The sequence below is a fragment of the Nyctibius grandis genome, chromosome 27 (genome assembly GCF_013368605.1).
Source record: "Nyctibius grandis isolate bNycGra1 chromosome 27, bNycGra1.pri, whole genome shotgun sequence".
Classification (NCBI taxonomy): Eukaryota; Metazoa; Chordata; class Aves; order Nyctibiiformes; family Nyctibiidae; genus Nyctibius; species Nyctibius grandis.
In genome coordinates, this window is record NC_090684.1 from 5044518 (window position 1) to 5112585 (window position 68068).

General features: G+C 60.2%; 4 protein-coding genes across 5 annotated transcripts in view; 1 reads left to right on the forward strand and 3 right to left on the reverse strand.

Moving 5' to 3' along the window:
* Positions 1–2939, forward strand: part of ALX3 (ALX homeobox 3) — a 6021-nt gene extending 3082 nt beyond the window's left edge. Inside the window, exons 2-4 of the mRNA XM_068419461.1 lie at positions 570–874; positions 1946–2008; positions 2622–2939. Coding sequence (XP_068275562.1) covers positions 570–874; positions 1946–2008; positions 2622–2939 — 686 coding nt within the window. The remainder of the gene's footprint in view (positions 1–569; positions 875–1945; positions 2009–2621) is intronic.
* A 2637-nt stretch (positions 2940–5576) lies between these two features.
* Positions 5577–16152, reverse strand: STRIP1 (striatin interacting protein 1). The gene is made up of 21 exons (XM_068419159.1): positions 16005–16152; positions 14322–14391; positions 13926–14000; positions 13299–13433; positions 12807–12927; positions 12368–12436; positions 12044–12150; positions 11472–11599; positions 10272–10454; positions 9962–10179; positions 9640–9705; positions 9363–9426; positions 8895–8966; positions 8677–8751; positions 8376–8473; positions 7967–8093; positions 7774–7874; positions 7493–7559; positions 7117–7221; positions 6622–6826; positions 5577–6323 (listed from the first exon to the last, which is right to left on the reverse strand). The coding sequence occupies exons 1-21, from the start codon at positions 16128–16130 to the stop codon at positions 6076–6078; spliced, it is 2460 nt and encodes an 819-aa protein (XP_068275260.1). The 5' UTR covers positions 16131–16152; the 3' UTR covers positions 5577–6075.
* Positions 16153–16850: 698 nt separating this feature from the next.
* Positions 16851–43247, reverse strand: AHCYL1 (adenosylhomocysteinase like 1). 2 transcript variants are annotated; one of them, XM_068419105.1, is made up of 17 exons: positions 43030–43247; positions 27741–27852; positions 27249–27392; positions 26369–26469; positions 25965–26067; positions 25634–25728; positions 24651–24757; positions 24452–24568; positions 24173–24236; positions 22644–22732; positions 22095–22165; positions 21545–21639; positions 21362–21460; positions 20793–20861; positions 19704–19782; positions 19019–19139; positions 16851–18869 (listed from the first exon to the last, which is right to left on the reverse strand). In XM_068419105.1, exons 1-17 carry the CDS (start codon positions 43135–43137, stop codon positions 18863–18865), a joined length of 1581 nt encoding a protein of 526 aa, XP_068275206.1. In that variant the 5' UTR covers positions 43138–43247; the 3' UTR covers positions 16851–18862. The 2 variants fall into 2 exon arrangements, with proteins under 2 accessions (XP_068275206.1, XP_068275207.1); XM_068419106.1 differs by lacking the exons at positions 16851–18869; positions 19019–19139 and adding an exon at positions 19146–19293.
* A 4349-nt stretch (positions 43248–47596) lies between these two features.
* CSF1 (colony stimulating factor 1) lies at positions 47597–55604 on the reverse strand. Its single transcript, XM_068419330.1, has 9 exons — positions 55525–55604; positions 54123–54254; positions 52369–52431; positions 51917–52096; positions 51508–51688; positions 49821–50629; positions 49553–49608; positions 49412–49464; positions 47597–49087 (listed from the first exon to the last, which is right to left on the reverse strand). The coding sequence occupies exons 1-8, from the start codon at positions 55543–55545 to the stop codon at positions 49413–49415; spliced, it is 1494 nt and encodes a 497-aa protein (XP_068275431.1). The 5' UTR covers positions 55546–55604; the 3' UTR covers positions 47597–49087; position 49412.
* Positions 55605–68068: the final 12464 nt, after the last annotated feature.

Below are 68068 nucleotides of genomic sequence, written 5' to 3' on the forward strand. Positions count from 1 at the left end.
CTCCTTTCCAAATGGTTTCTGGAGAGTTACAGCTACAGGGAAATGCCATGTGGGGCGGGGGGACAACTCACCTTGAACCCAGCTCAAACACAGGGTCTGGATACAGCCCAGCGCTGCGGTGGGCTGGGGTTACTGGTGGATGCGATGTCTCTGCCCCAGGCGCAGCTGAGCAGGGTGGAGGCGTCAGCCTGTGCTGGAGGAGAGGGACGAGGAGAGTTGAGTAAAGCCCTGTCTGCAAGACAACCCTGCGCTCGCCTTCTCTTCCCCTCCCTCACCCATCCCTTAGTAGCAGCATCCAAGAGGGTCCCCGAGAGGGACCCCTCCACCCACTCCCCCGGTGAGCGGGGATTTTGCCCTCCCTGATGATGGATTTGCCCCGCTGAATGCCTGCGCTGAGCCCCTTTCTCCCGGGACTGTACCCCAACATCCCCCCGGGATGACAGGGACTATGCCGGGACGGGAGGGGAGGGTTGGGGCTGGGGGCATGGAGAGCTCTGGGCTTCATTAGCACCATTAACACCATTAACATCATTAACACCCCCCCCACCTTGTGCCTCTCCCCCTGCCAGGCAGCGAGAAGGGATGCAAAGGCGGGTACCAGGCGATGGGTGCAGGCTGCCGGCCCCCCATGAAAGCCCCAGGGGAGCTGGGGTGCCCACTGGCAGCACCCCTGGGTGGCCTCCGGGACCACGGGGGCCCCGAGCTCCCCGAGGCCCTGGGCAAGAGCAAGAACAAGAAGCGGAGGAACAGGACGACCTTCAGCACGTTCCAGCTGGAGGAGCTGGAGAAGGTTTTCCAGAAGACGCATTACCCCGACGTCTACGCCCGGGAGCAGCTGGCACTACGGACAGAGCTGACCGAAGCCAGGGTGCAGGTACAGGGCAGGGGTCCCCGGGTCCCATAGGGGTGGGTGCAGCCACCCTGGATGGTGCTGGGCAGAGTGGGAGGGTGCTTTCCCCTCCTCTGCAGGGTGATCCCCCCCATGCACCCACCATCCCCAACCTCAACCCCCACCTCAGCTCCCTCCAGCCCAGGAGTAGCAGCGATGAAGCTGCCATCCCCGGGGGCTCAGCACAGATGGGGCTGGGGGTGGCGCATCCCGGGACGTGAGGCAGGATGAGGCCTTCCCTTGCTGCCGCCATCACCCTTGTGTCAGGCCAGTGAGCTCTTTCCAGCGGCGTTTCCGTGTGGTTTGAGGCTCCCTGAGGGATGAGGGGGGTGGGGGGGGGCACCGGGCAGGGAGAAAAGCGAAGGCGGGTGGGTAACGAAGCAAGCAGGGAGCACCCATGGGGTGCTGGGTGCCTCGAGGCACCGAGCCCTGGGCGCTGCCCTCCCCGTGGGGCAGAAGCTGGTGACAAGGCACAGGCAGGGGCTGTGCACCCCCCCCTAGCACCCACCCCAGCCTCCGAGCACCGATTTGGGGTGGATTTAGATGAAATTACCTGTAAGCACAAGAGCCCTGTGGTGAACATCCCGCTACCACATCCTCTGCTCCGGGAGATGCTGCTGGAGCTGTCTCCATCCCGGCCAGCTCCGGTCCCCAGCTCCGGTCCCCAGCCCCATTCAGCAGCACGGAGGGGACACGCAGGTGGGTCATCGTGACCGCACAGGACCCGAAGAGCCTCATTCTGCACTGAAACCTGGGGTAACCGAGGCCCAGAAGCACAAGGGAGAGAAAAGGCTCGAGCACGGAGCGGGGCTGCTTATTTTCCAAGAGGGATGAGAGAGATTTCTGCTCTTGGTAGACAGAAAAAGGCTGGTGAGCTCAACCAGGGCTTCCTCCGTCCAGCTCCAGGTTACTGGGATGATCCTGGGGCATCGTGTTTGGGCTCTTTTCCTGCTGGGACGAGCGGGGACATGGGGCAGAGGGCTGCCCATCCCGCCTGGGGGCGAGCAGGGGGTCCCTGTGCCTCAGCACCCCCCCCCATCTCCCTCCATCCCCCAGGTCTGGTTCCAGAACCGACGGGCCAAGTGGCGGAAACGGGAACGTTACGGGAAAATCCAGGAGGTGGGAGATGCCGCCGCGGCTGCCTGCACCCACACAGGCCAGGGCTCCCGTCCCATTGCACCGGGGTCCCCACGGTCCCACCCACCCACCCTCGGGGAAAAAACACGTGGCCTCGGGTGGAAAAGATGCAGCAGCACATTTTGCCACACGCAGGAAGATGCTGCTTTATGTCCCCCTCCATCTCCTGTGGGAACGTGCCCTTCGGGGTGTCCCCCCCCCAGAGAAACTCCTTTAGCTCCCCCACATCCATCAGTGCTTCCTGTCTTTTTTTTTCCCTCCAACATTAAAAAGCATAAAAATAATCTAAACCTCAGCTTCACGCGCGTCCCCGATGCCAAACTCCCCCACAGCCACCCTGCACGGGGTGGGGGGGGGAAGGATTCAACCAGGATTCAACCCCCCCCAAGCAATTAAAATAAAGCAAAGGCCACCCTTGTTCTGCACCCTGGGGCTGAGGGGGTCCAAGGGGGGGTGTGGGGGGTCCAAGGGGGGGTGTGAGGGGTCCAAGGGGGGCTGAGGGGGATCCAAGGGGGGGGTGATGTGGTCCCCACCCTCAGCTGCCCCCCACCCCACTTCATTTTGGGTTTATTTTCTTTCTCTTTGTCTTTTTCAGCTGCAGAACAACCTGTGGCCGAGCTCCGGCCCCGGCAGCCCCGCGGGGCTCCTGCCCCCCGAGAGCATCCCGACCCCCTGCATGTCTCCGTACCCCCACGCTCACAGCAACATCACCAGCTTCATGGGGATCCCCGCTTCTCCCGGCCCCCACCCCGGCATCAACAGCCTCTACTCCCTGCACAGCCTCCCCCCCCCAGCCCTGGGCACCCACCCCTTCGAGCCGGCACCCGAACATGACTACAAGTCGCCCACCCTGGTGCCGCTGAGGATGAAGAGCAAAGAGGCGACCAGCACCCTGCTGAACTGGGCTACGTGATCCCCCCGCCATGGGGAGGGACACAAACCATTTCCCACCCCCCCAGACTGTGTCCTGCCCCCCCCCCCTCCAGCACAAGGGGTTGGGAGCAGGTTGGTGGGGTCACCCTTAACCCCCCCTCCCCGTGCACCCCGATCTCCGCGAGCTTTCCCGCATCCCAGCCCGCTCCATCACGCTGCTGTCGGACCCCCCCCCAAGTGAGGGAGGGGGGGGTCAAAGCGGGGCTGCTGGGGGAGGGAAAAGGGTCACCCCCAAACCCAGCCTGCCCCTGGCAGCTCGGGACCCCCGAAAGGGGCTCCCAAAAAACCTGAGCCCCCCCCCGAGCACCTTCAGAGGATGGGATTTGATGGAGATACCTGGTGGTTTGCAGCGGGGCTGCAGCTTCTTGGCCCCCCCCTGCCCCTGCCTGCAGCTCCCCACCCCATGCCCGTACCAGGGGGCACCAGCCTTGGGTACGTCTGGGGAGGGGACTGCGGTGATGGGGGGTGCCAGGGGAGCACCATGGCAGGGGACGCCACGTTGTTTTGGGGGTAGCACTCCCCCCCAGCTGAAATTTGGCCTCCAACCCCCCCTCAGCGCAGCCAGCGATGCCCGAAATTGGGTTCTTCGTGTCCCAGTCCAACCATACTGGGAAGAGCCAGCCAAGCTGGGGCAGCTGCTGGTGCTCGGGGCGGGGGGTTACTGGAGGCAGAGGAAAACCCCCAGGAGCCCTCAGAGCCCCCCCAAACCACCGGCAGCCCCTTCTGCACCCCTCTAGAGGGGAAACAGGCTCCAGTCACCAGCTCCTGCAAGATGGGAGCCCCCCGGGGGGGGGCAATAAACCAGTACGGGGTGGGGGGCTGCGGGGATAAAGACACCTCAGTTGAAGCCTGGTTACTTGTGGGGTCACCTGTAACCCCCCTCCTCCGTGCCCGTTACCCCTCAGATCGCTGAGGTGGGGAGGTGCATTAACCCCAGCGGGTGGGACCCCCACCCCTGGTACCCTCCCGAGTGCCCCAGTTGGGGTGTTTGGGGGAAAAAATGGTCAATTTGGAGGGTTTTCCCCATTTCAGGGGTCTGGGGGAAGCCCGTTAGTGGTGGTACCTGTATGGCCAGTGTCAGGTGTCTGGGGGGGGCATCACCTCATCGCATCCGATGTGCTTCATCTGCTCCTGGGGGGTCCTGGGGAGCACCCCGAGTCCTGCCAGGTCACGGCGACATGTCCCAGCCCATCGTCCAGCCCGTGTGACCCCCCCCACCGCAGGCAAAGGGCCCAAATCACGGCACGAAGAGGATGTCCCCTTGCTCCCACCCGCCCCATCGCCAGGAGATGCTGTTACACCCCCCAAGGGCCCTTTCATGCCAAAAAAAAAACCCCAAACCCACAATGCCACCCTACCCCCAGCTCCCGCCCTCCTGCATCCCGACACTGGGGTGGGGGGGAACCTCGGTTGGGCACCACAGACCCCCCCAAAGAGGCACCTAACCTCCTGATTTGGGCCAAAAAACAAGGTTTCCAGCCAAAGGGAGCCCCAAATGCTCCAAGGCCTGAGCAAACATTGCTTGGCACCCCTGGCACAGGAGGGTGCCCCCCCAGGAAGCAGCCCACAGCCTGGCCATGCACCCAGTGGGTGCCCACCCTCGCCTGGGACATCCCGTGCCCTGGCTCTCGCAGACACCCCCCCTGCTCCCAGCGGCGGGGATTTTGTTATTCATTTATAAACAATAAAACACATTTTTAATAAGTTATTTATGGCTCCGGCAGCGCCATAAAAGCCCCGTCCTGTGATCGCCCGGCGCAGCTGGGGACCATTTTGGAAGCAGGCGGAGGGGAGGGAGGTGTGATGGATGGCTCACACCTCATCTGCCAGTGTTTTGGGGGCCGGGGTGGGTGCTGGGGGCACCCAGATAGAAGGAAAGCACCCTGGGGGGGCTCAGCGTGCTTTGCATCCCCCCTTGCAACACATCCCTGCTGCCCTCTGCCCACAGCCACCATCGCCGTGGGGCAGGGCAGCAAACAGCCCCCTCCCTGCCTCCCCCCCCCGCAAACCAGGGGTGAATCTCTTGGGATTTCACCCATCTGGGCTGCTACTGCCCCTCTGCCAGGGAAACTGAGGCACGGGGAGGTGTAAGTGGGAGCTCTGTTGCAAGGGTGGGCTTTGGGGATGGTGGGTTTGACGCCCGGCTGCTCTGCTGGGAGGGGGCCGAAGCAAATCCCAGTGCCAGCACCATGCTGGTGTCAGAAAGCCCAGTGCAGAACTGGGATGGGGACAGGCAAACGCCTGCCTGTACCTGCTGGCTCCTGCCTGCACCCCCCGAGGTCCCCAGCTCCCCCCAAGCCACCAGGTCCGGCTGCAAGATCAATAAATATTAAATCATCCGGTGACAGATCATCCACCGTAAAGGGGAGATGAGGAGTGGGGTTAAGGACACGAGGCAACAAACCACATGCACCAGGTCAGCCCCGGCACTGGGTTCAGGGGACACAGGGCAGGAGGGACGGGGACACAGACAGAGCCCAGACACGCTCGGGTCACAGATAGCGCCAAATATATATATATATATATATATATATATGTACAGCTCGTCCACCCCACCCAGCGGGGCGAGGGAAGACTGCAGCCTGCAGCCCTCCCCAGCCCTCAACCCCCCGCCATCACCCTCCCAGTGTCCCCCCCTGCTGTCACCGTGTCCCCAGGCAGGGCCTGGGCAGGGGGACAGCCTGTTTGCCTCCGCAACCAGCCTCCGCTCCCCACGTCCCGCAGCAGCGCCGAAGGGTCCCCTGCCCCGCTGTGCCCCACACCGCCGCCTGCTCCCCCGTCTTGGCTCCAGCTGGTGGGGGACAGGAGGAGGGCGAGAGTGGTGCTGCCTCCCAAAGCATCGACCAGGGGCGCAAACAGGTCCCCCCCCACCCAAGGGGATATTTCCCAGGGGACTGTGGCCCCCACCAAGCCTTCACCCTCAGCTCGGGGTTGAGCCTGGCCCCGCCTGGAAGGAGGCAGAGGGGCAGGATAGTGTCTCAGCGAGGACCCCACAGCTCCAAGCCCACCTCAGGGGGTCCAAGCACCCACAGACCCCCCCTCCCCAAAGCCTCGCTCCCCCTCAGCAGCAGGGAGATCTCCCCAAAGCACCCCCCCTCCTGCCTCCTCCTCGGCTGTCACTGCAGCAGCTCCTCCCAGGAGATGGGGCGGGAGAAGACCTCCCGCTCCAGCCACAGGTCGTAGTTGACCTGGAAATCCTCGGGCAGGTCCACGCGCTGGCCCAGCACGCTCTGCAGGCAGTTGTCCACGGGCAGAAAATCGGGGTTGCTGTGGGCCCGGTCGTAGCGACGCGAGTTGAAGCGCTCGATGCTGGCGCGCAGGGCGCACTCCTCCGCCTGGAAATCCCAGGGCCGGGCGTCCAGGTCTGGGCAGAGGGAAAAGGGGTGTCAGAGAGGAGCTGGGGGCCCTTCAGCCAGCCCAGATCCCTCAGGAAAGGTCTTTGAAGGTCCTTCCAAAGAGCAACACTCAGGGCAGCCACCAAGAGCTCCAACACCAGCCCTTTCGCTCTTCCCCACAATGCCACCACCCCAAATCCCTCCCCACACCCCAGACCTAAGGGCTGCACGAGCCCTAAGCAGCAAAGGGACAGCTCGGGGCACAGACACATCACCACACGGAGCAGGAAGGACAGCGGGTCACAGGATGCCCCGCGAAGGACGCACCGTTGCCGTAAGCCCAGTCGTCGTTGAGGCGGTGCCGCACCTTCTGGTAGATGGCCGACATGGTCTTCATGTTGCTCTTCCTCCACTGCCGGCCCAGGTACTTGGTCTGTACCTTGAGCAGCTTCAGCACGTAGAGCTGCATCATGGCCTGCTTCACCTTCAGCGCCCGCTTCAGGATGGGGGCTGACTTGAACACCACCAGCATCTGCAGGGAACAGCCCCCCCGGCAGCCGGGGACAGGGGGTGACAAGGCTGGGGTGGACACGTGGGTACCTCCCAGTGCCAACCACCTCCTCCAGCACATGCAGACCCTTCCCCTGCAGTGCGCGCTCTCCCTCTCCCACCCACCCTCCTCTTGCCTCCCGCTCCCCAGCGAGGTCTGGGGTGCTGCACGAGGGGCACCCCAAGGTACCCACAGCCCCCTCACCCAGTCCAGGCACCCTGTGACAGCCCAGTCTGGCCGGGCTGAGCCCCAGTGGGCTCCCCAGCCCTCACCATGGTGCGGGAGTGCTTCCACTTGGTCAGCTTGTTCAGGATGCGCAGGAGGTTGATGCAGGAGAAGAGATTCCTCCAGCAAAACTGGTTGTTGTCTCCGGCTTCCTGCGGGAAAGCAGAGGCAGGCGTCAGGCAAGAGACGGGAGCAGGGATGAGGAGAGGCTGCTCTGCTCTGAGGACCCTGCCCCAAGGGGGTACAGCACAGCGTGCAGGCAGGCAATGTCTAAGCACTCACCCAAAGCCCCAGGGGCTGAGCACAGGAGTGCTGAGGGTGCCAGGACTGGGTGCTGGAGCCCTGCTGCCTCCCCGCACCCATGATTCCCCTCCAAGAAGCACCCCAGGGTGCCAGGAGCTGGCAGAGAAGGGAGCAACTCACCAGGCTCTCTGCTGTCAGCTCCGGCAGCTCGTGCACCACGCAGTAGGGGTAGTCCAGGACAGAGATGCTGCAGGGAAGGAGAGGGGGTGTCGTGCTGCTCCCCTAGATACCACCTGGCCTGGGGGCAACACAGCCCCACACCTCCCACCCACCGAGATCAGCTGCAGTGGGCGCTTCCCCAGGTCTGCCTGCGCCCAAGCCACAGCCAGGGAGGGGCACAGCAAGCAGGGACCCCCGCCCCACACCCGGCAGGGACGCGGGCGGACGTTCCCCTCCACTACCTGTTCTTGGCAGTGATGTAGGACATGATGTTCTGGTTGAAGAACTTCAGGATGAGAGGGATGCAGTTGGCAAAGACGAGATGCTGGGCCATGTACTCAAACTGGGGAGAAAGGCAGGTGAACAGGGACCTGCCCTGGGTGCTGCCCACCCCCGAAGCCCCGCGCAGGGCAGCTGCACCCTGGCCCACCTCACCTGGTAGATGTGATTGAGTTTAAAGTGCTTGAGCAGGAGAAGCAGCACGGCAGAGATGGCTTTGACGATGATCTCCTTGTGCCGATTGACATCCACCCCCAGCTTCATGCTCTGCAGCACCGTGGTCCTGAGGGACACAGAGGGTTCCTTGGGCTGGGGGCACTGTGTGCACCCTGCCAGCCCCAGAGGTGTCGGAGGACAGTCCTGCCATCCCCCGGGCTCTCGGCAGCCACCTGCAGCCAGCTCCTGCAGCAACGCACAATTCCTGGCACACCACCGAGCAGAAGAGGGTCAGATCACCCAGGAGGGTCTCAAGCACAGCCCCAGCCCAAACCACGCCACCCCTCCTGTCCCCCCTTCCCTTCCCACCGCCACCCAGCCCCTCTGCTCGCCCTCCACAGTCACTCACGGCATCTCCTCCGGCAAGACATCTGCCAGGATGTTGATGGAGTCTGTCTTGGCTTTGGAGGTGGGGGCTGCGGCAAGGAGGATCTTCAGCAGAGCAATCTGGGGAGAAGCGAGAGATGGAAAAGGGGATGGGAGGGGGGGGACCAACCACAGGCCCCCCCCGCCCCACCGCAGGAGGGAGTAGCAGGGATGTGTATGTGGGGAGGGAAGAAAATCTGGGGGGCATCACTGGAAAGGGATGGAGCTGTGGAGGGAGGCCCCCTGCACTGAGCCCAGGGGACCCCCAGTGCTCCCCAGCTCACCATGTACTGCGGCAGGCTGGGCAGGAGGCCCTGGTACAGGATCTCCGCGGGGACTTGCTCCACTTCTTCTTCCCCCTGGGGCCAGGAGAGACCAGAAAACCTCAGAAAAAAATCAGGAGCTGCCACCAGCGCCGTGGGCCTGGCTCAGCCCCAGGCTCCCCGACCCCAAGGGCAGGATACCCTCAGCTCCTGCAGCTTCGTCCCATGCCCACACTCACCCCAGACAGCGGGGAGCGCAGGTACTCGTCCTCCATGTGCACCTGCACCTCTGCGATCGACGTGTACTTGTGCTGCAGGGGGAGAGAGCAGGGGTTCACACCACGGACCCCCACATCGATGCCACCAGCCCCAGCCTGGTTCCATCATCTTTTTAAGTCCTTCCAGGGACCTCTGTCACTCCTGTCCCAGCGGTGACCAGTGTTGATGGGCAGGGTGGTGGCTACTGGCTTCACCTCTGGGACAACCCCAGTAAGAAAGGGATGAAACCAGTAAGGAAAGGGACTCAGACAGACTGGGAGACCAGGGACGGAATGAAAACTTGAGGCCTCTCCCCATCACAGGGCTGAGCAAGTGGGAAAGGGGTCAGGAAAATGCACCACCGTCCCTGACCTGTGATGGGTGCGGAGCGATGGGGAAGGGGCACCCACACCACGGCAGGGGCTGGAGGAATTCATCCATGTACTCACCAGCTTGAGGGTTCGGATGCTCTCGTGGATGGGCCTGGGCAAGCCCACCACGGTGTTGGTGTCACTAGAGAGAAGGGAAAGAGCCAGGGTGGGCACAGGCAGGAGCAAACCCGAGCCACCCCCACGAGTGGGTCAGAGACCACCACCCCAAGGAGCCAGCGAGCTCAGGACTCCTCTGCGGCCAAGCAGAGGGCAACGGCAGCCCCCACCCTAGCAGCTGCTGCTGTGACCCCCCCTCAAATCAGCAGCCCCCCAGACTGGCTCTGCAGGAACCCACCTGCCCAGCGTGTAGCCGATGAACTTGCTGCGGCTGGACTCCAGGAACATCTCAATGTCCTTTTCTCTACAGCAAAGGGACAAGGGGAAGGGTCACATCTTCCTGCCCACCTGGGTACTCCACAGCCCCAGGCGCAGGGGTCAGCTAAAGGAGATGGTGCGGAGCCCACCCCACTGAAAGAACAGCCACCAAAGTGACCAGCAGGTCGACCACCCCATCCCCAACATCTTCCCCACATCCCTGCTGAAGTTCTCCATATTCAACAGCCTCCGTTTTCCTCATCCCACTCCAGCCCAGCCCGAGGGCAGCCCCACCGACTCACCGGACCTTGGGGGCCCACGGCAGCCCCTTGGGGCAGGTGATACGGTCACTGGGCGGATGCTGGATGGGGGGAGGCATCACTTCATCCCGTTCGAGGGGGAAGGTTTCTCCCTCCAGGCTGTTGTCGTCATCGTTTTCCTCCTCTTCCTCACGGGAGTCGTCAGCTTTGTACGGGTCTCTCTCATTAAAGGCATCAAGGTTATCTTGCTTAATTAGGGCCTGGAGAGAGAGGAGCAGGCAGGTGAACACCCTGGGGACAAGCTGCTCCAAGGTCGGTGCCCAGAACCCCCCGTTAATGTCACCGTGCCCACCTTGTGCTCCCGCCGGCCTCGTTTCTGCTGCTGCTCGATGAGGTCGGAGGCGGAGGCGGGCGGGGAGGCCGCTCGCATGTTGCGGATCACTTTAATGCTGTCCTCGGGGAGCGGCGGCAGGCCCAGCATCTCCCGCTTCTCCGCCTTCATGCTCTGGAGCTCCTCAAAGCCCCCCAGCGTGCACTGCAAGGGAGACCACAGCACCCTGAGCACGGGGGACACCTCAACACATAAATCACAGAATCAACCAGGTTGGAAGAGCCCTCTGGGATCATCAAGTCCAACCACCGCCCTGACACCACCATGGCAACTAGACCAGGGCACTAAGTGCCATGTCCAGTCTTTTCTTAAACCCCTCCAGAGATGGTGACTCCACCACCTCCCTGGGCAGCCCCTTCCAATGGCTAATGACCCTTGCTGAGAAGAAATGCTTCCTCATGTCCAACCTGACCCTCCCCTGGCCAAGCTTGAGGCTGTGTCCTCTTGTCCTATCGCTGGTTGCCTGGGAGAAGAGGCCAACTCCCACCCCGCTCCAACCTCCCTTCAGGTAGTTGTAGACTGCACTAAGGTCACCTCTGAGCCTCCTCTTCTCCAGGCTAAACACCCCCAGCTCCCTCAGCCATTCCTCGCAGGTCAGACCCTCCAGACCCTTCCCCAGCTTGGTCGCCCTCCTCTGCACTCGCTCCAACACCTCAACATCTCTCTTGAAGTGCGGGGCCCAGAACTGGACACAGGATTCAAGGTGCGGCCTCACCAGTGCCGAGTACAGAGGGACGATGACACCAATGGCATCTCCACCTGAACCCCCCCTAAATCCGCCCTCCATGAGTCCCAAATCCTTCCCCAGGGTGTGAAACGAGCTGCTTGTCCCCACACTGCTCTTGTCATTGTGAAAGGCAGAAGGGAAGGAGGGTGTTCAGGCATCCACGACTGACGTGTCTGGACCTTTTCCTTCATGCAGACCCCAGGCAGGGACCTTGCTTTGGGTCTGCCCTTGGTATCCAGCTCCAGACACCAACATCCAATGCTCCCCTACAGGGTGAAAGCTGGGGGTGGGTTTAATAGGGCACAATCTACCCGTCTGAATGCCAGAAAGAGAGGATGGAGCAATTACAGCCAGCTCTGAGGGCAGAACTTCCTTCCTCTGCTGAACAAAAAGCCACAAGACACATATCAGCACACCCCATGGCCTCTCCTTACCAGCACAGTCTTCCAGAGCAAGAGCAGCACCTTCTTCATGGGGAAGTGCGGAGCGTGGCCGCTGCAGAATTTGGTCACCATCCCAAAGAGCATGACGGAGAAGGGCTCGTTGTTGTACAGAGGGGCTCCTGGAACCACACGGCAGCGATAGCCAGGCGTTCCTTGGCCCTGTCCTCACCCCAACTGCCGGCACCACCAACCCCTGCACCCTCACACGGCCTCTGCAGTCTCACACCTCCCATCTCTAAGATCATCTCATCCCAGACAGCTCCTCTCTTCCTTTCCAAGGCCTTGTAACCTCCATAATTTCTCACCTCTGTGTTGAGAGGAAACAACAGCCCCAATATTCAATTTTTTTCCCCCAGGGAGAGATCACACAGACAGCAGAAAAGCCTGGCTGGCTTCCTCTGCTCATCCCCCTTTGCCCCACCAGCAAAGTTCAGCCTAGCAGAAACCAACCCAGTGCTACCAGTCCCTAGCAACTAAGGCCTAGAGCCAAATCCCATCTCAATCTCTCAGTCTTCAGCACTGGAAACCTCCATCCCATCAATCCCCAAACGCCTGGTCCTCACCCAGCTCTGCTCGGAAGGTCTGTCTCATGCTTTTCCACTCGGGCTTGTCCCCCTCGGCCTCCTGCCGAACAGTCTCCACGATCAGGTACATGATGTTCAGCAACACCCTGCAAAAAGCAGAAGGTTGGGTGAATCACCAGAGATCGGGATGAGTTATGGAGGCACCACCAGCACCCAGGGCTCTGGGAGGAGGAGGCTGGAGCAGCCCAGACCACAGCTGGCTTCCATGCACCCACTCCACACTAAGGAATCGGTGCTCAGGCACTGGGGAAAAAGGTCTCCTCACCTTCGCAATACCCCCTCCTCCCAAGGCCTGCCCCGTACCTCAGGTCCGTGCTGTCAGCCAGGGAGATGGCCGGCTTCCTCACGGCACTGCTGCAAGCCGCGCTGTTACTGCGGAGGGAAAACAGCCTCAGAGGGGCTTTTTGGGAGACATTGTACCTCTGCCATGAGCAACTCACATGCCAGAGTCAAACCCTGGAATTGATATTGCTGCAACGAGTGCCCTGTTCACAGTGCAATCGAGGGAGGAGGAACAGGCCCATCTCTGTTTGCTGCCAGGCAGCGTGACTTGTAGTGAATTTCTGTATAAATCAGGTATAATCCTCCCTTATGTACCCACCCAGAACAACAGGAGTCATTCCAGGGGTTGCAGGAATCACATTAGGGACAGACCGACCAGGAACGGGACTGCCACAGACTGGCAAAACTCCTGCCCAGGAGCTCCAGGGCCATTTCTGAAGCGCCTTCCCTCAGTACTCACTCAATCTCCATGTTGAGCAGCTCCACCAAAGCGTTGAACGTCCCCACTTCCAGCAAGAGGAAGATGTTGTACCTCATCCAGGCCTGCACCTCGGCCTCGGAGCCGCACTCCCCAAACGTACCTGCAACGACACCCTCGCTGGATCCCACCTCCACAGGGGGATCTCGCACCGCCAGAGCGTTTTGCAGGGGGAATGAGAAAACACAGGCCTAATTTGAAGGTGAAAAGTGGGCTGCAGAGGGAGGGAACTGTGGGTAACACAGCCCAGGTCTGGCACGGCTGGGATGGCATAGAGAAGTCGGCTAAATTTTGGACCAAACTCCTATCAACTGCTTGGCTCTCCTGAGAATTAGCTTCGTTCCAGACGCCCCAGGTGAAATAAAAAAAAATGCAAGGAAAGAAAATGATTTTAAATATTTTGTATTGACAGGCTCCAATCCGCTACCCTGATTGAGCAACGGGGAAACTAAGGGGGCAAAAGCCTGGTGTCACCTTGGGCAACGTAAAGGATGGCTCGGGCAACCCTCAGCCTCTTCTCCCGCGCGGTGACCTCCAGCCCGTCGAGAAGCCGCATGGCGTGAGTGCGGTGCTGGTTCTTGTCCAGTTCCGTCCATTTCTTGTCCCGCACTGCAAAGCCAAAGCGGGCAGGCTGAGGGCACGGGGCACCTCTGCTTGCCCTGGACACCAACAGCACAGGAACAGCTCAAAAGGATTCAGCACGATGGAGAACAGGGCTGCCCCGGGGAGCAACGCCCAGGCATGCGGGATCGGCCTGGAGGGACCGTCTCCTGCCATCACCACACGATGGGATGAATCACATCCATCCAAACCAGTGCTGGCAGCTGATGGGAAATGAGCTGGATGCTCTTGTTGCTGCCAATAAGTTCCAGCACAGCCGTCCTGGTGCCGATAAACCACCTCAGACATGGACATCAGCGAAGGCTGAACGCACCAGAGGCAGCGAGCTGCGCTCCAGGACCAGCCCACGCAGGCTAATGAGGTCTCCGGTACAAACCGTATGAAGATGATCAGCAGCATTAACACACCGGTCCCCGTGTCTCCTTCAGGAGATCCCTGTCCCTCCTCAAATGGGCAAGATGTCCTAGAGAAGGGTCTTACCGTGGATCCTGAAGTCCTCCTCAAAGCACTTGCGGTTGAGCAGGAACTCCGGCCCTTCCGTGTAGCTGTACAGCTCTGCCAAAAGAGCGCAGAGGAAAATCTCCAACAGCCCGCACCGAGCTGTCGGAGAGAGCTGCAACTCGACCACGTTAATTGAAGTTCTCCAGTTTCTCCAATTCCAATCCAATTTCAAATTCTCCAAAATGAGGGAAATGCAAAACACACACCCAGCATAAGGCTAAAAAAATTAACGACGCGATCTCACTTCTCTTTTAACGTGAATGAGGGATTTAAAAACAACAACAGAGTAATACTGGAGTTGAAAGAGCATCTTTAACCACTACCAGGAAAGCAAATCATGGCTGATTAATTGATCCCTCAGAATGAGTCCCTTACCAGAGAGTTCTGCTGCCCATTTATCCGTATCTGCGTATTCAAACTCCAGGTCTGGGGACTCCGAGTAGCCCTGAAAGCAGAGAAATAATTCAGTTAAATCACGCTATTTGTCAGGAAAACCAAAATCCCCAAGACATTCGCAATTCACCTCATCCTCCCGCAAATCCAGGACTGGACCTTCTGTTTAAGAGACCAAAAACGTACCCACAGCAGCGTAAATGTTACCAAGGCAACTCCTACCACCCCAGCGAGCCACGCTGTGCTGCACCGCTGGGCAGCCCCTGACACTGCACCACCTCTAAAACACTCCAAAAGCCCCCAAAAGCCAAAAAAATAAAGCAGGAGATGGGGTGTGGGTTATGTGGGACCAGGGAGCTCTGAGAGCTCACCCATTTTGCATAGATGGCTGAAAATTTGAGTGATCCCCCTCAGTGCTGACCAGAGGGATGCCAGCAGATGCCAACAGTGAGAACAAAACAGCTCCAAACAGCTTTGGTGAGGCCGGAAAAACATCCAGGAGAAGCCTTCGAGCACAAAACATCTGTTCCTTTTAAGCAAGTCATCAACACGGACACACAGCAAAACCCTCCTGGACCTCAGGGCACCCAACTCCTGAGCGAGGGCAGATCCAGCGCACCGGCTGTGTGAAGGGTGGTGGGTCTGCGTGCCGTTCCCCGGCACCCAGGGCTCCCACAGACCTCCTCGCCACCCTCTCCCATCATTTCGGGGAGCGTCCCCTCCACCCCGCTGAGGACACCCATGGAAGTGGACGGCTCTGGAGCCACCCCAGGAATGAAACTTGGGGGACACAATGGAAAAGCCGTGGGATAAATCAGCTCCACACAGTCCCACACAACCCTCCTGATCCCCATGGCTTGGGGGGGCTCCACGGGGGGCTCCACGGGGACCTCCGTGTCCCCTTGGAAGGGTTGGTCACCTCTCGCCAGAGCCACCCCTGGACCGAGCACCGCAGCGGGACCGACCCGGTGCACGGGGGGACCCGACAACCCGGCCACCGCCGCGCAGGGCCGGCAAAACCTGGGAGAAGCCCCCGCCCAGGGCAGTGAGAGCCCAGAGCAGCCCTGGAAGGAGGGTGACCAGTGCCGGGCCCAGTTGGGGACCCAGGACTGAGCCACCCTCATGCCCCAGACGGGTCAAACCGACCCGGGCTTGGGGAAGAGATGAAGTGGAAACCGGCACCAACCCGAGCCCGGTACCACGCAGAGCCGGGATTACACGGGCCTGGGCAAACAGAGAGACCTCTCGGTTACTCAGAGCTTGTACCGGCCCGCACAGCCCCGGTGCTGCCGTGCCAGGACCGGCCCCGGGGGAACCGGTACCGACACACCGGCTCCGGTGTGGAGCAGCGGGGCCCAGACCGGCCCGGAGGAACCGGTACCGACACACCGGCTCCGGGGGGAGCGGCTGGTCCCGGACTGACCCCAGGGGAACCGGTACCGACACACCGGCTCCGGGGGGGAGCGGCTGGTCCCGGCCCGGCCCGGGGTAAGGCGAGGCCCAAGCAGGGTGGGAAGCACCACGGACACCACCACAACACGGGCAGGCGCCGGCCCCACGACGGGGAGGACGGCGCGGCCCAGCCCGGCGCGGCCCGGCGCGGCCCGCCCGGGAAGGCCGCCCCCCTCCCTCCGCAGAGCCGGGCCCGGCGGCAGCGGCGCTGACCTCGGAGTCCTTGCGCGGCGGGCGGCCCAGGTCGCGGGCCTTGCCGGGCGGCACTGGCCCGCCACGGGCCTTGTTGTTACAGGGGAGCGGCCCCGGGCCCCCAACGCCGCCGCCGCCCGGCTCCATGTCGGCCGCCCTCCACCGCGCCGAGCTCTCGCGAGGACTCACCCCTCCCTCTCGCGGGAGCGGCAGGGAGAGCCGGGGCAGCGCCGCCGCCATGTTGGGAGTGGCACCGGGGAAGTTGCGGGGAGCTCCGGCCGCTCGGGCAGCTGCGATGTGGCTCCGCCCGCCCGTCCCGCCGCGGCGGCCGCGTCACCGCCCAGCGCCGTCCGCCCCCGGTGGCCACAGCCGGCGCGGCGCCTGGCCGGGCGGTGAGCTCCGCCCCCGCGCCGCCATCTTGGGTGTGGCACGGCGCTGGCGTCAGCCATGTTGGGAGCGGCACTTCCGCCCTCCCGCGGCACGGGCAGGCGGGGCCCGGCCGGCCGAGGCCGCCATGTTGGGAGTGGCAGGAAGGGACAGGGCTGCTGGGCCCCAAACTGAGGGGCCTGAAACGAGTGAATCTTCAAACCAAGGGGCTTGGGAGGCTCAGACCTCAAAGAGATGGGGCCTGATGGGGCTCAGAGGAGAGCCAGACCCTGACAGAGGGATGCAATAGGGTTTAAACGCCAACTGAAAGGGCCCAAAGGGGCTTGGAAGGGGTCAGACCCCAAATCAGGGGTCCTGGTCGCATCTTGAGGTGGCCAAAGGCAGATCCCAGCCCAGGCCCTGGGCTCAGCCAGAACTTGGGGTCCCCAAGGGATTGCATTCGCTCGCTCTTCCAAATAAACTGCCCACAGGCCAAAGCGCTTCATTTTTCCTAATAGTTTAATTAGACTTTAATGATTTATTGCTCATCTGCAAGGATTAATATTGCATTCATTAAAAATCATTCATATACAAAATAAACCTCTCCCTCCCGGCCCGACGCTGCCACCGCCATCCCCGGGCTCCCCCCACCCCGTGACATGGCTTATACAGAGATGGAGCCCTTACGCCGAGGTTTGACCCTAACGGGGATGGGAAAGGGGGGGACTGTGACCCCCCAAGTGCAGGGGTCCCCCCATGGGGAAGGGGAGATGCTCTCGCTCCTTCCCCACAGACGCCCATCCTGGCTCACTGAGCCAGCCATGAGTCCCCCGTGAAGTTTAAGGGATGGTGGAGGGGTCCCTGCGAGGCAGGCGATCCCCAAAATCTGTGGGGAAAGAGAGCGACCCAGCGACAGTCCAGGAGGAGACAGGGCAGGGTGAGAAAGAGGAATAGTCAAAGGACAAGGAGGCGGAAGGGAAAGAGGAAGGTGATCAAAGCCCATCTTCCTCCCAGCCCCACGAAGGAGCTTTGCACCCCCCGGGGAAGCGGCGGCACCCCCGACCCTGCAAAGCCCCAGGGAGGCACCCAGCCAGGCAGCACTAAAAAGGCACCCCCAGTCTGCGGGACGGGGTGGCTGGAGGTGAAGGAGCAGCCCCGGTCACGGGTACCACAGCATCTCCATTATCCATGTACCGGGAGATGCAGGCAGCGGGGATCCTCCTTCCCTCCGTGCTCTGGCCTTGGCTGGGGGAAGAAAAGAGGATAAAAAAAAAAACAAGAGAAACCTCACTGGGTTGCAAGGAGCTTCCCCTGTCCTGGGACAAGCTGCAAGAGATGGAAAAAGAGAAACGTGTCACGGGTGAGGATGCGGGAAGGGGATGAACGAGGCGATGAGAGCGGCTGAAACGCGCTGCGGGAGGGCAGGGAAGCCGGCTGGGAAAGCCCAGCTCGAGGGCCAGGGCAGCGATGGGGAGCCGAGGGCTTTGCACAGGGGCTGGGGTACAGGGAAGGCTCATCTCTGCGTCCGTCTCAAAACAAAAAGTGAAATGCCCCACAAAAAAAAAAAAAACAACCCCAGACACTCTTTAAAACCACCCCGCGCTTCTCAGTGGGAGATGGGGCTGCTCGGATGCAGCCAGCCACATCTCTCACGCTTCCCTCCCCTTTAAAATATCTCTTTAAGGATCAAAAAGAGGAAAAACCAACCAAACAAGAAAAAAAAAATGGTTTTAACTCAATTAAGGTGCAGTTTGGCTAAAAAAGAAACATAAAAACCTAGGAGAGATGAGGATAATGCTGGGTAAGTGACCCCTGTCCAAATTCAGATTAGCACCCTGAAACAGTGAACTCCCCTGTACCCAGCCGGCCAGTAAACCTGGGCCAGCGGCCACCAAACCCGGGCCACCTCCGCGCAGGGACCTCGGCCGGGCTTGGGGACAGTCACCTATTCGCGAGGTGGCCAGCAGGCGCCACTCTGCTCCCAAGCAGCGCTAGGAGCATTGATCTAGCAGCTAAAACTGGGCTCTTTAAGGCAATTTAGAAGTTGCAGATAATCCACACAAAGAAAGAAACGTTAAGATAAGGTAGAACAGCATCTCCGTAGCTGCAGGGATCCCGGCCGAGACTAACGCGGGCTGGAAAGGTGAAGACAAAAAAAAAAAGAAAAAACCAAAAACCATCACATCGCTGCGGGAATGAACTGCCCTGGGCAAGTGAGGAAAGGGAAACCCTCTCCTAAGCCAGGGCTGGGAGCCACCAGCGGCTTCAGCCACATGAAAGCAAGAAGCGAATCCCAGGTTGTCTGCCAAGAGCAGAGATGTGATCACGGAAAAGGGTGAAACGGAGAGGGGAGAAAAGAAAAAAAAAGAGTGACCTTAAAATCACGCTGATAAATGTAAAAACAGGTTTCTCTGTTGGGTTAAAAAAAAAAGTAAACCAAAATAAAAATGATCTTTAAAAATAATCTCTCTAATGTTGCCTTGTGTGGTCTGGTCCTTCATGGGTATGGTCCGTCAGTATCTGGAAGAGAAGGGAGGGGGACAGTGAGGCCGTGGGTGCTTGGGGACACAGCTCCTGGGAGCTGATGCTGTCCCGGTGCAAGGAGATGCCCCCAACCAGCACCCACTGGGTGGAGAAGACAGCAGCACCCTGCCCTGGCTGGCACTGACCTGTAGTAATTGGGTTTAAAAGGCCCGTTTTTGTTGAGTCCCAGGTATTTCGCCTGATCGTCCGTCAGTTCTGTCAGGTGGGCATCGAACGAAGGCAGATGCAAGCTGGCGACGTACTCGTCTGGGAAGGGGGAAGAGGAAAGAGGGGCTCGGGGGTGCGTGTCCCCTGCTACACTGCACTTAGTGCCCTGGTCTAGTTGCCATGGTGGTGTCAGGGCAATGGTTGGACTCGATGATCCCAGAAGGCTCTTCCAACCTGATTCTGTGATTCTGTGCTGGGGAGATGATGTATGGACTCATCATATGGCACAAAAAAGGGCTGGGGCACCACGCTGGGTCTAGTTAGACAGCCCTTGCTATCTAGCACCATGGATTCACCGTCAGGTAAAGCCTACAGCAGAGCTGAACCCAAGCCCTGGTGCTGAGCAGGGCTGGATGTGCACCAAAAGGCATGCAAAGCCTCCGAGCAAGAAAGCTGCAGGACAAGGGACACCTGCCACGCTGCAGAACATTAAGGAAAATAAATCGAACAACCTGCATGTATTTTAAGGCCGCTGATGGCTCCCCTGAACTCGTTCTCTCTCTGGAAGTTTCTTCCAGCCCAGGTTTGAGTCTCTCCTTACACCCAAAACTGCCGGCCCGCAGCAGCCCGGGGGATAAGTCCCTCGGGGTTCCCTTCACTCACCCATTTTCTTCGGCAGCAGGTACACGTCCTGTTTGTAACGGCCCTCGGGAGCGTTGTAGAGCTCAATCAGAGCCAGAGCCTGCAGAGGGGACAGGGGACAGCCCAGGGACAGTCAGGGACGGCCACCAAGCCGGGCAGCGCTGAACACCCGCAAGGGCACAAAGCTCTCGGCAGCAGAGATAAGGATTTGGGAGCCTGAGGTGGGGGGGGCATTTCCAAAATGCCTTGAGGAAAGGCTCCCACCGAAGGGTACCCCCCTCTCTGGGGCTCCACAATCCCACCGCCACTGGGGGAGGACCAGAGAGGTGGGAGGTGAGGTGCCACCCAGCTTGTTGGCAGCATCTGGGCTTAACGCCCCGGGGGAAAACCAGAACAGGGGGATGGAGGAGAGGGGAGCAGCTCTAATTCTCTTTAAACCCTACAGCGGAAACGAAGGGATTGCTCGTTTTAAAGCTGGAGGCATCGCTCCAAAAACCACAGCCGCTCCTTCAGCAGAAATAAACCCGCATCTCCCCCGAGCGCTGGTTCACGCAGCTGGGAGCCAGGGCCCAAACACAGCCCCGGTCCCCGTCGGTTTGGACCAACGAGGATAAAGAAATTCCCCACGGTGAGCGTGGCTGTCCCCCCCCACCAGCGCAGCCCCGGCCGTCGGTTTCTCCCTCCGTGGGTTTCTCCCATCGCTCGCTGACCGAGGGCTCAGTCGGGGCCAGCACCGACTGCGGCTCGCGGAGCGGAGCTAAATTTAATCATCATTTTCTTTGGAAAGTTGGAGTCACGACAAACAGGGCAAGACACGAGCCGTGTCCGCCCAGCTGAGCCGACTCTGATGCTGGGGAGCATTTTAACCACTGACCTCCAGATCCCCAAAACTCACCCCAGGGGTGTAGAAATCAAAAAGTCCAAAGACAAAACAAAGCCTTGCTTTGAGGTCAGCTTAAACCTGGGCTAGGGGAGTTCTCCAGTGGCTTCCAGCACAGCAGGAGCTCTGCCATGAAGCCTGGCTCACTTAAAAGCTCTCTCCCAGCTGTGACCAAAGCAGTAAGCTGAGCATCCTCCACCCCTCACGTCCCAGCCCCGCAGCGTACGGACCTGAGTGGTGGCCGTGATGGAGAGAACGAAGGTGGGAACCGTGGAGCAGCTCAGGTTGAGAAGACGGCCCTAGGAGAGAGCAGAAGGAGCTTGCAGAGAGCTGAACTCGCCCCCAAAGCCAAACCGAATCGAGTCTCGAGACAGGATTCACCTCCACCCCCTTCCCTGAGGCAGGGGGCAACCACAGCACGGTGATTCAAGGGCCACCTATGTGACCAGAGCATTCAAACTCTGCCTCAGTTTCCACCCTACGCCTCAGTTTCCACCCTAACCCTGAGCTGTAAGGCAGAGGAATTTTGTGGTCCCTAGAAAGAGTCAGTCCCTCCTACTGCCAGGAGAGCTCAAGTGGGAAGAGGAGACACCCAGCCTGTTTGCTGTGTGGGGAACCCTGTCAAAACCAGAGGTAGACAGTGTTGGGCTGATAGGGACGGCTCCCAGCTCGAAAGAACTCCTAGGTATGAAGTGTCCCAGCACTTTTCCACCTCGTTAAACCTCTGTGACAAGCTCTGGCACGCAGTGGTTTCCTGATAGAGACCCAAAGGAACGTCACGGCACAGCTCCCAGCACACCTCGGCCAGCAGCACCACCCGCTTCCCATCCGGCCAGATGACGTGGTCCACTTGGGAGCGGACTCGCTCCCAGGTCAGCTCCGGGGTCCGGAGGCTGGTCTGCAAGAGCAGGAGGAAGAGGTTGGAGTCACAGCGGGAGGACGGCGGGGCGGCCGCAGCCGTCGGGGCTGCGGGCAGACTCACCACATCGATCTCAGTGTTGGAGTGGCCCATGTTGCACACGATGCAGCTGTTCTTCATCCGATCCAGGTGTTCTCTGGTCACGACGTTCTTGTTTCCTGCAGGCAGAGAGGGCACAGATGAACCCAAGGCAGTGGAAATATAAACCCGCTTGATTTCTCCTTGAGTCAGAGAAGCTCAGCTTGGGGCAACGTCACATGAACTTCCACCAGGACAAGAGCCCTCCTGGCTGTGACAACAGAGAAACACATGGGTCAAGTGCTGATCTTTGGTCCCATAAATTAACCAGGCTCTAGGAGACCCCAAAATACCCTTGGGACACATGGCTGTGATGTCCCTCCTCCCAGGGACTGCGGCCAAATAGCAGACTGGGGGGGTGTAGGAGGAAAAGCTCTTGCCAGAGCGCAGCTATTGCTCTTGTAAAATGAGCAGCACGTGGCAGTGAAGCGTCCTCCATCCCCAGCTCCCCCAGAGCCCTTGAGACACCCATTCAGGAACGACTGCTGCTTCTCAGCCTGCTCCAAGGCTCACCCACGACCTCCTCCATCCCTACCTGTGCAGGTGATGACGACATCCACCTGACGGATTACTTCACTCAGCTTCACCACCCGAAATCCATCCATGCTGGCAAAAAACGGGGAGAGGGACCACGATGAGGAGGAGAAGCCTGTTCCCTCTCCGCCCCAGGCCAGGAGGGATCTCAGGGCTGTATTGCTGCAGCAGCTCTGAACTGCTCACGCAGCAGCCAGGCTATCCTTCCACACCCCCGGGGACACCAGATGCAAGAGGAAGGGTTTTGCAAAGGCTACGGCGTCCAACCTGCTCTCACAAATGCTAGAGGAGCCCGGGGACGTGGGGAGCATCCAGCCAGCCCTGCACAAACCTCGAGCAGCCTTCCCAAGCCAGCTGGTGCAGGTGCCTACCGCCTGGTACCCCACAGCTCTCGAAGCTGCCCCAGTCCTTCCCCATCACACCCCAACACAATGAATATTCTCCAAGACGAGCCACAGATCCTCCTGGCTCTGTTTCAGTCTCTGTCAGGGTTTAAAGGAAGCCAGAGAGCAGACGAAGAGATGCTCACAAGCAGCATGTAACATCTTACCAAGCTTGGAGAGCGCAGATGGGGTCGATCTCCGTGACGTAGACAATCGCTCCCAGGGCTTTCAGGGCGGCGCAGCATCCCTTGCCGACCTGCCGAGGCAAAGCATCAGCATGAAGCTGAACATGGGACGTGCCCGGCGCTACAACCCCTTCCCTAAAACAGCCCGAGATGCTCGTCCCGGCCACCTGCCTGATGCCAGGAGCAGCTCAGCGATGTACCAGGCAAGTGGCACTTCTGCTGCAAGCCCAGCTCCCCGTCCAAGGCCACCAGCCCTCCAGCACGGCCACCAGCAGGCAGGAGGCTTTGCAAAACCAACACTCTCGCAGCCTGCACAGCCCCCAGCGCCGCAGGAGCCCTTCTGAGCTCTTCTCCAAGAGGACATTAAAGCCAGTCTGGACAAGCTGCACTTCCCCTGCTTGCCTTTAAAGCAAAGGATTTCTTTGGCATTCATTCAGAGCTGTCCTGCACTGACTGGGGGGACAAATCCTCCGTCCCACGCTCCCCACATCAGCGTGGGGCAGAGTAGAGCTCCTGTAACAGCGTCTCTGACTCCATCCCTCTCCTCACTACAAAATTAAACTGAAGTCCGGCTCTCCACACCACGTGCCCACACTAACACCGGGCTAATCTGCATGTACCCATGCTCAGCCCCCTTTTCTGACCAGCAAAATGCTGCCAGGCAAGAAACACCTCCCGAGACACCCTCACTTATCAACCAGCTCTGACCTCAGGTCTACTGAAAACAGCCAGGCAGAGCAAACTGGGACTCCAACCCACATCCAAAGGGGAAACCAGTGAGGTTGGAAGGACTCCCTTGTTCTGAAGAAGTCCAGTAAAACTCAGGACAGGCCCCAGAGACTACAACTCCCAGCACAACTCATGGCTGGAGATGCAGAGGCCAGTCCAGAGCGCCTGGGCGAGAGCCAGCACAGCCTCTTGGTCGAGCAGAGCTGGGCTCCACTGGTGTCTAAATAAATTAGTAAGAGTGTTCCTGCTGGGAAGAGCATTTGCAGCTACTGCCAGGCCCTTCGCAGCGCGGGAAGATAAACACCCACGCAGACAGCTCACAGATGGAGGGAAGGTGTCAGCTCCCGGCTCCATGCTCTTCCCAGGGCAGAACCATTTACAAGTTCGTGATACGATTCCCCTCTGCCAGAACATTATCCACCAGCGAGATGCAGCCTGCTCCTCCACCTCCTCTGTCACAGGCTCGGTGACAGCCAGGCTGGATGCTGAACTCAGTCCAGGGACAGCAGATGGGAGCACCCTTGGGTAGTTATAATTCAGGCCAGTGTTCCCAGCAACTGTCTTATTTGCAGCTCAGCTAATCTGCAGGCAAACTGGGAAATCTGATGCTTGTTCTCCAGCCTCTCAGCAGGTTCTAGCAAGATTTCCCTGGTAATCACTTACCAGGTTTGATCTACTCCTATATCAAGGGCATGTGGTCTTTGCATGGGGAAGAGGCAGGACACTGAGCTCAGGGGAAGGATGGCTTGGGGGAGGCTGACTTACAGCTTACAAAAACTCACCTCCCCATAACCACAAACCACCACTTGCTTCCCTCCAAACATCACATCCGTGGTCCTCTTCAGGCTGGGGGACAGAGAGAGACCTGTGTTGGGATTAGTCAAGCGCACACCGCTGACGGCACAGGGCAGCGCTCCGCTGCGAGAGCCCCCACAACCAGGTCCTGCAAACACACAGCAAGGGCAAAGCAGCAAAGAGCCCGACCCCTGCTCGAGAGGAGACAGAGCCACGTCCACCAGTGTGAGAGTTAAAGCAGGGACGGGGAGGAAGGTTGGACTCACCCATCCAGGATGGATTCCCGACAGCAATACAGGTTGTCAAATTTCTGTTTGGTAACGGAGTCGTTCACGTTCATGGCTGGGACACACAGCTTCCCGGCCTTGGAGAGCTGGTACAGCCTGGGAGAGGACAGAGGCATGTCAGAGCAGAGAGCAGCAACCCAAGAGGAGATCTCCAGATCAGCCTTCCCAAACCTCCTACCTGTGCACACCGGTCACGCTCTCCTCCACAATCCCTCGGATCTTCTTGAATACGTTGGGGTATTTCTTATAAACCCAATGGGTCAGGTCCCCACCGTCATCCAGGATCTAGAGAGAACAGGCAAGGAAGATCATGGAGCAGTCAGGCCTTCCACTGGGAAAAGCACTCGCTGGGGACAGGATGGGGAAAAAGAGATGGAGAACATCTTCAGGCACTGATGGAGGGCTGTTTGGGCAGAGGTCTGGGGGCCAGGACTCCCGGGTTCCCCTAGTTGCCAACAACTCGGGGTCTCCTCCAAAACGTAGAGGATTTATTACCCGCTGCGTGGAGCTGATGGATCCTAACAGGGTTTTCTGCCCCTGCTATTGCTCTGCAGCCTGGAAACGTGACCACAGGCAGCACTAACTAAACAGGCTGAGATCAGAAGGACGCCACAACATTCATGCCCTGAAAGCAAACAGTCGAGAGGAAAGGCTGCGGGAGCTGTCACGGCTCACTGACACATGCTATCGCATCATTAGTGATCACGGACCATGCAGCAAGGCAGGGAGAGGCGTCATCTGCTTTCAGCAAGGGAAAGGTCCCCTGCAGAGACCCCTCTCTCTTTGGGAGAGGGTGGATGGGATCTGTGTCGAGAGAGGAGCGGTTGGGGCAGCTCCCATAGCGCTGACCCTGGGGGGAAAGAGGTCCCGTGGCTTCTCTACTGGTTGGCAGCTCCAGGAGGAGATGCCCCCATGGCACCAGGCTGTACTAACTCAGGACACTGTCTCTGCAGCTCCCACAACCCCCACAGTGGTCCCCAACCCCAGCTCCAGCTGCTCCAGGACCCTCCCTTTAACGGGGGCCCAGAGGCCTTTGCAACGCCAGCAGATGCCCAGGCAGCCCCAGCAGGCTCCCAGGAACAGCCCCAGGGAGGGAAGGGTGAGGAGCACCCAGTGACCACTCCACGGAGGATGAGGAAGGGCTGGAAGAAGGCTCATTACCATGTTGGCCTGCCAGCCATCTACGTTAACACAGCGGTCAATGCACCACCAGAAGTCATCCTCCGACTCCCCCTTCCAGGCAAACACGGCAACACCTAGAAGAAGAGGAGCATCCTTGGCATCTGCTGAGTTTGGCAGAGCTCTCTCCTGCTTGGCCAACTCACGGACAGGAGGGCCAAGGGGCCACACAGAGCTCAAACCGCAGCCCACAACGGGATCAGACCTGTTTATCCCTCTCTAAAAGATATGTGGTCCAAACCAGTCCTTAAACTGGCCGGCTGGGACAAGGCTGCAGAGCCAGGAGGGGGTGGAAGGGCTCAGCTGTACTCACCAGCTTCTGCCAAGGCAGCCGCCACTTCGTTCTGGGTGGAGTAGATGTTACAGGCAGACCAGCGGCACTGCGCTCCCAGCGCGCACAGCGTCTCGATCAGCACCTGCGAGACAGCAGGGTGAGCGGCAGGCCCAGGGCAGCGGTGATGGGCACGAGCACGCCAGCACGGCACAGGGCCCTGGGCACAGCCTTGTGCAACAGGCAGCGAGGAACCGAGCAGAGATCGGCTCCAGCAAACGTCGCCCTGGGGAAATGTGGGCGGCAGAACCTCTCCAACATGGTTCCAGAAAAGTGAAGGTGCCTCCTCCAATTGCCCAATACCAGGAAACTTAAGAGACTTTCTTCCCCGGGGGAAAAAAAACAGTCTCTGCTACCCCAGATGGCCCAAATAAGCAGCCACTCACCGCAGTCTGGGCTGTAATGTGGGTACAGCCCACAATTTTAGCTCCAGCCAAAGGCTTCTCCCCTTGAGCTCGTTTCCTGAGTGAAATCAGAGCAGACATGTCTGCAAGAGGAAGAGAGGGGGTTTAATGATGGCTTAGTCCAGAGAGGCCCCTCTCTGCTAGACCTGCTCCCCTTTCTGGGGTCTCCCAGGCTACATCCAGCCCCACAGTTTTTGCTATAGTCGTTACACAGCTGGGGAGAAAACTCCTCATCCCTGGGCTGGTGGGTCTGTCCAAAATGTGACCAAAACACCCGTGTCATTTGTCACTTGATCACATAATGAGAGAAGTCTGGGACAGGCATTGCCCAAGGAAGGCACCTGATGTGCCCCAGCTAAGGGCAGCCACCAGCCCTGCAGCAGAACAGTGTCAATGAGAAGCACCTAAAGATGGGAACAGTGCTGCCACGTCTCAGAAGAGCTGCTCTAAGTGGGCCTGGATTATCTTCCCCTCCCGAGGCTTTGGCAGCATGTGTGTCAAAGGAGCCCGAAAGCAAAGTTACCCAATCACCCCACTGGAAATGGCAACTCAGCTTCCCACAAGCCCCAGGGGAAGAGGTTGGGACTGTCAGTTTTCAGGGCTCTGAAGGCATTGCAAGATCCTTGCTCATTGAGGTTTCTCATCCAAAGCCACCAGAACATTAAACCCTGCGAGAGCCCTGCTGTCATTAGAAAATGGATGCACTATAAATGTCTGCTGTCGCATCCAGCTCTTCCCCACATCATCTGTTGATTCGGGGGGAAAAGTCAGGGTACCCGAGGCTGTAGCATGAGCTGTGGGAATGGCCATGGCTCAGCTCCTGGTCTCCGCAAGCCCCACGAACCCCACGCTCTGCTTTTACCTTGTTCAGCGATCTCAATCTCCCGGCGCCCAAACTCTGCCTGCTTGATGTTCTTCACACAGAAATTGCTGCTGCCTTTGGAGTTGGTTTGTTGTTTCTCTCGGGGGGACACCTCATCATCTGAGCTGTCCGTGTAGGAGGCAGCTAAAGCCAGGAGAGGAATGTAGGTTACCCCAGGACCTCCTACCCTTCAAGTTCCTGCTCCGTTTCGCGTCCCAGCTTTCACACACGCGCTCATGGCTCAAACTACAAGTCTCATAAGGAAAGTCAATGTCCAGAAGGAATTTTGCACTTTTGCTCCCTAAAACAACCCAGAACTAACTGGTAATCAACGCCTGAGCTCCAGGAACCCCTGGAATTATCCCCTCCACATCCAAATACAACAGAGCAGCATGGAGCACCCCGACACGCGGTGTGAGCAGCGCGTTCACAGCGGCACCAACGCTGGACTTGGGAGAGGACCGGGCACGGGACAAGGAGCCCAGCACCTACCGGAGCTGTAGCTGTCGGTGGAAGACTGCGAGATGGAGCGGGACAAGGACCGACGGCCCGTCTTGGTTGGGAACTTGGTGAACTCCTGCATGTCATCTGCAAATTGGATTTGCTGGAAAGGGCAAAGAAATAGAAGTGCTAAATCAGCAGGTGCTCCTTAGGGCACATCATCTCTCCAGGCTATACAGGCCTGTGGCTCCCTTCAGTCCACCCTGGCTGCTGCAGTCACAGAAAAGAGCATCACCAAATCCACCAAGGACCAGATCTGTGGCTACAGAGGCCAAAAATTGAACCCCTTCCTCTGCCTGATCATCTCTGTCACCAGGTTAAAGCAGATTTTACTCCTAATACCTAAAGATTAAAAAAAAAAGGCAACCAGCAAGGCTTGAAACATCCCCTTTAGCCCATCTCTGACCCCCTGAGGCTCCTCTGAGGAAGTCAGACAACTGTACATCACAAATACCCCGCAGCCCTCCAGAAAAGCCCTGTGCAGGCAGAGCCCTCGCTCCAACCCCAACCGCTCCCGACTGATTTCTGCCCAAAAGCGCAGCAGCAAAAAAGCTGGGGTGTTCCCAGCAGAAACTCAGATCCCTGGAGCTTCCAGGCTCTTCCCCAGGAGCAGAGCATCCCGCAGGTTAAAAACACGGCCCATCCTTCCAGAATCAACACTAAAAGCAAGGGGAAAAAAAAACCTCAGCAAGAGAGAACGTTTCAACAAAAAAGTAGTTGACGTTGCATCGCCTTTCAGTCTCCTCTGCCTTACAGATGTTTCCATTGTAAGAGAAGCCCTAAAACAGCCGCCCCTCCTTTCTCTCTCGGCCAGAGGCAACTCAAGGCTCCGGCACCTACCACCTCATCAAATTTAAGTGCGTTGGGTTGAAAGGAAGGGAAAAATAGCCCCAAAGTGCTCAGCTGCTGCACTCATCCCCCTGTGACCAGCCAGCAAAAAGCCTCACTGCTGCTTCTGCAAGAGAAAGACAACGGGGATGAAAGGGAATTAGGAAAAGCGCCAGCGAATCCAGTCTGATGCCTCCCTCCCCGGCACGCTGCCAGGCAGGAGACCCTGACAAAAGAGCCCCAGCGCGGCCTCTTCCCTCTGATCGCGTCGCCGCAGGATTTAATTTTGCCACTTAACAGGGATGAGACATCGTGGCAGGGAGTGGGATTAACAAAGCATCCACACAGACCCAGGAGACCTCGAGAAAAGTCCTGAAGAAATCAAGCTGATGGAAAGAGGCAGGCCACAGCGGCCTCAAGGAGGGGTTTTCCATGCCACAACCATCCCAAAAGCTCCCCAAAAGCTTTGATGCGGGAAACAGCCTTTAAGGGGGAGAAGAATGAAACTATTTAATTGAGATGATCCAGCCCAGAAAGGAAGAATCTGCATAGTTTGAGTCTGGGGTGTCTGCAGCACCAGTATGGCTATTTGGGCTGTAAAATGGAGCCGTGGTTCCCGGATAAATCCAGCTGATGGGCCAAGAGCAGCGTTGGTGTTCTGCTCAGGAGGGGAAACAGGGATGTGAAACCCCCTGCTCAGTCCAAGGGAGGACACGTGGGGTGATGAAGGTGACTCCAGCATCCCCTCTGGGAACAGACTAGCACCAGAGCAAGTCCATCACCACACCCAGGCATTTTTGTGGGTGCTGTTGCTCAAAGGTTTTTAGGCAGCTCCTCCAGACTGGATACGTTACAGCCCGGTATCTGCTTCCCAGACTGGACTTCCCAGCAGATTCTGACGCAAACTGCATGAATATGCATTAGTGGAAGGAATGGGAACACTAAACGGAGTCTGTGGGTTTGGTTTTACAACTGGTTTAGGTCTCGTTTGGTGCAGAGGGAGGAACTGGAGGGCATCGTAACCTACAGCACTGCTGGGAGAGCTGGCACCGAGAGATAAGGGTGCAGAAGCACTTCCAGCAAGCAACACCGGGCAGGTAGCAGTAGCGTCCTCGGGGCGTAGGGCCGGAGCTGGCAGGCACAGCGGTGTCCCAGCCAAGGAATGATATTGCTGGAATTTGTTCAAGGTCTGTCGCTTGGATCAATCTTCCTCAGACAGCCTGAGAACGGCTTGTGCCACCTCCGTGCTGGCGGATTGCTCATGGGCATTTCTGGGCCGGCAAGGGGGAAATATCAGCAATTTCACAACACCAATATTTCCACCCCTTTGTGCCCACCTCATCAAACCAGAGGGTGTAAACATGCCCCACAAAACAGCTGCTGCCATTAGAACAGCTTGAAGTGTTAGCTGAGGAATTTTCTCCATCTCAGGGAAAGGTTTCCAGGGAAGAGGTGAATCCAGGAGGGAAAAAAACCCAAACAGATAAACCCAGGGTTTGCTGCCCCAGCACAGGGCGCAGGTGGGTGTCTGCCCTTGCTTACAGCACCCAGGACATGGAAGCCCCGGGCCAGGGCACTTCCCTGCAGTGAAACGTGCTGTGTGGATGGTCTGGTGGAGCAAAGCTCATTTGGGATGTGATGGGAAGGAGAGGGTGGGGATGGAGGGCTCCTCCACCTGAGATCTATCGGACACCGTCACACCCTTCGGGGGACCGGCTGTGGGTGTTGAGCCAGCTCCAAGGCACAGTCCCACTTTTTAGGGGAAAGAGCAGTTCTAGAGATGTGGGGGTTGAATCCAAGGGGGGGGAAAAAAGAAATCACGGCTAAAGAAACCAAGTGCTGAATTAACCACAGTAATCCCCGCCCTGGCTGTACCAGAGCTCATCTGAACTCCGCAGCTTAGCGAAATCTGCCCTGTCTAAAATTACCATCAAACATCGCAAGCAGCTTCCAAATCGAACAAACCATTCACACATCAAACCCCCTCCAAGCCCCGCAAATTAACGCGGTGTCCGGCAACCAGCCGAGAAGAAGATGAAGGAGGATGGCGGGTGCCGTGGTCGGGCAAAGCGCCGGAGCCGAGCGGCGACGCGCAGGACCATCGGCTGTGTTATCCTACACGTGCCAGGCTCTCCAGCTGCATTAAGGCAACGGAGAAAATCTCGTAATCCCTCAGCTTTGCCATGGGAATTTGAACGAACGGCATCCCCTGGCCGGGGGCTGCAGCCGAGTCGGCTGCGGCGAGAGGGGACTGGGATCCTCTCCCCCCCCCCAGAGAGTGGACTGGGATCGGGACCATCCAGCTGCGGAGAGCACAACAGTGAATCGCATCCCAAACTCCATCCTGCTGGAAGCGGCTTTTCCAACCGGGTGGAGCACGAGGGTTTTAGAGCAAGGAAAATATTTTGTCATCCCGTTAATTCATGACCGAGGAGGCAAAACAACACAGCACCGATTTCTCTGCACAGAAACAGCGTCAGGGTGTTTTCCAGCATCGCTGCCCCCTTACAAGAGGAGATGGGGCCGGGGTCCTGTGCCGAATGGGCAGCTCCTTGCTTGGTACAGCAGGGTTTATTTTTTGGGGAGATGCCCTGTAGGAAAACACCAGGATCCGCCATCTCCTGCCAAGTTTTCCAAAGCGACGCCGCACGCTGCCTGCTCCCCCCCACACCTGCCAAGCCACAAGTACATTTTCTCCCCTTGCGAAACCCGGCGTGACCGTGCCCATTCCCAGGCGGGTCCGACTCTTCCCAACAACGTTTGCAGCTCAAACCACCCCTCCAGGCACTGGCTCTGGCTGGGCAGGAGGTGCGGGAACATCGGCCTTGCTCATACAGCATCGCAGCCCCAAAAGGGTCAAATGAGGTGCCAGGGACCCCCTGGGCTCTCACAAGGCGAACACAGAATCAACCAGGTTGGAAGAGCACTCTGGGCTCATCGAGTCCAACCATTGCCCTGACACCACCACGGCAACTAGACCAGGGCACTAAGTGCCATGTCCAGGCTTTTCTTAAACACCTCCAGAGATGGTGACTCCACCACCAACCACCTTGTTTGCCTGACGCATCCCAAAACCACCGGGAAGTTAAACAATTAGCTTCAACGAGCTTCTCCCTACGTAAGAAGGTACCTGCCCACACGTGGGCACGTTGGCCGGGCAGTTCCGAACCCAGCAGCACGTACAGCCTCGTTTGTTTAATTATTACAACACAGGAAGGGCAAACAGATTCCAGCTCTGGACTCCTACCACCTAAACGAACCAGCAGCTCGTGACTGCTGGGTGTGCCATCCTCCATGGTTATCCTGCGTTTTTTTCCCCAGCAATCAGGCTAGAGAGCAGCTTTTTGAGCTTACTGAGTAAGAGCAGTTCCCCTCCAACCGCTGAGCTGCGGAAGACTTTGTAAATCCAGCTGGATTTACCTCGGGCACAGATGAGCCAGGCACATCCCTCTCACACAAGACGACACCACTTTTAATCTTAAACCTCTTTCCATGCCCAGAACGGCTCCAGAGAGGATGCTCAAGCTCCTTCACCACGCTGTGCATCCCTGATTGCATCCCGTGCGGCCTCAGGGGACAGCAGCGGAGCAGGTTGCGGAAGGAGGAGGATTTGGAAAGCATCCACCAACTCACAGCCATCCCCGGGGCCGCACGCTGACCCGCTTCACCGAGGCGCAGGCTCCACGGGGGAAAGGACACAAACCCATCGTACCACCACCAGCTTTGCCTTAGCAACCCTTTTTTCATTATTATTTTTCATTAGGGACAACGTGAACGGCAGCACATCCACAGTGGTATAAAAAAAGTGCCTTAACAGCCACTTCTGTCCTGGAATAACTGGAGGGGGGGCACAAGAGCAGGCTCTGCACGTCACCCAAGATAAGAAGGAAGCCGTGAAGCACCTAAAACCCTCCAGCCTCCTAAGTTTCCTCCACCACGTCTGTGGACATGAGGACACAGCGCAATCGCCCAGGGAGAAAGCAGCAAGATCAGAGCAGAAAACGTTCTCGCAGCAACACAACCGCCTGGAAAGCGAGCAAAGCCTCTGTCTCCCACTTCTGCCCTCCCAGGAGAAAGCCTGGAAGGATCCAGGGTCCTGGGACCTCTCCTTTGACTGCAGAAAGCCGGCAGCAGAGATCAGGACTATTCAGGGCAGCCAGTTCCCCTCATTTAATCTTCTCTCCCAAACAAAAACTCTCCGGCAGCGGCTGGGAGGGCACCGCCGGCTGCCCACGCTGCTGAGGCAGCCCTGACGTGCCCTGTCTTTTAAGTTCATCATTTCTTTGTCATTCCCGGAAATTCAGCCAGACTAGAAACGCTTTACAGCTCAAACCAGCGCTCGTCCTCCTCACCAGCCCCGCTGGCACACGAGACGTGATCAGCAGCTTGTACCAGGGCTGAGTTTTGCAGACCTGGAGATGGACACCTTCAAACACCCAGGCTCCAAACGCCGAGGATTCGTTATCTGCAGAAGGACTGTCGCCTCCCAGGTAGCTGCCCCTGGTTTCTCACGAGGAGCTGGGTCCTGCCACGCTGATGAGTTCGGGCGTTTTTAAAGGACAAGTTGTTTTAATCCATTTATTTGCAGAAGCGAGTCGTCACGTTCAGCCAACGCAGCAGTGAGGGAGGGAAGGGGCACCCCGGGGGCTGAGGTCTCTTCAGCCACACATCAGCAGAAGAAAAAAAATAAAATAAAATAACCAGCATGAAGCTTCTCTTCTACTCTTAGGTCAAAAAGAAGCCGAGCAGCAGGTTTACTTGTGCCACCTCCCTGGAGAAGGGACAGCACTCTTCTGGGCTCTGCTCCTGCCCAACCACCCAGGTTTCAGAGGGGACCCCACGCTTCGTGACCAGGAGAAAAGAGCCCTCCCCGAAGCCACCCACAGCCTCCTGCCACGTTTGTCTCCCTTGGGACGAGGGGCTGAAGCCACCCCAAGCCCGCTCGCCGCAGGTTCCCAGCGGCTCTCCCCTGCGCTGGCCCCGGGGCTGGCGGCAGTCCCACCGCAGCCGGGGGAACCGGCGAGCGCGGCCGTGCCAGGGCGCTTGGTTTGTTTAGAGGACTTGGCTGCCGTTGTCCTCAGAGCCCCTCTGCCCTGCTTCCAGGCTGGGAGAGCCAAGCCCCTGGTCCCTGTTCCCACAGGACAGCATCTAGACGAGGGACAGGGAACCCACCGCAGCCCCCAGCCCTCCGGCACGCAGCAGGGACACAGCTCCTGCGCCACAACCCGACAGGACACGTGTATTTTTGGGGTGGAAATCAGCAAAGCAGACATGGATGTATTTAAGGTTCCTTCTCCTGTGAGGTTACCCAGCCCTGGAGGGGTATTTCTGGACCACAGCATCCCATAAGGATTGAAGGAAAGGAAAAAGCAGGCACTCGGAGCAGGGGGATGGAACATGGGGACCAGCAAGGCTCCCACCCTGACCATTCATGATACTCACCCCCAAACCACTAGCAAGGGGAGGGTTTTGAGGTGGATTTGGCTACGTGATTCATAAACCACCCCGTTTTACCACCTCCAAGCTCGGGCCGAGCGAGCCAGCACACACCTAGGTGACAAGCGGCTGCACAAACTCACACGAGGCTGCGGCCAAGCTCACAGCACAAGCGGATTTCCAGTTCACATCAGCTCAGCAGCAAAAGACACCCCAGCCCGAGCACGAGGCCGGGCGTAGCAGGGGGGTTGGCATTAGCAACAGCCACGGCTTCAGCCCCACCGTGCTGCAGGGATGCTGGAGGAGCGGGTCAGCAGTTGGGCATCTTCTGCTCCTCCACACCCACTGGCAGAGCACCAAGGGCCCTGGGGAGAGCTAGAAGTGACACAGCCCCGGCTAGAGAAGTTATATGGAGGAACAGGACCTGCTTCTGCTGCAGGTGTGGCCTTTGCAACAGGAGGACTTTTTCCTGGTGGTTTCCCTCAACCCAAACCTTTAGAAGAAACCTCATAGCGCTCTGAGGGTGCTGCTCTGCGGATTGAAGCACCATCAGTGCTGAATTCAGTGCCACCTGGCTCTGTACCTCTGGCTCCCAGAGGGTTCACAGGGCAGGATTTTCTCCCCAGAGAGGCAGAGACCTGCCTGGCACTCTCCCCGTCGACACCCTGAGCAGGAACCGCAGCCAGATCTCTGCCTGGAAACCTTCACGCCGTTCCCGACAAGGAAATAAAAGGTACTGAGGTCCTGGCAAGGTAAACCGGCCAAGCCCTGATACCAGCCTCCATCCTTCACTGGCAGAGAAGGGCTGGTTGGGGGAAAAAAAATATCAAACAAGTTTCCGTGAGTAGAAGAGAAGAATTAAGGACTTTCACATGAATCCCAAAGCTCAGCAGAGAAGAAGAAACACCAGGAAAGAAATGGGCCCATTCCAAAGGCTGGAAACCACCACAAGATTTCAGTCATCGTGGGAATCACTATAAATGCTTGTTAAAGGAAAAATAAACAGAAGGCGGGATTTAATGAAATAAATGTGATTTTGAGTGCCCAGCTGTTAAATAGTAACTGGGAATAACTCCTGCCTTATAAACGCCTCGAGGTCAAAGGTGCACCAGCAGATAAGGCACCCAGTCCTTGGACTCCAGGAATCGAGGCAAAGGCTTGCTCCTGGCTTTAACGCCGAGGGCTATCACCTCCTTGGCAGCAGGAACAGCAAAAGGAGATACCTGGGAGCCTTAAGGTTAACCTGGGGGAGGTCACTGTTGTCACGGAGCCAGCACGGCCACCCCGGACCAGCATCGCTTCCAAGACACCCCAGACTTCTCACCTACGGATCCACCTGTGGTGCCCACCCAGCCGTGTGCCTGCAGCACATCAAGTGTTTGGGCAATAAGATAATTGGTATTAATTGGAGGTACCTTGCTGGGAGCATCGCACGGGCAGGACTGTGGGTTAAATCATTTGCAGCAGCTTATGGGGCAAACCGAGGGCTGACGGCCTCAAAGGGGACGGCTGGCTGCTTCGGAGCTGGAAGCCCATGGAAATGTGTTTGTGCGTCACAGCTGATAGGGAATCATCTTGATAGCATCGTTTTTTTAATTAATTAGAAGACTTCTCTGCAAGCACAGCTGTATAACACCAAGGGAATGCTTGGAAGTGCTGTCAGAGGGCTCGTTCAGCTCCACCACATGGGTCTGAAGTGAGGGTTAGCCCCCAAAAAAACAAATGGCAACCCCCAAACCTCTCCTCCGTAATACTACAGCAGCCCCCGTGTTTTTGGGGAGGAATCAGTCTACCCAGCACCCCAGGTACCCCACCTGCCTCCTTTTCTCCCAAGAATCACAGCATTTCAAGAGCTAACACCACGCAGGTGAGGCTCCAGGTACCCTCAGCTACGCTTAGAAGACCCTCCATCCCTGTGCCACAGCTCTAAGGGAAAATGCCCGGCGGGATCAGCACCAAAACAGGAGCAGCCCGTTTGCAACACACCCCCGAGAGTCAGGAAACACAGCTGTGCCATCGGGAATTGGAAATACATCCCCCCCTGCCCTGGGTGACCCCCAAAAGCCCCTCGCAGTGGTTATTTCCACAAGTCCACCATCTAGAGCTGCCCATTTCTCATTTACCAACATATTCTATTTTCAGCCCTGGAAAAAGACTTTGATTTGGATGCATTTGGTTAGAGGTAAGGCAGGAGAGAAACCCCAGGCTTCAGCTTAGGCTGTTCGCTGCTCAGGACTCAGAGGAATCACTACCAGGATGGACAACCACCACCCTCCCGGACACCGACTCCTCACGTCGGAGCAAAGCTGACCCTTTCCTGCAAACAGGGTTGATTCAATTAAGTCTCTTTCTTTTACACGGGGCAGGAGGGAGAAGAAGCGACGTCCTGGCGGGGATGGTGAGCTCGGAGAATATTTGGAGAAGGGGTTGGTTAATGTAGGGAGACGCAGGCTGCGCTGCCTGCAAGAGGCCGACGGCTCCAAGGTCAACAGGGATCGGCCAGATGTTCTCGCTCCAAAACATGCCCAGGTTGGACGCAGGCCTCTCCCCACGGCGCAAGAATGTGCGATATTCGGGGGTCCCTGCGGGGAGGCGAGAGGAGGAGAGACAGAAAACAGCAGAGGCACGTTGAACCTCACCCCAGGCCATCTGGAAGGAGGAAACCAAAACATGAATTTCGGCAAGGCGAAGCCCCGAGGAACCTCCTTTCCAGGCTGCCAACCTCCTCTCTCCCTGGAAGGAGCTAGTCCCTACGCCCAACGCCTTGTAGATAAACCAGGCTCCCACAACCCCCACCCAAATCGCGGCTCCTGAATTAAGGCGGCTCCTCTGCCAGGCACGGACGGGTCCTGCCAGCGAACCCCAGGTCCACAGGAGGCAGCCAAGGGGAAGCTGTACCCACCTCCGAGGGCCCGCCGGAGCCTCACCCGAATTACAATGCAGCCTGTTTGACGAGCTGGAACATCATGTCCTCGGCCACCTAAGTTCTTTGGCTGTCACCAACCTGAAGTAAACAGATTCTGCAGCAGTAATAAGCTCGTTACCAAGGCCACCGTATTGATCCTGAAGTGTAATTAAAATTCACAGTTCAAGCAGCCCAATGTGACAGGGCAACCGGGGCAACCTCCTAAAGACATGAATAGCCCCAGCTTCCGCATCCCGCTTTCTCAGAGGCAGGGAGCCCACGGGGCGAGATCGGCCGCTCAAAAAACATCCCCAGTGGCAGTTTTCTCTTTGGACCATCAACCAAGATGCCCCAGAGCGCCTGTTCCCCATGCCGTGCCCTGCCGAGGGTTCACCACGCCGGGGAAGCATTGCTGAGATGATGCTTAGCCCAAGGCCAGAGGGGTACGGTGCAGACCAGGTTCAGGCGCTGCTGAGGGTGGCCAAGACCCCAGGGCTCTGCTAAGGGGCTCCAGCGTACCCTGCTGAGATGGGAACAAGATGCTCCTCCTTGGTAGGACTCCCCGACCCTCCTCCAGCAGCCCCCAGCCCCGCACCAATCCAACCCACGGTCCCATTGAGAAAGAGCGGGGTCACGCTCTGCAGAAGCGTTAGCACGAGGTCCTTTGCACCCGCGGCTCCACGGTGTCCCAGCGGCAGGCCCTGGGACAGTCACCTCAAACGTCACCACCATCTGCTGAGTGAAGGTGAGTCAGAACCCCCAGATAAGCCAGCCCTGATCAAAGGGCTCAGCAGGAAACGCAACAAGCCCTCTGCAAACGCGAGCGTCGCCCGCAGGAAACCGCTGACGATAAAAGACGCAGCCAGGCACGAGCAAATCTCTTCAGCTGAGCGCTGCGAGTCCCACACCTTCCCCTGCTCAAACACCCGGGACAAGGCGCTCGCTGGCTCCTTGGAGGAACAACACGGACAGAGTCCTCACCTGCAAAGCCCTGCATTGAGACGGTTGGTTACCCCAAAGGATCAACTCCAACCTGGCCTTGGAGCTGGTTTCCAGAGCAAAAAAAACCACCCTCAACCTCTAGCAGGGAGCACAGCTCCAACATTTGCACGGGCTGGAAAGCACTGTGAAAACTGTTCAGGTCCCAAAGAAAAGTGTTGTGGTAGGCTGGTCGCTAGCAGAAGATAATCTTGCATTTTGGGAAAGGCCTAAAGAAAACACGGCGCTTCTGCCATCAGCAGACTTCCCACGCTCCAGACCCGGCTGCTCATGTGGGAAGGAGGCTCCCAGCAAGCACAGAGGGGCTCGCAGGAGAACCAGTGCTGCTCAGATGGGTGGCCCCCATGCCCACACCATCAAAAAACGACATGAGATGCTTCTGAAGACTGCAGAGAATGAATATCCAGCTCCTTTCCCACCTCCAAAGGCCAGAACAGAGTGGAAACCCAGCCTACCTTGTAGTACTGCAGGAGGAGGAGAACGGAGAAGCAAAAGCCACAGGCCCTGGCACGTTGTTTTGAAGATGGCTTGTGTCTGTCAGACCCCGAAAATCTCCTTTCTTCCTGCTCTCCATTTCCATAACTCAATTAAGCATCTTCAGGGCCTTGCAGCAGTGCTGGGTGAGAAGGACAAGCCTCCCCTCTGGACCCTCCAAAAAGCCAAAGTGATGGGAAGGCCCCAGGAGCGACTTATAACAGAAATAATTATGATTATATCATTTAATACAGCACCACCAGTGACCTGCGTGCTCCCAGCACATCATCTCCATTCAAAACACCCTCGTGGTTTGCTCCCACCACGGGTCAGGGTATGACCAGCTCAGCCTGGGACCATCTAACCCCAGCAACGTGTTCACTTATCAGGGTTTTCCTGCACCCCAAGGAAGGCCAGACCCATCCCAAGTGGTCCATACAGAGTAGGATGAGCCCTTAAACTCATCCCAGCCCAGGCAGCTCGTTAGGAGAAGGAAAAAAACACAGGGAGAAGCGAGAGAGAAAGCAAAAGAACAGAGGATTTGGGCAAGGAAGCAAAGACAGTCGAGTGTACGACGTCTGGCTAAACAACCAGGAGAGGAGGTGGTGGCCACTGCCCTGGACAGGCACACAAAGGCAGAGGAGGATTTATGAGCAGCCAGTCTAAGGGATTAAATTAAAGAAAGAGGAAAAACGAGTGACTCCAGGAGCTCTGTCAGTACAAACAAGGGCAGTCTCGTCCCACTGACAGACCGAAGGGGAAGGTGGTTTATTAGCACCCAGCCTGGCAGAGCTGCAGGGACCCGAGATGACTCGGGACTGAGGAAAACGGGGCAGAAAACCCGGCTCTGGGAAGGGGCCGTGCGCAGGGCAGGGCAGCAGCAGACTGCAGCAAGGTCAGACACCGCTCGGGCAGCGGGAGAGCGGCTCTGCAGGCACCAGCAAGAAGCAGCAGCAGAAAGGATGCTCTGGAGAAGGCATCCAGCCCTCCCCAGGGGACGGCAGCTCCTCACGGGCTCCGTCCCCCTCTCCTGCCACCCCCAGCTCCGGCTCGCTACCCCTGCAAAGCCGCAGCGCCGGGCATCAGCCTTCCCCGCCGCGGGATCCCGCCGGCATCCGCAGGGGCACGGCACCAACCCCAACACACCGCCCTGGGCTCGGCGCGGAGGGGCCGCGGAGCTCCCCTCCCCGAGAGCAAACGCGAGGCTCGAGCCCGTGTCGCGTTCCGGGCGTGCTGCATGAGTAAGCAGATCTGTCTGCAGAGCGTCCGTCTGTCTGTCTGCCGGCACCCAGGAGCCCACCGGACGGCCATCCCCACGCAGCGGGGATCGGGTGAAGTGACAGACAGGGACAGCACGCGCCGAGCCCCCCCGCTTTGCCACAAGCACGGCACCGCGTCCTTCCCACGCTAAGGCACCTACAGCTCGGCTCAGCCGGGAGTTTAAGGCTCCGCTGACCGGCTGACGTGGATGTCAAGGGCACCTACGGTCTCAAAGAGCCCAGACGCAGCGGTGATGGCACACGGGGATCTGGAAGAGCACAACCCTGAGCTCTCCCTTCATCCCCACACCCGTATCCACCTAACCCGGGCAAGACACGAGCCTCGAGCGTTTCCAAATCTCCCCCCGCAGCAACATCAAGGCACGCACTGGAGAAAGCGGAAAGCTCAGCATCGCTCACCTCTGCCTCTAAACCCCTCCCCGCCAAAGAACCGCCTCGCTCTGACCAACGCTGGCGTTATTTTGCTGACAGCCCCGTTTCCCATAAACTGCAGTGAAAAAGGAGCTTGGGCAGAGCCGGGCAACCCCAGCTCTTGGGGAAAAACCACCCCATTTCTGCCCAGAGCTTACAGCTCCGTTCACCTCGACCGCGCCGGTTCCTACTTAAATCCAGAATTGATCATATTTAATCTCTTAATCTCTTACCTCCTGCTGTTTCACTTTTTCACCTTAAACAAGTTGCTGACAAGAGAGGAAATAAAAGACGTCAGCGATCCCCCAGGCTGGCTGCGCAGCTCGGGCTCGCTCCGGGTGCCCCCGATGCCAACGGCAAGGAGGACGCCGACGTCTTTTCGGCACCCGCGGGGCACGACGTGCCTCCAGCTACATGCGAGATGCTCCCCCAGGTCCGAGCTGGGCACGGGACGCTGGCGAGCTCCCAGCAGCTCTTCCGCTGCACACTGGCACTTTCCCCCAGCGCCAGCACAAGTTGAGGCTCCTCTTTGAAAAGCTGTTCAGTGGCGGGTCACACGGAGGAGCCGGAGCCTGCGCTAAGCTTGGCCACGTTCCCACCTTCCCCATCTCCAACCGCAGCGGCAAAGTTCAAGGAGCCTAAAAACCCAGAGGAGGAGCTGCTTCAGCAGCGGGCCACCATCTCCCCCACCTTGATGCTGGGAAATCATCTCTCTCAATCATCTTCTTTGCTGGCCTCTGACCACGCCAAGGGCTCCAGGGGCAGCGAGCACAAAAGTCACTTAGACTTGCGTTGAAACAGGCGGTTTAATGGCTTAATTGCGATCCTGCTTCGAAGGCATCTGAGCCGGGGGCACTCAGCATCTTATCTCAGGAAGGCAATTCTCCCTTCCTCGGCTTTTCATCCTTCTGCCAACGCCTCCGTTATTACCGAGCGCTACTCGCAGTAACTAGCCAGGCAAGGAAAACGGTAGCCCAAAGCATTTTGTTCCTTGACCTCAGATCACACGCTCCCCAAGATCGCGCTGGCTGCTGATGTTTGATCAGCCTCAAATGTCGCGTGTCGCTCTGGGCACCTTTAACATCATCACCCAGCCAGGAACGGCTGCAGCAGCCACCAAGCCTGACCGTGGCTCCTCACACTGTGCGTACGGCAGCAAATTCAAGGTGATAAAACATCCCGTGCCCGCCGAGACAGGAGCAAACTTTGCCTCTGAGGACGCTGGATCGATTCCCCCCTACACATACACTGCATTTCCTTTTACGACACACATTTTGGCCCCATGGGATATGCCAGGATTAGTAGTTCCCTCTCCCCTCCCGTATCAGCTGGCCGCAGGCTCGCACGTTAACTCCCCAGCTCTGAGGAAGACGATGCTAATGAAAAGGTAAAAACAATCCCTGAGCTGAGCCACTGCTGGAAGAGGCAGATCCCAGCTCCGCATTCCTCTGCTCCTTCCTCCAGGCTACGTCCACAGCCCGGATAAACAGGGCCAGGGCGCAGGGAGAGCCTCCAGACCCCTGCTCCCCGTGAGCCCGGGCGAGGAGAGATGCCTCAAACAGCACTGCCTGCCAGCAGCCCCTCCACAAGGGTCGGACGCTGCCCTAACCCCCCCACTGACCGGAGCAGGCAAGAGAGATGTTCTCCCAGAGAAGGAGACATTCGCATTCACTGCGACTGCTCCGCCTTTGCTTCCAGCGCGGAGGCAGGCAGCTGCGGCCCCGAGGGGAACGCGACGTTCAGCACGGCGAGGAGCTCTGGCCGCAGCTGCCTGGACCCACGCAGCGCTCAGAGCACAAACCCACCTTGCTGGCAGGACCGAGACTTCAGCAGCACGTTACCGAGCCCGACGGGTCTGCACCAAGGTGGGAGCACCGGTCTGCACGCACTCACCCATCTAAAAGCCGGTTAGCGGAGGTTCCGCACCCTGCCACGGCAGCACGGCCAGTGCTTGCCCACCCGCAGTGCCACCCGTACACCCCATGAGGGTTACCCAAGCATCACGGGCGGCGGGGAGCAGCACCGGGAGATCTCAGGAGCTCCTGCGAGAAGGCCTTCAAGGATGAAAGGGTGAAGAGGTGACTCGGGAGAGCTCAGTGCTGGGGGCTGCTCTGGCAGCGTCTTCCCCAAGGCCAAACGTGCTCCCACGCACATCTCCAACAGAGCCCTCGCCCCAAGAAGAGTTCAACGCCCCGAATTGCCTCCTGCCGCCCTTCAGAGTGACCTACAGCAGGAGCTCCAGGTCGCTCCTGCCAGCTCGTCCTATTTAACGGGTCCCCCTCCTCTGTCCCCACTGCCGAGCGCTGTCACCTCCACGCACACAGCACCCACCGTGGTCCTGACGCACAGGGACCCCAGACCCGCTCCCCCGACCTTACCTGCCTGTCCCCTCGCCCAGGGTCACCCTGTCCCCCAGGCACCCCAATGCCCCAGCCAAGCCCCCCGCTCTGCTCCCCAGCTTCCCCCTGGCCACAGCTGGACCAGGCCTGGCCCCAGCCCCCCCGACCCGAGCCCCATCTGCCCCCCGCTGGCACCAGCCCCCCCCAGCACCCCCTCACCCCCAGCTGGGCCAGGGCTGTACCCCAGTACACACCCCTCTCTCCCCAGTACCCAGTCCCTCCCCATTCCCCCCCAAACTGGGCCAGCATCCCCCGTCGGGCACCTCCACCCCCGGACGCTCGTTACCAGCCGCCCCCAGGCCAGGCCAGCCCCGCCTCACCAGTGCCGGTACCGGTCCCCTCCGAGCCCGGTACTGGTCCCCTCTCCTCCACTGAATGGGGACAGCCCCCCCTTCCCAGTCACCCCCCAAACTGGACCAGTTCCCGCTTCCCCACCATCTCCCCCCCCCCATCCGTGGGGCTGCGCTTCCCAGAGCTGGTCCAGGGCCGCCCCCCCAAACCGGGGGCTACACCCCCGGAACCGAGCCGGCCGCCACCGGTACCGGTACCTTCTTGGGGGCCTTGGTGACGGTGGCCATGAAGGAATATTTCTCGGCGTCCTCCACCTCCTTGGCCTGCTTCACCTCCTCGCCGCCCGCGGGCTCCGGCACCGACATCCTGAGGAGAAGGGGGAGGCGGCGGGGCAGGCCGCTGCCGCCCGCGGTACCGGGCGAGGCGGGGCAGGCGGGAACGCTCCGGTTCGGCTCGGCTCGGCTCGGCTGGGCCCGGCCGGTGCCGCGGCGGAGGCTCCGGTACCGCCGGCTCCCAGCGCGCTGCAGCGGAGACTGCGGCCGCCGCGCTCGGCGCCAGGGGCGGCCCGGCCGTGACGTCAGCGCGTGCTGACGTCAGCGCGCACCCGCCGGGCAAATGAGGCCGGAGCGGCGGCGCCGGGAGGAACGGGAGAGGCGGCGCGGCGCCCCCTGGCGGTGGAGGGTGGGGACAGCGCAGCGGGGCGGAGCCTGGGGGCGGAGCTGGGGGCGGGGCCTGGGCGGGAGGGGGCGGGGCCTGGGCGGGAGGGGGCGGGGCCTGGGCGGGAGGGGGCGGGGCCTGGGCGGGAGGGGGCGGGGCCTGGGCGGGAGGAGGCGGGGCCTGGGAAATTAATCGCGGAACAAACCCGGATTAAATCACGGAGGATAAAACACGAGAAAAAGGTTTTTCGGGGGGAAAAAAAAAAAATATTTGTGTTTGTTCAGGGGAAAAAAATTAATCGGGGAAAAAATTAAAAATAAATCAGGGGACAAAAATTAAAATAAATCGGGGGGGAATAAATAGGGGAAAAAAAATTAAAAATCAAGAAAAGGGAGAAATCGGGGGAAAAGTTTAATCGGTGAAAAAAAATAAAAATAAATCAGGGCAAAAAAAAATAAAGTAAATCAGGGGGGAATAAATAAATAGGGGAAAAAAACTAAAAATTCAAGAAAACGGAAAAAGCAGGTGAAAAATTTTAATCAGGGAAAAATTAAAAATAAATCAGGGAAAAAAATTAAAAGAAATCGGGGGGGAAATAAATAGGGAAAAAAAATTAAAAATCAAGAAAAGGGAGAAATTGGGGGAAAAGTTTAAGCGGGGAAAAAAATTAAAAATAAATCAGGGCAAAAAATTTACAATAAATTGGGGGAAAAAATAAATAGGGGAAAAAAAACCCTAAAAATTAAAGAAAATGGAGAAATCAGGTGAAAAAGTTTGTTCGGGGAAAAATTAAAAATAAATCAGGGGAAAAAAATTTAAAATAAATCGGGGGGGGGGAATAAACTGGGGGGGGGGAATAAATAGGGGAAAACCACTAAAAATTGAAGAAAAATGGAGAAATCAGGGGGAAAAGTCAAATGACAGGACGGTGGTGGGAGCAGGATGCGGCCAGGCCGGGGGGTGGACGGGGGGAGCTGGTGCCCTTCAGCCCCCCAGCCCGGCTGGGGAGGGGGCGTGAGGGGCCTGATCCTGCCCCGCTCTTGCTCCGAGCCCGGGAGAGGGGTCCCAGGGGTAACGGGGCGGTGCACGGCCCCGGGGGGGTGCGTGGTCCCGTGTGGGTGCCCAGCCCTGGGTGGGTGCCAGCACCCTTGGGTGCCAGGCAGGGTCACCCCCCAGCTCAGCGCCAGCGCAGGGTCAGGTCCGTGACCTCCCTGGCCCTCGTTACCCATTAACGAGCTGACCGAGGGCTGGGCGGAAGGTGCTGAGCCCTGTTTGGGGGTGCCAGGCCTGGGCAGGAATGCCTTCCTCCCCCTCCTCCTCCTCACCCTGCCCCCGGGTGCCCCTCCATGGGGTCCCCGCTTCATTTCGAGCAGGGCCACCCACACCCTGCCCATGGGGTGCCGAGGGGCCGCATCCTGCACCGTGGTGGGGTTCAGGGCTGAGCACCCACTGGGGCACCCACTTGGGACCCTTGAGAGCACCCGCACCCCTCTGGCAGCGTGTGGGGGGGGGGTCTGAGGGTGCAGATGTGGGTGCTGACCCCGCTGGTGGGTGTCCCACTCCAAGCTCCACCACTGGGTGCTCAGCCAAGCGTCACCCCCACATCCGCAGGGTCCCCAAAAGGGCTTTGGGGATGGATTTGTGCCTCTGACCCGCGACAGCCCGGCCCCAGGGGCACCCTGACCCCGGTCCCGTCCCCAACCCCCACCCCAGACAGCCAGGGTGGGGGGGACACATCCTCACCCCACTCAGGCTTCGCCTTCCCAGGGGCATCCCCTTAAAATACAAGCTGGGAAAACATCAGCGTTTGGTTTAAAACCCCAGGGAAAGGGGTTGCAGATAACATTTTTTAACCAAAATCGCTGCGTCTCGCCACAAAAACGGCTTCTGGCCACCAAGATCCTCCAGCAGCTCCTGGGCCAAACCCTTGTCCTGGACCCGTTGTGCCCCGGGAACCGCGACCCCGGGGCCCTTTCCGGGCGCTTCTGCCCCGTCAGCAGCTCTGCGGTGCCCGCGGCGGCGCTGGGGGAGGTTTCCCAGGGTGGGCAGAAGCCTCTCGGGGCGCTTAGGGGGGTCTTGGGGTGCTTGGGGGGGGTCTTGGGGCAGTGGGGTGAGCCTGGGAGGTCCCGGTCCCCCCATTGCAGCAAGCACCAGGAATGTGGGGGACCCCCTGAGTGTGGTGCTGGGGTGGGTGCTGGGGCAGGGTGCCCCTGGTCTGTGCCACCCCATGCCAACCCATGCCACCCTGTGCCACCTTGTGCCATCACATGCCACCCCGCGCCACCCCATACCACCCTGTGCCACCTTGTGCCACCACATGCCACCCCATGCCACCCCATGTCACCCCCATACCACCCTGTGCCACCTTGTGCCACCACATGCCATCCCATGCCACCCCATACCACCCTATGCCACCTTGTGCCACAATGTGCCATCTTGTGCCACCCTGTGCCACCCCATACCACTCTGTGCCACCTTGTGCCACCACATGCCACCCTGTACCACCCTGTACCACCCTGTGCCACCCTGTGCCCCCCCGTGCCCATGCAGTGCCACCACCCAGCAGGTCCTAGGTGCCACTTGATGACACCTTCCCCTCTATCAACCACCTTCTCCCCAAAAATCCCCTTTTTTCACCCCATCCAGGCAGCTTTTTAAGGCCCAAACACCCATTTTTGGACCCCAGGATGTCACCACCCTCTGTGCCCCACTCATCCCCAGCCGGGGGGGGTCAGGAATGAGGGTTTGTGGGGTGTAAATTCAGAGGGGGCAGGTACTGGTGTTCCTTATACCCCCCCCAGCACCCAGGGACGCTCCCACCTCTGCTCCTCACCAAAGCATTACGCTGCCATCATTCAGCTCCAGAGTTAACACCCTCTCCTCTGCAGCCACCCTCCACCTGGAGCTCCCTGCGGGGCAGGGGCCCGCTGCCCCCCAGCCCCCCCAACCCTGGGCACCCTTCCCCCCCCTAAAAGCAGCCTCTGACCTTAAATCCCCCCCTCCCCAAATGTGACCATAATGATTGCGGCCTGCCTCCGGCGCGGGATATATATAGGTCCCATTTCCCTGGGAAGGGGATGTGGGGCTGGGAAACCCCCGGGGCCGCTGCTGGGGAGAGGAAGGGCTGAGCTGAGTCAGCTCCCCTCGAGGAATCCTGTTTGTCAGCAGCGGGCTCAGCACCCGCAAAAGGCTCCCGGGCCCCATCCTGCCAAGGGCTGTCGGGGAGGGGATGGTGGGGGGGGCTTAACCCTGCACCCCCCAACACCAAACCCCCTCCATGAGGATGGTGGTAGGGGGTCAGGATGGCGTCGAAGCCCCCTCGCACCCCTCTGGGGATGCTGGATGGGTGCGAGGGTGGCGGGATGAGGGGCTCCCCTGTTTCTGGAGCTGGGGGGGTGCGGGGGGGGGGAAGGAAATGCCTCTTCGAGTGCTGCCTCTCCAAGTGAAGTGCTCGCAGGAAGCTTTGCAGAGAGTGTGTTTGCCTCAACCAGCTGCTCCCCGACCCTCCGCGTGGATTTCGGGGCCCCCCATGGCCGGGAAGGGGGTCCCGCAGCCGGAGCCCCTCGCACCGGCGATGGGGAGGGATGTGGGGGGGCTGGGGAGGGGGGAAGGCCGGATCTGTCCCTCTGTCCTCGTGCCCATGGCCGTGACCTCCCCTGTGCATCAACAGGAAAGCGGGTCGGGGTGACGCTGCCGGGAGCCTGACCCCGAGGCCTCGCACGCCGCCGGCCCCATCCAGACCCCCCCACCCCCGAGCAGGGCTCCAGCACCTTTCCCTGGGTGCCCCCCCCACCTTCTCCTGGGGACCCCCCCCCATTGCAGGAGGGGACACAGCTCTGGGTCCTGGATCCAGCCCAGGACCATCCTGGAGCCAGGACTGGGGGCTCTCCCCCTTCCATCCTGCATGTCCCAGGGTGGGGGGGGGCCCCAGCAGCACCCCCCCATGTCTCCCCCCACTACTCAGCCCCATGCAGCTGCACTGGGGACAATCCCCTCTGTCCCCTCACCCCCCAACTGTCCCCTCACCCCCCTCAGGGCTGGGACATGGGTGCTGAGAGGCTGTGCTCCCCCCATCACCCACCTCCCCGTACCCCCTTCTCGCCCTCTCCCATGCTTACACAGCGCTACAGATCTCTGTTTATTAATAATATTAAATATACAAGCTGCTTTCTATTATTTTCTTTAAATAAACTTCTTTAAATGACTTTGTATAAAATATTTCAACATTTCATTGTATCAAAAAAAAAAAATAAAAGAAAAAAACACCAACAAAAACGGAGGCAAAATAAATCTGACACAGGTTAAAGGCAAGTTTTCTCCCCCAGGACTGGGGCTGGCACAGCATCGGCGTCTCCTTCCCGCTGTTTTACACCAGCAGGGAGTTTGGCCCCAGCCTCCCTGCTGCAGTCAGGGCTTTCCTCCTGATTTACACCAGTCCCTTGCACTGGAAACCCCTCCTTTTGGCAGTCATAAATACACATTATTAATAATAATAAAAAAAAATTAATAGTAATGCTTTCTTTTAAAAACAGTTTGGTTTGTCCACATTTTTTCTTCCACCATATAAAAAAATAATACTTAAAAAAAAAAAAGAGCAGCGCGGGGCCACGCTTCACATTCGGGGCCGGAGGGATGCTGCGGCGGGGCAGGATGCAGCCCGAGCCCGGGGTTGGGGGATCTCCAGGGCTGGTGCATCGCGATCCAACACCAGGGAGGGGGGCTGAGCCGAAAAGCCCCCCAGGACCCTGCTGGGGCTTCTCCATCCCTCACCCCCACGTCGATCCGGTCCTTCCCTGTCCCCTTTTCCCTTCTCTGAAGCACAGTCATAAAAAAAATCACCCCACACTACTCCAGTGGCGAGGCCAGCTCGCAGCACTAACCCTGCGAGGGGGCAGGACGGACCCCCCCCTATAAAATATTTCTGCAGGATAAAAGCTTTTCATCCACTCTATTAAAAAAATAAACCCCTCAGGGTACGACGGCGAGCCGAGGCCAGCTCGGGCGCGGGGCCGGAGCCAGATCTCCGGTGGCGGCAGGAGGATGGGGACACGGTGCCAAGCGTCACCCGGCCAAGCCCAGTCCCAGGGGCACCGGTGGGCTTTAAATATTCACAGTGTGAAGGTTGAAGTTGGGAGTCGGGGCTGGGATGGTGCAGTCGGGGGGAGTCCTGGGGAGGGACCCCCCTCCTGGCACCCCGGGATGCTCCAGCTGAAGCGAGGGGGTGATGGGTGCTGCTGGGGTGGGAGAAGAGCCAGGGTGGGTGCGGGGTTCAGGGAGCTGGTCCCCTCCATCTTCGGCCAGCGTTGGCCACGTCCGAGCGGGATCCACCACCCCCCACCCAGCGCCAGCCTCCCCGTCGTCCTGCTCAGCGCCGCGGGGTCACATCAGCCACCGCCACCGTCCCGGCAAAGCCCTTCGGGGACAGCCCGGCGCCTTCCAGCCCATCGCCTCCCGGGGGTCCTGCTCGGGGGACATCCCCCCATCCTTCCATCCCTGCCAGGGAGGGTTTTTTCCTCCCCCCCTGCAGTCTCTGGCCGCTGGTGCAGGGCGAGGGAAGGGGGAGCGTCAGCATCACGGCGGGACCCCCCCGACCCTCCTGCGCACGGCGAGGAGCATCCGCGGGCGTCCCCCGAGCAGCGTCACATCCCGCGTGGGGCCCTGGGGACGGGAGGAGGGAGATGAGCGGGAGCAGAGGCTCTGCCAGGGAGGGTGAAACACATAAAAACCACAGGAAAAAAAATACTATATATATATATAAAGTGCTGGAAATGGATTAATGGGCTGCGAAACCGCACGCTGACAGCACCGGGGCGCAGACCTGCTCCTCTGCGGCTCTTCCCACCCCATCCACTCCCCCGCCAGCAGCCGAATTTCCCTGCCTATGGCCGAGGTCAGTGCCAGTGGGGACAGTCTGGGGACTCAATGCTGTCCCCACGGGCTTGGACCGGAGCCCTGCGAGGTCTCATCCAGCCCCTTGCTCACCTTAGAGGTCCTGAGTCTCCAGCTCTGGACATCCCTTCGCTCCCCGCAGCGCCCTGCAAGGGGAAAGCCGGGGAGATTAGGCCAGGGTGGGGGTCCCCAAAGCCACCCCCCCTGCCCCAAGCAGGACGGTATCACACCCACCTCCTCTCTGGCTCCTCGGGGTCGCTGCCTCCATCTTCCAGCGGCCGCTCCAGGACCTGCACGGAGGGAGAGGGAACGGGGAGATGAGCCTCAGGAAGCAAATCCCAAATAACATCCTCCCACCCCGCTCAGCACCACCACTTGTCCCCCCGCATCTCAAAACAATGGGGAAAGCGAAGCTCAGCCCACACAGAGCAAGAGACAAGTGGGGAAACTGAGGCAGGAGAGGATGCTTGTGCCCAGGGAGGGGTCGATGGTGGAGCCTTACCCTGGATTTATACTTGTAGAAGAGTAGCCCTCCCACGGCCAGCAAGACGGCCACCACGCTGGCCACCGTGATGTATATGAGGGGCTCGGGGCGGCCCTCGGTGACAGCCGGCTCCTTCCTGCGCTGCTCTGCGCTCAGAACAAAGCCAGAGTCAAAGCTGGGGCCGGCTCCGCCGTCCTCGGGCTCCCGCAGCCGGCTCAGCCCCCAGCCTCGCGCCCTCGCCCCGGGGCCACCCGCCGCTCGGTCCTGCAGCTCCGGGGCCATCCTGGAGAAACGGAGCTGCGTGACAGGCTCGGCTGCCGCGGCGGGACGGATCCTGGCTCTGCTGCTGGGGGATGCTGCGGGTGTGGTGGTCCTGAGCCCACCGGGATGGTCCAGGAGGACGGAGGGTCCCTGCTTCTGGGACAGATCCTGCGGCAGGTGAGCGGCCACCACGTCGGTGTCCCCCTCCACCAGCTCTCCATCCCCACGCAGGATGGGGACATCCGCCGCTGCCTGGCTGAGCGTCCCGGCCGCATCCAGGAGGGTTTTGGCGCTGTGGGCTGGAGCTGTCTGCTGCATCGTGGGGGATGGCATGTCACCTACCCCGGCACCCAGGACCTCCTCGGTCCCTGAGCCGCCGTCCGTGCTACTGGGGGGCTGGGACGGGGTGTCTAAGTCAGCGAGGGTGGCATGGAGGAGGCTGTAAGGGACCCGGGTGCTAGCGGGTGCTGCCTCCCTGCCGGCATGGGTGACAGCGGAGAGGGAGGGCTGGGTGGCAGAAGGGAGGGCAGGGGACAGGCAATTGCAGTCAGGATCTGTCCCCACACCTGAAAGAAGCAGAGAGAAGAGACGGCCGTGGGGTCACCAGCCTGCAAGAGGGTCAAACAGCCCCCCCCAAAATAAAGGGGGAGAGCAAAGGTGAGGCAGGGAGCAGGCAGGGACAGACGTGATGGCACGACAATGACAAGCAGGACGAAGCCAACCCGAGTCAGCGGGTGCCCTGAGCCGATGGCAGCGGGTTATCCACGACTTGCAGGAGCCAGACAGCGACATTTAACGTCCCCCCCCCCGTGGCACAGGGACACGGCACGGCTCCGACACACGGACGGCAGCGAGAAGTCTCCTCCACGGGCATGCAAACAGCGTGGGCGCTCGCGGGAGCACGGCCGGCAACGCGGGCTCCTCCACCCCGGCAGGTAACGCTCGCCCCAAGGCTTGGTCAGGGAAACTGAGGCACGGGGCAGGTGAAGTGATGCAGCCGAGGTCATGCAGCACGTTGGTGGCAGAGGGGTCCTGGGACCTCGATTTCTCCGTGTTACGCCCAACCTGGGCGCTGAGGCTTTGAGACGGAGCTGAGCCTGATGCCTCCAGCTGGGCCGAGGGAGATGCCTCCTTATTCCCCCTCAGCATCTCTCTCTGGCCTCGTTTCCAGCAGGATTCGGCCCAAATCGCACCTCCCAAGGGCTGCCAGCCCCTTCTCCCAACCCCAGCTCTTCCCAGACACAGAGCTCGCCGACACACCGCCAAGGCCACCCCACGGAGACGGTCAACAGCCGAGCGACAGAGACGGGGACTGATGCAGACACGTGCCGTGCCCACGGCGCCCGCGTGTGCCCCCGGGACGGGCACGCACGGCTCTCAAGCTGCTCCATGCAGGTGAGCCCAAGCCCCTCAGCCTGGCACAGGCAAAGCCTCAGCATCTCACCTGGTGAGGAGGATCCAGGCTTCTTGGGTCCCAAGCAAGTCCTGCGGTAGACCTGGCTGCAATCCTTCTCGAAGGTCTCCTGGTTCTGGAGCAGTTGGTTGATGTCCTGGAAGAATTGTTTCACCAGCACCAGCATCTCGTAAGGGGAGGTGGTGAACTCCTCGAAGCACATCTGGGAGAGCTGGAGGAAGAACCAGGGCTCAGCATCACCTCCACGACCATGCAGGGCACCCAGTGTCACCAACACGGGGTACCACGGTTTGACCCCCCCTCCATCTCTGCTCCACTTCAAGGTCCTGCCCACGCACCCACCCCAGGATGCTCTGGGCACCCCATTTCACCCCAAGCATGAGGACTCAGACCCAGACCCCCGCAGATGTGGCACCTCACGAGGGAGGGGACACCGTACCTTTCTCTCCTCCTCGTTCTCCTCCCTGATGCAGGGGTCCACGTTCTCGTCGATGCGGCTGTACATCCTCCGCACCGTCTGCATCTTCTTGGCGTTGGACGAGTTCTCCTTGAACTCCGTCCGCTCCAGGATCTTGCCCAGCAGAGGAAAGGCGGCTTTCACGTAGCAGACGGAGTCATTCTGCGAGGACATGAACCCCCCCCAAACAGTGAGACCGGTTACTGGATGGGCAGAGGCAGCAGCACCCATCCCACTCTGCCTGGGGGAAACTGAGGCACAGAGCCACAAAACGCCTTTCTACAGCTCCACAGGCACCTGGCCAGGCAGGATGGGTCCCTCCTGGGCTGCCTCCCACAAAGGGGGACAGGAGAGGGGAGAGTGGGGACCCCCCTGCCCCTTGTCCCAGCCAGCCCTGGTCCCTGTCCCCTTCTGCTCAGCAAGGAGCCACTCACCAACTGCATCTTGTTGATGAACTTGAAGGAGACCCTGCCCGGGTGCTGCATCTGGGTGTCAGCCTGGAAGGAGAGAGCAGGACTCTGTGTTACGGGGGGGGGATAACACAGCGGGAAGGGGATGCCTGAGCCCCCTGAACCCACAGGGCTGGGGGGGTTCTGCTCCCACCCCTGCTTCATCCCACATCATCCTCCTCCTCCTCACACAGACACTTCCCTAAGGTCAAACCTCTGGCAGGGGTGAACCCAGGACCCCCACTCCCACCAGCACAGCGCGCTCCCTGTACCAGGGGTGCCTGCCTCCCTTCCTCCTCCTCCTCCTCCCAGCACCACAGCAGAGCCCAGCTCTGCTTCATTCTCCCAGGGTCTCCCCCTCACCGCTCGCTCCGCTAAAGCCAGGCTGCAAAGGAGCATCCTGCCACGCAGGAGATGGTCGTGACGCCGAGGTCACGCATCCTCCGGCGTCACACAACACCGGGGTCCCTTGCGCAGCGCTGCCAGCCCCCTCCCATACCACGACCCTTTCTGATGGGGGTGAAAACCCACCCCAAATAAGCCCCCCACCTCCGGGCCGGCATCCCAGGCTGGGAGGGCGAGGGCTGCCAGAATTGCCGGCCGGCAATTCTGGCAGCCCTCGCCCTCCCAGCCTGGGATGCCGGCCCGGAAACAATTACTCCATTATCCCGTAGGAGCCAGCCCTCGCTCCAACTCCTTCGAAACCACAACCTCCATTCAAACCTGCTTCATCCCCTTCTTCCCTCCCCACCATCACGCACCCAACTTTTAATCCCCAAGGGGTTGCAAAGCAAAAGCTCCCCCGGGGGGGGATGTGGGGTGTTGGGGCTGCTCGGGTAGAGGAAGCAGGAGCTTGCACACGCGATATCTGCCAGCTCCTGGCACCGCAGCTCGATGATTAAAGAGGAAGAGGTAAAGCGAGAGCCCGGACACAGCGGTTACACGGAGCTCGGTGCAAAGCTCGGAGGATTCGGAGGAGCCGCTATCGCCTCTCGCCCGCCGCACCCCGTTCGCTGCAAGGGCGGAATTTAATCTGCCACGACCGCGCAAATCCCTGCGTGGCCCCGATTCCCGGTTCTCCCCCTGAACATCCGCGTGATTCCCCGCTCCGAGGTGAGCCAAGGGCCAGGGCGAGATACGGCCCCAGCAAGCTGGGATGGGGCCAGGAGTTGTCTCGCCGTGGGGTGGGTGCGAGCACCCAGAGCTGCCCACGTGGGATGAAGGCACCCATCGCCCCAGCCCGGCTGGCTCCAGCGCCCGGCTAGCCTGGCCGGCGGCCCCCCTCGCTGCCTGCCACCCACCCACAGCCCCGTTGCCAGCCCAGCTTCCAGGCAAGCAGCTGGACTCAGGAATGCAGCCGGATTCCTCGGCTTAACCCCTGCGCAGCCGCCCGGAAAACGCCACGGCCCCGCAGCACCGGTCCCCTCCGCCGCTTCCCCACGGCCCCTGCACCCACCCAGCCCCACTCGTGCCCCCTTTCCTGGCCACACTCCTGCCAGCTCCCGCGTCCTCTCTTCTCCCACAACCACCTTTGCTAAAAGCACAACAGCTCATCACCTCCCTGGTGCCAGCTTGTCTCTCGTGCCCACAGATGCTCAGCTCCTGGGTACCACCGCTTTGCTGGTAGAGCTGAAAATACGCCGATTTGCTGATTTTCAGCCCTAAATAAGGGTTGATTTGCGCCTGCCCGGCCCCGAACGAGCCCCCGTCCCGTGGCAGAGCCTGGGGAGGGCACTCACCAGCTCCTCCAGCTCAGCCAGGTGCTTCTCCGTGATGATCTGCTGGCAGTAGATGTTCTGCTCCGTCTCATGGATGCTGCACACCAGGAGGAAGAGGAGGGATGACAGCAGGGTGCAGCGGAGCAGGCACACCTGAGCGTGGCAGAGCAAAGGCTTGGAGCAGGGCTAAACCCCCCCTCCTGAGCCCCTTACCCTTCCCCACCACCCCACTGAGGGGCCACCTTTGGGGTGGACAGGGCTTGACCACGGCTCCACCGGGATAACCCCACCATGGTCCTCCCACCCCCGTGCCCATCCCCATCCTGCTATTTTTAGGAGCGCCAGGTCAGCGGGGAATGTCCCAGTAACCCGGTGTGGGGGCTGCGGGGCCGGGGCACAAGCCTGGACACGGCTTTCAGCCACCTCCACGTTCCCCATCCAGTCCTTATCCCCTCTCTCGCACCATTTCGCCGTCTCTCCTGCAAATCTTCTCCTCCACCCCTGCTCTGGGGAACCATCTGATTCACTGACCCACCCATCCCCAAAAATCCTCTTCCCACCCTCCAGACCCCTCCAGCGCCTGCACCCGCCGGGCTCTTTCCATGCAGCAGCTCTGGCATCGCCCCAAATTCCCCTCCCAATCGCCCTGCAAAGAAGCAGGGAGGCCCCAAACCACGGCAGGACCCCAGTGGGCAACGGAGCATGTCCCGTGGCCAAGAGCCCCGAGGTGGGGATGGAGCAGACCCCCGGCGTGGGTGCGTGTGCCCCCCACCCTCGGTGCAGCGGCACGGAGAGGGTGTCAGGGTGATGGGTGTGAGGAGGGGGGGAATTTCCCTTGGAGGTTGTCCAGAAATCCTCCCCTCTTGTGAAATTGCAAGATGCCGCCCGGGGCCACCGCCGAGACACGGCCACGGCTGGCCGGAGCCTCACCCCGCCGGGGACGGGACGGGGACGGGACGGGGCTGGAGCCTCTCCCCGACGGGGACGGGCTGGAGACGGGGACGGGACGGGGCTGGGGACGCGCAGCCTCTCGCCGCTGGCTCCGGGAACCGGGACGTGGTTGGAGCCGAGAACCGGGGCGGGGACGGGGCTTCACCCCGCGGGTTTGGAGCCGGAACGGGGCTGGAGCTGAGAACCGGGGCGGGGACGGGGCTTCCCCCCGTGGGTCCGGGAACCGGGACGGGGCTGGAGCCGAAAACCGGGACGGGGCTGCAGCATCACCCCGCCGGGAGCCGAGACCCCCGACGAGGGGGTTTGCCACGTCCCCCTGCGCTGACCGGGGAGGGGGCACAGGGAGAAGCGGGGCTACCGGAGCGCCGGGGGCTGCCGGCCCCGGGGACCCCGCGCAGGTGGCAGCGGGCACCGCGCCGGGTGGGAGGGTGGGAGGGACCCCCTCGGGGGCAGCGGGTGAGGGCAGCCGTACCTTGGCTCCGAGGCGGGGCATGGAGGCTGCCGTGGGGGCTGCGGCGGGGCCGGGCGGTGCGGGCGAGGCTGCGGCGGGGCCGAGCGGGGCCGGGCTGAGCCGCCGCCGCCGCCGCGCGCCCCTTTATAGCGCCGCGGCAGCATGTGGTTTATGAGAAGGGGCTGGCGGGCGGCCAGCGCGGCGTCGGCAGCCATCGGCAACCATCGGTAACCATCGGCAGCCATCGGCAACCATCGGCCCCGTTCGGCCCCGCTCGGATCGGCCCCGCTCGTTTTCCTTCGGCTCCGCTCGGCCCCGATCGGCTCGAATCGGATCGACCCCCTCGGCTCGAATCGGCTCCGTTCGGATCGGGAGACCCGCAGTGCCGGGCTGTGTGCGCGACCCCCTGCAGCCCCTGCACGAGCACACGCACACACACGTACACACATGCACACGCGTACATGCGTGCACACCCCTGGGCACACACACTTGCATGTCCGTGCATGCCCCTGGGCACACAAACATACACACACACGCATATATGCACATGTGTGCACACGCCAGGGATGGACACGCATCCCTGCATGTGTGTGCACACCCCTTGGACCACGTACATATGCACACACACGTGCACAGATGCACACACACGCACATGCATAGATGCACGTGTGTGCACATGCCAGGGAGGGACACACATCCCTGCGTGTGCGTGCACACCCCTTGAACACGTACATATGCGCACATGCATACATACACAGCACTGAGGTGTGCACTCATGCGTGCACGCATCCACACACGTGCACAGCACTGGGGTTTGCATTACACGTATGTGTGTGCTCACCGCGGGCACTTGCACCCGTGCACACTCAGAGTGCACACACCCATATGCACAGCGCTGGGGCTTGCACACACGCGTACGTGCATGCTCACCCCTGCGTATACGCACATATGCACATGACACCATGTGTGCAGGCATGCACAGACCCCGCACCTGCATGCACGGACATGCATCCACACCCATGCATATGTGGACACACCCCACCCGCCTACACACTGCATGTGTGCATGCACAAACACACACCTGATGTGCACACATGCATGAACTCCTACATGCACATACACTTGCATGCATGCTTGTGTAACCACGCAGCTCTGCACGCACACACACACAGGGTTACACGTTTATATTTGCACACAAACCACAGATACACATGCACACCCCTTACACATGCAGGTGTGCACCCACAATCCCGTATGCAGCGTGCACAGACATGGGTGTGCATGGACAGATCCGTGTGCACAGGCAGATCGGTGTGCATGGACAGATCCACGTGTGCATGGATGGATCCACATGTGCATGGATGGATCCACGTGTGCATGGATGGATCCACGTGTGCAGGGCCAGATCAGTTTGCATGGGTGTGCATGGACAGATCTGTGTGCACAGGTGTGCATGGATGGATCCACCTATGCATCCGTGTGTGCACAAGCAGATCCATTTGTATGGGTGTGCATAGATGGATCCATGTGTGCAGGGACAGATCAGTTTGCATGGACAAATCTGTGTGCGCACATGTACACGGATGAATCTACGTGTGCCTGGATAGATGCATGTGTGCACAAGCAGATCTGTTTGCATGGGCGTGCATGGAGAGATCCGTGTGCATGGATGGATCCACACATGCATGGATAGATCCACATGTGCACAAGCAGATCTGTTCTCATGAGTGTGCATGGATGGATCTGTGTGTGCAGGTGACAGATCCATTTGTGTGGTTATGCATGGACAGATCTGTGTGCACACACGTGCATGGATGGATCCGCACACACATGGATGGAGCCACATGTGCACAAGCAGATCCATTTGCATGGGTGTGCATGGACAGATCTGTGTGCACATGTGTGCATGGATGGATCCATATGTGCATGGATAGATCTGTGTGTGCACAAGCAGATCCATTCGCATGGGCATGCATGGATGGATCTGTGTGCACATGTGTGCATGGATGGGTCCATGTGTGCATGGATAGATCCATGTGTGCACAAGCAGATCTGTTCACATGGGTGTGCATGGATGGATCCACGTGTGCATGGATGGATCATGTGTGCATGGACATATCTGTGTGCACACATGTGCATGGATGGATCCGCCCACACATGGATGGATCCACGTGTGCACGAGCAAATCCATTTGCTTGAGTGTGCACGAAGGGATCCCTGAGCGCACGGCTGGATCCGTGTACGGAGAACACACGCACTGATCCATCTGGGGACACGTCTGGGGACAGCAACCCCCGGCGCTCAGGCGCTGGGCACGCAGGAAGCCCCGTTGCCCTGCGAAGTGTTCGTCACCCCAACGGGGAAGCGGAAAACAAAACACACCACAAACACGACTGGGGCTGCGTCTGTGCCCAGGGTCCGGTGACACCGTCACCGGGGCCTCGTGTCGGTGACAGCCACCACATCCGAGCTCCGAGGAAGCAGCAGTGTCAGCTCCGCCGGGGCCGGAAACGCTGACGGGGTTCCAGAAGGTGCTGAGGGTTTTTCTTAGAGCTGAGATAACCCCGAGGAGCAGAGGGTGGGGAGTGGGGACCTGGCGGGGGAACGGTGGGGATTTAGGGGTGGGGGAGAGCTGGGAGCCGGCCGGAGATGGGGACAGCAGTGACAGCCCCGAAACCGCACCAAATCTGCACCGGCGCGTGGGTGCCGCGTGTCCTTGTCACCCACGGGTGGCCCTTAGCAACTGCACACAGATAAACATGGGTGCTGAGGATGATGGGGACGGGGGAAGGAAGGGCGCTGGGGTGAAAAACGAGCCGTACTCGCTAAATAACCCCCTTTCTCCCCAAAAATGCCGAGAGATTCTCTTCATTTTTCCACCATGAGCTGTCCCGGGAGCCTCAGCAGCACCCAGCAGCGGGAGGACGCCGGGGTGGGCACCCAAGGGACACGGCCGGGTGACGCCAGCCCCAAGGGGTGACTCACGGGGACCCCGTGCCAGCGCGTGAGGCCCTTTCGCGGCGGCTGAGGACCACGCTCCTTCTTATCTCCCACACGCTCACCCCCTCCCCGTCCTCCTTTTAAGTGACCGGAAAAGTGTCACAGCCCCAAGTCATGGGACAAGGGGGACGGAGAGACGGTGGGACAGAGGGACAGAGGGACAATGGGACGGCGTTGTTCTCAGGTTAATAATCCACCCCCTGCGTGACGAAGGGCGAGAGCAGGAGCCGCCTCTCTGTTTTTTTTGGCAGGGAGGTGGCTTTTGCCCCTCCTCCCCTCCCAAACCTGCCCAAATCCCTGAGTCACGGGGCAGAAATCGAGACGACATTACGAGCGACGGGTGGGTGACAGCGGTGGCAGCACCCCCCATGCCTGCACCACAGCCGGCAAAATTTCAGGAGGCAAAATTTGGGGTGTGGGGGGAGACCTGGCTGTGCCTCTCCCAGCTGCAAATTGGGACCAGTGACACCATCACTGCTCTGGTACTGCCCGAGGGCTACTGTTCCCATCACCCCCGCAGCCATCTCCAAGCCCTGGGGCTGTCACCCTGTGGGGAAAGGCAGGATGAGGCCATGGGGGCTCATGGGCATCGCGGGGTCCCTCTGGTCCCCAGCGCAGGGGGATGCAGGGATACAGGCAGAGAGGATGCAGGGGGCTCCCCGTGGCTGCTGGTCCCCAGCGCAGGGGGATGCAGGGATGCAGGCAGAGGGGATGCAGGATGCTCCCAGCTCCCAAGGAGCTGCACGGGACACCGGTACCATTCCACTGACACCCACATCTCCTCCGCGGCTGAGGTTAGAGCATCCCTGGACCCCGACCCTCCCGCTCCGGGAGCTGGAGGGACGCTGCTCAGGCACCTTCAGCTTCAGCAATCCCCCTCTTCCCATCCCCGATGGGAGCAGAAGCACATCCCGACCCGCTCCCTCATTTGGGGAAGCTTTTTTAGCCCAGCGAGCACCAAAAAGGGGCTAAAACCTGCAGCACATCCAACCCGCCCCCCTCCTCCTCCAGCTGCGCGGAGGGACCAGCCTTGGACTGCGAACAGCTTCTGCGGAGAAAGTTATTTCCAGCAAGAAAGTGCTGCGAGCTCTTAATCAGTTCCTTCCCCGGTGATTCACCGCGGGGTCGGGATGCTCACCCCGCAGCTGCTGGACGGGTGTCCCGGGCACTGCGGTGGAGCCAGGACTGGGCGGGGAACTGGTCCCCCCCCCAGCACGATCTGGGCTGGAGCGGTGTGTGCCCAGGCTGGAAATCCCCGTGGGAAGGTCCCGAGCTGGTCCCTTGAGGAGCGGAGGAATGTGGGTGGCGGGTGCTCCCCCCCCCCCCCGGTCCCACTGCCAGCGGTGGGGACTCAGGGTGTCACGAGCGGGCAGGAGGATGAGGTTGGAGCCTTCATCCCCCCCGCTGCCTCCCCTCCATCCCTCCTATGTCACCTGCTCCAGATCAGGACCCTCCATCCTGCTCTGGACTCCCCCATCCAGCCCCGATCACCCCCATGCTCGGGGTCCCCCGGCAGCAGGGAGGGGGCACCCACGGGTGGGCAGTGCTGGGTGGGTGCAGGGGGATCGGAGGCTGTCAACTGGCCAGGCTGGGAGCGAGGGAACCGCAGGGTCAGGCTGTGGCCGCAGAGAAAGTCCCTTTTTAGAGTTATCATAACCCGGGGTCTGGCCGTCCTCGACCGCGGAGGCTCCTGGGGGACCTGCCACCCCCTGGCACGCGCTGGGGGGTCCATGGGCAGGGGTAAGGCTCAGCCCCTTGGCTCAGGGAGGGGGTCACCCATGGTGGGGGTGCGTGGCAAGCAGTGAGGGGGGACAGAGGACGAGTTAAGGTCCCCAATGGGTCACCGGCGTGTCCCCAACCCTCGTGGCTGGGGCTGAGTCACGCCAGACTCTGGCTCTGCTCCTCCTCCACCCAGGAATGCAGCCGGAGCCGGAGCCAAACGCCTTCCTGGGCAGCTGCCCACTGGCACCCACTGAGGCTGGAGGGGACAAGGGGAGGGGGCAGGAGGTGACACTGGCAGCCCCTTGGCTGCAGCGGTTTCGGGGTGGTGGCAGGAGGCTGCCCACCCCGCGGCATCTCCACATGCCCACGCTCCGGGGGGCTGCACCCGTGGGTGCCCAGGGCTCCCAGTACACCCTGAACCAGGGTGCTGGGGGGGGGTGTCACAGCCCCCAGTGTGCCCCATTCCTTGCTCAGCCCCACACAGGGACAGTGTCACTGTCACCCGGTGCTCGTGGCACGGTGCCGTGTGGGTGCAGCCCTGGCACCCTCCGGCTCAGCCTGGCTGGAGCCAAGCGGGTGCCGACCCACGGCGGGGTGCGGGGGCTGCGCCGGGAGCAGCTGGGCACAGGTCGGGGAGGTGACAGGAGGAGCGGGGCTCTGCGCCAGGACCCGGGGCAGGATGGGCAAAGGGCTTGGGAGCGCTCCAGGGGAGCCCGGCCTCGGCGCCGCGCTGGGGGGGACCGGTGGCACCCATCCAGGAGGGCTGGGGGGTGCTTGGCCATCACCGGGGTGACACGAGCTCCTGCCAGCCCCTCGCTGGGATGCCGCGGCCCTGGGGCTGCCGTGATGGATGGAGGCAGCATCATCCCTGACCTCGGCGTGCGTCCAAGCGGCTAAATCCCCCCTTTGCCCCCCAAATTGGGCGCCTGTGCCCCACGCGGGTCCGGCCCCAGGCTGACGGGGTGACACCCCTGTGCCACCCACAAACGCGGGGCTGGAGGGGATGTTTGGAGCCACCGACCCCGAGCGATGGAGATGCTGCTGGGGTGTCGCGGGGAGGGTCCGGCGCCGTCCCGCACGGGAACAGAGGAGCCGTTTGTCCTCCCCGCCGGGGCTGGTTGTTTATCTGCAGCCGGAGCTGTTTACATCAGCCACTGGCCCCGCTCCCGCCACGGACACACACACACGCGGGGCCCCGTCCCCAGCTGCACCCTCGGTCCCCAGGTGCCACCGGGGCTTTGGAGGGGAAGGAGGGGGAGAGGGGAAGGGATGGGGGCGAGGGCTGAGTCATGGCCTCATCCTGCCTCACGCCCAGCACCCTTCCTGCCCCACCGGCAGCAGCTTCTCCCCGGCGCAGGATCCGTCCCTGGGGGCTGCAGAGCCCCTTATCCCCGCTTGCACCCTTGAAATCAGGGGGGGACCCCATCCCCGGGGGACCCCAACCCCAAGGGACCTGCCTGCCAGCCAAAGTGCCACCCTGGGGGACAAGGACTGGTCCCTGGGCGCTGTGGGGCTCAGCCCCCATCATCATCCTCGCTGCGGATGAAGGGAGACGGAGACAAGCGCCTATGGGGCCAGCTGGGCAGAGGGCTGGACAGACAGACCGACCATCACCCACAGACCCCTCGGAGCGTGCAAAACCCCATAATTTTATTGCCTGACGCCAGCCCCAATCCCTGAGGGGCAACTGGGGGCTGACTGGTCCCTAAGGACCACTGGTCCCTCAGCCAGTGGGGACACACAAGACCCCTCTCGCCAGGGCAGGAGCCCACAGAGCCCGAAAGGCAGCGGCTCCTGCCAGGAATTCGGGGCATTACTCAGCTCCGTGGCCCGCGGATCAGCTGTTTGGCTGCACGGAGCCTGTTTTTTCGTTAGCAGCCGAGGTTTTAGCAGCGTAAAGCTGCCTCCTCCCTCCTGCCCGCGGCTCCGGGATGCGCTTCCGAGAGCTCCAGCCCTACCTGGGTGGGGAGTGGGATGCAGGTGGAGGGAACCCAGTGATGGTTTAGCCCTGATGAGCCTCGGCCCGTGGCTCCACGCCTGGATCCGGCCCTTTCCCGTCGTGGAGATGCATTTGGGGTGGCCACGGTGCCGGAGGAGCTGCTGGTGCCGGTTGTGCCAACGCTGCGGCACATACGTGCTGCAAGCTCAGCTGTGCTGGTAGCCCTGGTGCCCCGGCCGTGGGCCAAGTGGGTCACTTTGGGGCTGAAAACAGGAGATTTGGAGCCACTGGAATGGCTGGTGGGGGGTAAAGGTGGCGATAAGGGGGTGAAGAGGAGTTTGGGGGTGTTGCAAAAAGTTCTCCAGCCAAACTCGGCGCTTGGGAAGGGGCTGGAATCCACTCGGGTTTATTAAAAGCATCTTTTGGGCTCTGAGAAACCAAATAAATGCACTACAAACACCCAACCCCAACCCCCTCGCTGCCAGGCAGCCCAGGGCCGGCATCACAGGAGGGGACGCGGCAGGACCCAGGGCAACCGGCACCGGGTCGGTGTCTCTCGGCGAAAAGCCACCAGCCGGCGAGCACAGCCCGCTCCCACGCTCCCCGGCCGACGCCGAGGCTAAATCCGGCCTTTCCCAGCTCCCTCGCAGCTCCTGCCTCCATCCCGGCAGGCTCAGCTTCCCTCCCAGGGGACATCGCCTATCCTGACACCTTCACCCCTTTTCCCCCCCATCCTCTTCCCACCCATCACAACCCCCATCCCCATCCGAGCAGCCCCCAGCGATGGGGCGAACCAGCTCCAGCTGTTTGCACATGGTTGGAAACTCCGAGTTTGATGCATTCGCTGCTTTTTCCAAGAAATTTCATGGTCCTTTTAGCAGGTAAATAAACTGTTTCCCTTCTCAGCCGGGGAGCAAACGCCTCGTCCCACACCGGGGAGCATCGGATGCAAGGGAGGGGGTTGGAGGAGAGCTGGAAAGCGGGGTGCTCATGCAGGCGTGCAGCAAAGCTGGTCAAAAATAAGGTCCCACAGCAATTTTGGGGGGGCTGTGGCTCATGCTTAGAGGAGGAGATGCCACAGGGCAGCTCATATCACCCTCGTCCCGGCCGATAACGCCACGTGCGCCCAGCCACCGCGTCACACACCTCCACCGAGAGCATTGTATCATCCCCGGGGCAGCACAAACAACCTTCCACCGCCACCAGAAAAACACAGGCTGATGCATCTTGGCACGTGTTGCTGCACCTCCGCCCTTCCTCCCGCCCGGCAGCCCTCCAGCTCCCGGGGCCGCCGGCGAAAACGGCCCCGTGGCCCCTTGGAAAGCCCGTGGAGCAACACGGTGTCGCAACGGGAAACGGTACCCGGTGAGGGTGAAGAGCACAAAACCATGATGGGGAACCTGCAAGGGTGCTTGTGGGCCTGGAGAGTGGGTGATGCTTGGGGGATCCCTGGGCTAGACCCTGAGTTTGGGTCATCTTGTGTGTCCTTGCATGGGGAGAATGCAGGATGGGGACCAGGATGCAGGATGGGGACCAGGACATTGAGTGCCTCCAAGTCATGGAGAGAGTTGGCAGCCCCCACTGTGATTCCTCCCACCCCAAGCAATAGGATGGACCAAGGATCCCTGAAAATCTTGAAAAGACTTAAATGTAGGGGCTGAGATGAGCCGGGCAAAGTCCCAGCTCAACAAGGAGACCCAGGTGTGGAGCCCACCTATCCCCAAACCCACTCCCAGCCATGGGGAAGGGGCTCCACGCCGCTCCCCCTGCCCGGCAATGCCACGGGGATGGTTTGCTGCTGCCACCCCCCACCTCAGCACTCGTAATTAAATATAATCCAGCGGAATTTCATCCCGCGGCCACTGCTGTCGCATCTGGAGGCTGGTGCGGTCTCCTCGTAGCCCGGCTTTCATTTCCAAGCGACCACAAAGAGTTTTCCATCCTCTTTTGATTAGCGTGCGGTTCCCGCCCAAGAACCCGCCGCCAGTTCGCCCCGAGTGGGGCCAGCAGCCTCCACGCTCAGCTGGGGACCTTGGCCGTGATGTCCCCAAGGGGTCCCCAAGCATCCCTGATCTGTTAAAATTCATTATGACCCCCCCTAATATGGCTGTGCCATTGGCTGGGGATCAAAGACCAGATCCCAGCGGCTCTGCCGGGGACGGTGCTGGCACGGCGCTGGGGACCGGCCTCTTGCCGGCAAACGATCCCGCTTCCCAGAAAACAACCCCAGGATGGGAATGGGCAGCTGATCGAAGGGGGGTGCTGCCCCACGGCCTCCCAAGCCAAGCTGGAGGCTATGCCGGGCTCTACCACACCATCAAAACACCAGGGCTTTGCTCAGCGCGACGCTGGTGGCACCACCCCGCAGCCCAGTGACTGTCCCCAAGGGTGGGAGAGTCCCCGTCACCCCTCCCTGGGGAGCACCCAGCTGCAGAGAGGACACAGTCCCCCCATCCGGGCTCCTTGATGGGTGGGATAAACCCCTCCAGGAGCTCCTGGCTCTCAGGTCCCAGCCACCCAGCAGGTCCCTCCTGCTGTCCCCAGGTCCCCAAACCTTCCCGAGGGCCCCGTCCTCGCTCATGGCCCTACAGCAGCAGCAGCTGAGCCACATCTGGGGCCGATTTTCCATGCGAAGCCACATCTGCCTCGAGGATGGTCTGGGAAACCCCACGAGCCCGAGGGCTGGCTCAGGATGTGGTGGCTTCACCAGGAGGAACGCAGAGCCGGACCAGGGCAGAGGCAGGAGAAACAGCCGCCTCCTCCTCCTCGTCATCCTCCTCCTCCTCCCCCAGACCCAGCCAAGAACGGTCTCGCCATGGCCCTGGAGACGGATTACGCCGAGCTGGAAGCACGTCCTGCCGCCAGCCCAGGCGCTCCATGACTTCACCCCCACGTGCCTCCGATGAGGAAGGAAAAGAGGAAACTTTTCTCTTTTTCTTTTTTTTTTTTTTAAAGAATAACCTTTGCCCGAGCTTTTCCTGGGTGGCGAGAGCGTGACCCACAGCCAGCACCACTCACCCTTTCCACGACAACCAGCATCACCCCGGGGTGACGCCGAACCCTCCCTGCCCACGCGCTGCTCCGGCTCCGCTCCCGCATCCCCGAGCCGTGGGGACGGATACAGGGACATCGCTCCCATCCATGCTGGAACCCACCTCTGCCCCCTCACAGGGGCACAGCCACCCCTCAGGGACACCCTAAGTACTGGAACAGGGTCCTCACTGTGCACCTATGGGTGCTGCATCCCCCCCCCTCCACCCATTGCACGCCCTTGATGTGTAGGGCAGAGCTCGAGCGGCTTCGCAACGCAGCGGCCGCCGTTGGGAAACGAGGCGAAGGGAAGTCGTGCCTGGGCTAATAAAGACATCGAAACCGTTTGTGGTTTCCTCATGGGTCGCATCCTCCCTCTCCCACCCTCTGGGTTCGGCTCGTGGTGGGGCAGAGCCACCAGTTGAATCCCCGTCCCACCCCACTGCTGATGCTGGAGCCCCACGGCCGATGGGTGCAGTAAGGGAAATGCCAAATAAAAAGCAGGAAAAATATTAATTCCTCCTGGCACGAGCAGCGCAGTGCTGGGATGGAGCCTGTCTCCATCCCCAGGATGCCCAAATTATACCTGGCAGCAGCAGGGACCCGGGCAGGATTCAGCACGGGGATCCCTGGGTTACCCCGAGCTAATGGAAACGCAGCGGAAAAGCGGGATAAGAGCCGGGATCCGCTCCCAAACCGCTCTAATTCCTCCTGCCCAGCGCCAGGTCTCTTGGCTGGGAGATCCAGGGGTGGTTTGGCTTCACTTCAGCCCTTCCCCTCGCAGCTGAGGCTCGACGTCACTGTGAGGTACCTGACCCCAAAAGCAGCACCTTCACTTTCGGGGGGTGGAAAAAAGAGCCAAATACCAGGAAAGCGGCTGGAGCCGTGGCTGCCCCGTACCCCCCCGGCCTGGAGAAATGAAGCTGGAGCCGCTCGTGGGCTGAAATCCCCCTTTTTTGGGGGGGAAAGTTTACAGTGAGGGGAGCTGACCCCGCTGAGGTGACCCCGGTGACTCAGAGGGAGCACGTGCCCCATCCCCACCACAGACCCCCCCCCCAGTGCCACCGCTCTGCCCTCATCCCTGTCCCCAAACCCACCTCCAGACCCCAGCCCAGGTGCTGCTCCGAGCGCCTCTGCCCCGCGCAGAACCCACAGCCACCCCTAAAGCCAGAGGATCCCCCTTATTTTGTGGCAAAATCACCTCCAGGCTGAGGGTTTAAGAAGAAATAAAGCTTAATCCCTACCCACGAGGGTGCAGACGAGCTGCTGGCTCCTCTTCATACAGCGCCTGGCACAGGGAGCACACAGGACCTGAGCTGCTGTCGCACTAGAGAGAAGATGGATTAGGATTGGGATTAGGATTAGAACCCAACAGCCTCCCTCCAAAACCCTTTTACTGAGCCAGGGAGGCAAATTTATCCTCTCTGCTATCAGGGCCAACACTTGGCAGCTGGGTTCTCGCAGCTCCCAGGGCTCACCTGGCACCGGGCAGGATGCGGCCGAGCATCAGCTGAGCAGGTTTTTGCCCCTTGGAGAGGGCAAAGCGGATCGGGGTTTGCTGCAGGGCGGGGGGATGAACCAAACCTCCCCCACGGCACCGTGTCGTGTCTTCCACCGCCTTCCCGTGGGCTGGGTGCATGGGGCAGGATGTGTCCCTGGAGGGGCTGGGGTTTGGGGCTGGGTTTGGGGGTGTCTGGGTGGATGCTTCGCGTGCCGGAGTCACAGCTCACCCCCCCCTTGCACCCCCAGGATGCTGCTTTTGGGCTGTTTTCCCCCAATCTTCACCCATTCCAGCCGGGCTCGGCTGCTGAGTTGGGCTTGGCTGGCGGAGGGACAAGGGACCTGCCAGGGGACAAGGGACCTTCCCACCGCCTGCCCCCCTCATGGGGAGAATCATCAAAACCGCTCCAGGGAGGAAAAGCACCGGGCACCCTCGTTAAAGGGACACCCTCGTTAAAGGGGCACCCTCGTTAAAGGGGCACCCACATCTCCAGGACATCCTTATTAATGGGGCAGCCACATTAATGGGGGACCGTCACCTCTGGGGTGTCCTCGTCTTCAAAACACCCTTAGTAATGGGGCACCCTTGTCTCTGGGGCACCCCCACCTCCATGGCACCCTTAGTAATGGGGCACCCTCATTAATGGGGCACCCGTCACCTCTGGGGATCCTTATTGATGGGGCAGCCACGTTAGCAGGGGATGTTGACCTCTGGGGTACCCTTGTCTCTAAGGCACCCTTATTAACGGGGCACCCACATTGAAAGGGCACCCTCACCTCTGGGACACCCTCATTAATGGGGCAACCTGCCATCTCAGGGCATCCTTATTAATGGGGCAGCCACATTAATGGGGGACCGTCACCTCTGGGGTGTCCTCGTCTTCAATACACCCTTAGTAATGGGGCACCCTCATCTCCAGGGCACCCTTGCTTCCATGGCACCCTTAGTAATGGAGCACCCACATTAATAGGGCACCATCATCTCTGGGACACCCTCACCTTGAGGGCAACCTCAGCTCTGGGGCACCAGCATCTCCAGGGCACCTTCATTAACTGGGCACCCTCATTAACAGCGCACCCTTATTAACTGGGCACCCTCCCCTCCAGGACACCCCCCCAGAGCATCCCCCTCCACTCCCACCCACGCAAGGGTGCCAGCCCTGTTTCGGCAGCCCCATGGGTGCTGTATCCCCATGGAGCATCTCACGGGCATCGGGGCCGGGTGCCCCCGCGGGTACCCCATGGAGGGGTTGGGCAGCACCCATCGCCCCTCTTCCCCCGCAGCGTGTGGGTGACTCCGGGCCTGGCTTTGTGCTCGCAGAGCCCGGAAACCATCAGTGGTTTGGAAAAAAAGAGGAAAATGTGAGTTTTCCT

Coding starts and splice junctions, on each gene's coding strand:
- STRIP1 (XM_068419159.1), bottom strand. CDS start 16,130: ATGGAGCCGGGCGGCGGCGGCGTTGGGGGCCCGGGGCCGCTCCCCTGT. Junction 13,434..13,925: donor GGAGGACTTCAGGATCCACG/GTAAGACCCTTC, acceptor TTGGCTTTGCAG/TGCGGGACAAGAAATGGACG. Junction 7,560..7,773: donor TACATCACTGCCAAGAACAG/GTAGTGGAGGGG, acceptor CCTTCCCTGCAG/CATCTCTGTCCTGGACTACC.
- AHCYL1 (XM_068419105.1), bottom strand. CDS start 43,137: ATGTCGGTGCCGGAGCCCGCGGGCGGCGAGGAGGTGAAGCAGGCCAAG. Junction 27,393..27,740: donor CACCGACAGCTACAGCTCCG/GTAGGTGCTGGG, acceptor TCCTGGCTTTAG/CTGCCTCCTACACGGACAGC. Junction 20,862..21,361: donor GGGTGGTGCTGCTGGCCGAG/GTGTGCTGGGAG, acceptor GCTCTCTCCTAG/GGCCGTCTTCTCAACCTGAG.
- CSF1 (XM_068419330.1), bottom strand. CDS start 55,545: ATGCCCCGCCTCGGAGCCAAG. Junction 51,689..51,916: donor AGAACGAGGAGGAGAGAAAG/GTACGGTGTCCC, acceptor TTCTTCCTCCAG/CTCTCCCAGATGTGCTTCGA. Junction 49,465..49,552: donor CCCGAGGAGCCAGAGAGGAG/GTGGGTGTGATA, acceptor TTCCCCTTGCAG/GGCGCTGCGGGGAGCGAAGG.